At 36.3% G+C, this 71,810-nt stretch overlaps 5 protein-coding genes and 1 pseudogene across 7 annotated transcripts; 2 read left to right on the top strand and 4 right to left on the bottom strand.

The window, feature by feature from the left end:
* The first annotated feature begins 21,313 nt into the window (after positions 1-21,313).
* Positions 21,314-32,642, top strand: LOC107044253. Its single transcript, XM_015266059.1, has 5 exons — positions 21,314-21,382; positions 29,259-30,037; positions 30,113-30,430; positions 30,503-30,818; positions 31,242-32,642. The coding sequence occupies exons 1-5, from the start codon at positions 21,314-21,316 to the stop codon at positions 31,650-31,652; spliced, it is 1,893 nt and encodes a 630-aa protein (XP_015121545.1). The 3' UTR covers positions 31,653-32,642.
* Positions 32,643-33,371: 729 nt separating this feature from the next.
* LOC114841547 lies at positions 33,372-36,004 on the bottom strand (annotated as a pseudogene).
* A 1,177-nt stretch (positions 36,005-37,181) lies between these two features.
* On the top strand, positions 37,182-48,702 carry LOC107045578 (sialin). 3 transcript variants are annotated; one of them, XM_015267899.1, is made up of 8 exons: positions 37,182-37,256; positions 37,325-37,557; positions 38,637-38,969; positions 43,528-43,739; positions 44,501-44,631; positions 44,785-44,890; positions 45,646-45,730; positions 46,442-48,702. In XM_015267899.1, exons 3-8 carry the CDS (start codon positions 38,924-38,926, stop codon positions 47,413-47,415), a joined length of 1,554 nt encoding a protein of 517 aa, XP_015123385.1. In that variant the 5' UTR covers positions 37,182-37,256; positions 37,325-37,557; positions 38,637-38,923; the 3' UTR covers positions 47,416-48,702. The 3 variants fall into 3 exon arrangements, with proteins under 3 accessions (XP_015123385.1, XP_015123381.1, XP_015123391.1); XM_015267895.1 differs by lacking the exon at positions 37,325-37,557 and having other exon boundaries at positions 37,185-37,256; XM_015267905.1 differs by lacking the exons at positions 37,325-37,557; positions 38,637-38,969 and having other exon boundaries at positions 37,188-37,256.
* Positions 48,703-49,959: 1,257 nt separating this feature from the next.
* On the bottom strand, positions 49,960-52,168 carry LOC114841546 (the record flags this gene model as incomplete). The annotated part of the gene is made up of 4 exons (XM_029126564.1): positions 49,960-49,970; positions 50,077-50,520; positions 50,692-51,486; positions 51,820-52,168. Coding segments are annotated over 4 exons (1,599 nt in total), but the record flags the coding sequence as incomplete, so codon positions are not given.
* A 65-nt stretch (positions 52,169-52,233) lies between these two features.
* Positions 52,234-57,016, bottom strand: LOC107043933 (lysosomal alpha-mannosidase). Its single transcript, XM_015265647.2, has 10 exons — positions 56,877-57,016; positions 56,694-56,796; positions 55,810-55,891; positions 55,496-55,681; positions 55,220-55,425; positions 54,910-55,046; positions 54,680-54,813; positions 52,951-54,601; positions 52,719-52,868; positions 52,234-52,636 (listed from the first exon to the last, which is right to left on the bottom strand). The coding sequence occupies exons 1-10, from the start codon at positions 56,997-56,999 to the stop codon at positions 52,418-52,420; spliced, it is 2,991 nt and encodes a 996-aa protein (XP_015121133.1). The 5' UTR covers positions 57,000-57,016; the 3' UTR covers positions 52,234-52,417.
* A 1,944-nt stretch (positions 57,017-58,960) lies between these two features.
* Positions 58,961-69,867, bottom strand: LOC107044400. The gene is made up of 4 exons (XM_015266269.1): positions 69,753-69,867; positions 69,295-69,458; positions 60,310-60,477; positions 58,961-59,456 (listed from the first exon to the last, which is right to left on the bottom strand). The coding sequence occupies exons 2-4, from the start codon at positions 69,442-69,444 to the stop codon at positions 59,370-59,372; spliced, it is 405 nt and encodes a 134-aa protein (XP_015121755.1). The 5' UTR covers positions 69,445-69,458; positions 69,753-69,867; the 3' UTR covers positions 58,961-59,369.
* Positions 69,868-71,810: the final 1,943 nt, after the last annotated feature.

The following is a 71,810-nucleotide window of genomic DNA, read 5'->3' as shown; positions in this document are numbered from 1 at the left end:
TGGAACATTTCATGTGATTAGTAATACAAAATAGGAAACATCTGCCTTGAATTTGATTTTTATGCTCAATAATATTGATCCACTTTCCCATTTTTTCAAATCCTCGAGAATGCAAATTGCAAATGATAAAAATTACTGTAATGATAATTTTTGAATATTTGCGAAATGGCCAGTTTACGAGATTGAGTTTTCACAATTCCATAAACTCATGCGGGTAATCATGTAATGCAATACGCATATCGCCTTTTCCCTCGTAAAACCATCACCCTGCATTGGCAACCAATTAATATATTAAATACGATGTTCCATTTATCTCCTCTCTTATCATTCCGATTAGCATTTTCATTCAGCGATAAAAATGGCATATGCAGTTTCGTATTCGATCAATCGAGTGGAATAAAATACGTGGGAATGGGCGCATGCATACGCACGCAGTCTCAGGAAATAATTCACGGAGTTGACAACGCGCGCGGGCGAGCTAATCATTGACCGTGACACTGGTAGTCTAAACGACTGGGACAAGGCCGCTTGAGATGCCGTTAAGAGGCCTCGGGAGTAAACAAAACTACTGGAGTACGGAGAAAAAATTGCGCCACGAATTTTCGAGGTGGCTGACAGGTGTTCGTGCCGCCATCTTGCCTGAATAACTCCGCCTCCTGCCGCGAGGGACTCGAAACATGGCGGCGCCTCGACCTCGCGTTTTTAAACATTTATTAAAATTATTTATGTTCTTCCAATCACCTGCAGCTCGCTTAATCCGGTTTCTGTGAAGTGAACAATTATTTTAAGCCATCGTTCAGATTTTTTTATCCACTTTTGGCTGAGAATTTATGGGGCGAAGTTTTCCGAACATTTTAATAGTTTTTTCATTACTTCTGAGGCCATTTTTTACACTGATGATTTTTTAAAATTGTATATTTTTATATGAAAAAACAACAATAATTTTGAAAAATTGATAAAAAATTGAAAACTATTAAAAAATAAAACTATTAAAAAATAAAACTAAAAAAAATTATTGATCATTGGAAAAATCACAAGTCATCAACTTGTAAACACACGGAAAAAATAATGCGGTTTAAAATAAAGAAGTAGATAATTTTAGTAATTTTTTGAGAGGGTAATGGTGGAACTTTGGTTAATCCACAGAATGATATGAAGGTAATGAGGCCAGTAGGAGTACTGAAGGCTCAGCGTGTAACACGTGATTGAGCGGCATGAATACGAGCATTAGCGATATTCCAACAATCGGCAAGGCACGAAAACCCGGTTCGTCCGAGTGATTACACGGCATATGCTCATAATGTACAGAGATGCAATTAACTGTTCCACAGAAGCAGGGGGCAAGATTATGCGGCAAGTGAGTTGATATATACACCTGTTAATGGAGTGTTATATCTCTTACCGATTCTCGGCACGATACCCCTAACTTAGTTTCATTATCCAATCTTGGGGGCTTCCTAATGGGCATTCGGGGGAATACCGGCATCAATGGAAAACATTAATTTAGGGAATATAACTTTTTTTGTTTATTTCAAATTTATGGACTCGATAAGATTTTGTTTTGGAAAATTAAGGAATTGAAGAAATTTAGAGACGGGTTTGTCAATTTATAAAATAAATACTATTGAAATTTTTGGAAATGGGTGATTTTGAATAAAAATCAATCCGGTTGAGTTGAAACTTTTCTTTATTTGAAATTATATACGAGGAAGACACATCCACACGCTTTGAGCTCCTCAGATGGACTAACTAAAGAAACAAAGATCCCAGAGGTCTGAAACCCTGGCGACATAGACCCACAAAGGTCTCTATTCATTTACAGATGTTTAGACTGAAAAACCAAATGCCCAAACATTCGTCCACACTCTTCTCAGAATTTCAGATCAGAAAAATGTTCTCTTATAATAATATAAACATACTGTGAAATATAAAATTAATTTTTGTAATCATGGAATGTGAACTCCAACAGAAATTAAAATTGTTTTCCTTTTAATATTCTTCGTTTTTCATTTAAAAAATCCAATAAAAAAAATTTAAAATTTTGAGGCGAGGAATTTCTATAGAGAATCAAATAATTTCTATAGAAAAATAGAATTCTATTGATTTTTTATATGCAATTTAAATTATTCCTTTTTTAATCCTTGCACTCTCCATCTCATACGTCATGAGTCGAAATAACCAGTCTCGATAAATACCTCATGTATACAATAAGACAATGGACAAAATACTGTGGGCGTATTAACGTTCGTTCTGACAACTTTAATTCGGGGTCACTGAATATACTAGTCTGTACATCATATCTCCGCAATATCTTTCTGCATTTCATTCGTGAGATATCCCCTCATTTCAGTCCTCGAGCGATGCGATAGCACAAAGATGTCGGCCAGTCGTAAATCCTCCCGGGGAGATTCAGTTCGATTGTGGTTTACTACATTTTGTTCTCATGATTGCAATTTGTATTGCTGTTAATTGTTCGTGTTCTAATAATACGAATCTCAAGAAAAAATATATATTCCTCGCAGGAATATCAACGGAATTCAACGGACAAAATTGTCTGAGACAACTCAAAATTAGTTAATTGATTTTATGAATAACTGAAGATAATCTAGGCAAGACGTGAGTGCTAGCCTGCCCCTAGCCTGCCTCTAGCCTGGCGCTAAATGAACTAGAAAACCCATATAATTTTTTTATCATAATTCAGTGGAATAATTTCAACAGCTTCTGAAATTTTCATAAATTCAACATAAAAAAATGCGATGAAAAAATTTCATTTCCAGCAATTTTTATAAACAAATAAATTTTAAAATGTATCTACTCTCCCATTTTTAGTAATTAAAATGCGAAAATTAATGATTATATTAAAAAGGGCTATTTCAGAAATTTTTGCGTTGGGAATTTTTTCAAATTCATTTTTCAAAGAAATTTTTTTTCACCTAAAAAAAAATCAAGGTAATCTGGGGAAGATGTGAGTGCTAGCTTGCCCCTAGCCTGGCCCTAAATAAACTATCATAATTCAGTGGAATAATTTCAACAGCTTCTGAAATTTTCATAAATTCAACATAAAAAAATGCGATGAAAACATTTCATTTCTAGCAATTTTGATAAACAAATTTTAAAATGTATCTACTCCCCCATTTTTAGTAATTAAGATGCGAAAATTAATGATTATATTAAAAAGGGCTATTTTAGAAATTTATGCGTTGGGAATTTTTTCAAATTCATTTTTCAAAGAAATTTTTTTTCACCTAAAAAAGCTTCAAGGTAATCTGGCAAAGACGTGAGTGCTAGCCTGCCCCTAGCCTGCGCCTAGCCTACCCCTAGCCTGGCGCTAAATGAACTACAAAACCCGCAGAATTTTGTTACCATAATTCAGTGGAATAATTTCAACAGCTTCTGAAATTTTCATAAATTCAACATAAAAAAATGCAGTGAAAATCCACTTCTAGCAGCAAATGTCGCATCTAAACACGTTCCAGAATCCTTCCATAAATCAAGTGCACAGCGCTATTCATTCAGGAGAAACGTCCTTCGTACAATGCAAGTAAACGTGGGTGGGGCCCGTATTAACGCGCCACCGTCAGGTAGTTCTCGCGGTGTGTCCTTACAGGCCAAATAATCAAACTACTTTCTACCGTCCACCGAGGGAATATACCGTTACGCGTTCCAAGACGCAAGAAAATACACCGGGCCCAAGACACTTGTGAAAGAATCAGTGTGTCAGCTGTTGGTGTAGGATATTTCATGGCAATTCGAGTGGCATAACCCGCTCATCGTCCTGGAGGATTAGCATATAGGCACACTGACACACTAAGATCGTGTTATCTGGCTGACACTTGACTCGGATTACCGGAGATCGACGGATTTTTAGTTTAATTGTGGGATTTGCGGAGGGTCTGACTGATTGACAAGACGAAAAATGGTTGTTTGGTGCAAAATAATGACTAAATAACAAGAAATCCGCATAAATCATTCAACTAACTTGTTATTTGTTTATTATTACGACTATTTAATACCTGAATAAACGAAATAGGTGAATAAAACAATTGCCATAAATTAATTATTTGAAAAAACAAGTGGCAATTTTTTTTGAATTCGCAATATTATTTACAGTTTCATTTCATTTTGTTCGATTGAATTATATTAATTTGTATTATATTATATTATATTTGCAAAAATCATCATAAAAATCAAACCAACAGATATGATCGTAATTATCGTCTGGCTGCAACAGGGTGGCATTGAAACAAATATTTAAAACTGAGATTAAATTAATTTGAGGTGTGATATCCAAAGATATTTCCGGAATTGTCATTTTCTTTAGTTATCGTGAAAAAATCGATTTTTGAAAAAGACGAAAATTCTAAAAATTGAGGTACGAATGAAATTTTATTTAATGTCTTGTTGAAAAAAGTGAGAAGATGATTTTTCATTGAGCTTCACTTCACGAGAGATATTCCCACCATCAGCTCACTGCGCACATGTTCGCACATCTCATCATTCTAATTTACATTTCAAAATTGTAAATTTTTTATTGAGGGTGGAAACAACTCCCTCGCCTCTCCCGCACGTTCCGTGTAATTCACCTTGACGGCAGTAGTCAGGGGTCACCCGGCAACAACTTTAATGCGTTTTTTTCCGTAAACTTCACCAATTTTCTGCGCATTAAACTTTTTTCATTATTTTTATTTCCTTCTTCAACTCCCGCGAGAGTGAAGAGACCCAGTTTCCCTCTTTCTTCAATTACGATTATTTAGAAAGCCGCGAAATGTTATTATGTGCGCAGTTGGTTATCGCCTCAAGAGGCGTATAAAATGATGAATAGTTGGATCTCCGAGTGCCTGCGTGCGAATGCTGAAAGTGGAGTGAGCCCCTTCGTGGTCAGACATTTTTTTATCTCGAGTTTCTGTGGATTATTTTTTTTGCGCTTCACGTTTGGAAAAATTTCGGAGGATAACCTGGGGAATTCGCTAGGTAATTCTATTGGATTTCTATTGAACTTTTTATTAGTTTTTGGATGATTCTGGTAACGAGTTTCGCAGCTTCTCTGAACGTTTTTTTATTGAAAATTTCCAATCGAAATTATTTTATACGAAAAATCATTAGAATTTCATCATTATAAATTTTCTGAATTTTTTCCATGAATAGAATTTTTCAGCGAATTCGATAAGTTCTCTATTAAATTTTTCCGTTCAGGAATTCAAAACTTTCTGATTTTTTTGTACAACTCATTCTATTTTTATTCTTTCTACAGAAATTCCTAGGGTAATTCCTTTCTAAATTTAATTTAAAAAAAATTACAGAGTTTTTTTCTTTCTTTAATTGTAGAAATTTACGATAAAAACTCAACTTTTTCCATACGATATTTTGATTTCATCGAAAAAATTGAATCAATCGAATTTTCTAGTGCACGCACTGACTATTTCCCACAAATGAAGAAATCGATTGGAGAAATGTAGTTTTTGTTCGCGTATCTAATGTCGTCAACAACTCCTGACTTTTTATTTTTGTAAGAGTGAAAACACATTTTTGACGCAACCCTCTATTGACGTCACGCGCGGCTTTCATGTACCCGCTTAGCCGTAAAGCCTGAATCATATCGGATTGTTTACAGGCACGAAAAAAAGTACTTTCATTTTCGTGACCGCAGGAGGGATCATCGATTAAATACCGAGGCAGAATAATAAATGTCAATGAAAGCGACGGGTAGGAGAGTCTTTGAGGATAATAGACCGTGCCAGTTGCGACATCCGGGTTGTGGTCGGCTCAGCACGTGGTAGAGGTCATAAGCGGAAGTTGAAGGTGATTTCTTGATAATTTCATGGAATGCACGCAGAATTATTTAATTTTTTTCAATTGGGAATATTTTTCGTGCTGAAGCTGAATGTGTAGTTCAAATTATCGTTAATATTGATTTTTTTCCCACAAAAATATTCGTAATTTGTTGGTCGTGAATATCAGTTCTGGCAAATGATGAAAAAATTGAGATAATCTAGAAGCTAGACGGGGCCTGGACTGGCCCTAGTCAGGCCCTAAACTACATTTAGTATCCAAATGACATCAGAAAGAAATAAATGAATTGAAATCCATATTAGTTCAGGCGAAGGATGAAAAATTTGTGATAATGTGGATGCTAGACAGGCCCTAGTCAGGCCCTAGACTATATCTAGTTATCCAAATTATATTTAAAAAAATGGAAATCAATATCATCTATAAATAAAACGATGAAAGTGTACGAAATTTATTTTAAAGAATGAATAAATAAATGAAAATTAGTTTAAAAAAAAATTCTTAAAATTGTGATCTTAGATTCTAAGAATTCTTTTTATACGCCTAATAGCAGTATAACGAAATGCCCCGAGATCCGTGTGAAAGCCGGAGCTCCATTGCCAGAATGAGCGGTTGGTTATGCGCGTCTGACGTCAAAACGTCGGGTGAGTGTGGAAAAATTGCGCAATTTTCACTCCTACAAAATACCTCGCGCATGCACAACCTGGACATCCCCAGCGTCATACCTCAGCTTTCTTCTCTCAACCGCATTATCAAGGGGTAAATGGATCGGAACGAATCATATCCGGAAGCTGTGGTTTTCACCTTTTCCGTCGAAAATCTATCTCCACTCCTCGTTGAAGTAATGATATAATCAAAAGCTGTTATAAAAATTCTGTAAAAAATTAGGGTAAATGTGTGATGGAATCATTCAATTAAATATTTCTTGAATGTTAGATCTTCTTCGAGGAATTCAAAGGGAATTTGGTCGCGTCTTCTCAATTCGGGGGGAAAGTTCCCACTGAATTGACTAGTTAAAATATAACTCTTAACATGTAATTGACTCGTCGAGAGAATTTATTATTCATAATCAATCACTCGTCAGGAAAATACGTTCAAGAAGAGCGCAAGCGCATTATTTACGAGACACTGACACTTTTTCCATTTTTGCCTCATTTTTTTTCACTTTGTGATGTATAAATTGCAAAGCAAAACTTTTTTTCTTAATCATCAGGTCAATGGGACAAAAATTATATCCGGAAACTGTGTGTTTATAAAAATTCTTTAAAAACATCAGGGTAAATGTGTGATGGAATCATTCAATTAAATATTTCTTGAATGTTAGATCTTCTTCGAGGAATTCAAAGGGAATTTGGTCGCGTCTTCTCAATTCGGGGGGAAAGTTCCCACTGAATTGACTAGTTAAAATATAACTCTTAACATGTAATTGACTCGTCGAGATAATTTATTATTCATAATGAATCACTCGTCAGCAAAATACGTTCGGGAAGAACACAATTTACGAGACACTGACACTTTTTCCATTTTTGCCTCATTTTTTTTCACTTTGTGATACAGAAATTGGAATGACTCGTAGATCCTCCACAATGTGAAAGAGCAAAACTTTCTTTTTTCTTAATCATCAGCACAATGGGGCAAAAAGGCGGGGCAAGGTTGAATCACGATCGCATGGGCGGAATACCAAACGATTTTTATTTTCTTCTTCATTTTCACGCGGGATAAAAACTGGGACATCCGGAAACCGGAAGCCGGGATTCTTACCGGCGAAAGTCGAAGCACTCGGGACGAGTATCTCAGGTATTTCCGGGGTGGCCAGGTCAATTTTCAATGTCAGGTTCTCTTTCGGGTTTTCCTTTTTGCTTTTTTAATTTTGAAATTGTTATTTTCGATTAAAGTATTTCATTTTTTTTGTAACAAATCTTATAATATTTGATATATTTTTTTTAGTATCAATATTTCAATATTACAATATATTTATAAATTAATATTCAACATTTAATATTTATTTATCACATTATTCAAAAATTCAATTTTGTTATTTAATGATTCAATGAATAATCTTTGAAAAATTCGAGTTCTTGGAGGTAAAAAAAACTACTGAAACCTCGGGAAATTTTTTTACTTCCGAGACCTCTTAAAAAGTTGAAGCTTTTGAAAACTGCGACGACTGAATATTAAACATAGAATATTTAAAAAATGGGAAAATAATAAAATGAATGATGAAATAAGAAAACTATACGAACGAAATTGTTCAAACTGACGAAATAAATAAATAAAATGAATAGAATTGACGAAATAATAAAAATGATAAAAAATAATTTTAAAAAATTAAAAAAAATGATTTCCAAAGGGGATGATGTTTCGTATTTTTCGGTGAAAGCCACCAGGGCATGTCTTCTAACGCATACAGTGGCCGGCCGGAAGAGGCCGGGCCGAGGGAAAGAGTGTGACGCCAGCAAACTCCTCAATGATCAAGAGGGGAGAGTATATAGCCGGCGTTTCATTTCAGTCTGGCTCACACCGAACAAACTCGCCAAAGTTACCTGGAGACCCACATCGGTACGACAAGTAGTTGTTCATTATTTAAAAAAGACATTAGTCAGCCCCGCGGTTGGGTTATCACTCCAATTGTACCCGAATTATCGAGATAACAAGAGTATAAAAAGTGCCAAGTGTGTGTGCCATAGGATTATTTCCATCGGCGATTGTTAAAATCAAGAGAAAAGGTTTGTGATTTTATTCAGCGATTTAATTGTTGTGTTAAAGTGCTCAACAGTGAATGAATCTACGTGTGATGGGGCAATTACGAGGGGTAATTAAGACCGGAGGCAGACTCCATGTCAAAGCGCTCCAAATTGCTTTTGCAATTATTATTAAAAAATTCATAGAAAAATGTAACGACTTCGGGAGAAGATTCCATTGGATTTCTATTGAATTTTCTATTCATTTTGGCGAATTTCATTGGAAAATTCCGCGGCGCATCTGTGCATTTTGCAGTTATTTTAATTTTTTTAATATTTTTGTTTGATTTTTTAATGAAAAGGGGAGAAGAATAGACTGGAAGCAGCTCATGGAATTCATGTCGAAGAATTCTTATAGAAAATGTCCCAGTGGACGGATGAAGTTCCACTGATTTTTTCTATGAAATAGTTTCTATTGGACATTCTCTAGAATTTTCAATAGAAGTTCGAATTCGCTAGAAAATTCTGTTGGATGTCTATTGAATTTTTGATTAGTTTTGGCTGATTCGATTTAAAAATTCCGCTTGCCATGCGCGTTTTTTTTAAATCGAAATTGTTAATGGGAAATATTCTATAGAAAAAATCAATAGAATTTGATTTTTCTGTACAACTTATTCTATTGAGATATTGTCTATAGCAATTTCTGGGCACAAATTTTTTCAATGTTTTTTATTGAATTTGTTTCATATCGAAGAATTCCTATAGAAAATGTCTCAATAGAAAAAAATTGTATAGACAGACGATTCCACAGATCTTTTTCTATAAAATAGTTTCTATTGGACATTTTTCATTAAAAAAACGTGCAGTAAAGCTGTGAAATTCTCTCATAAAATCGGACGAAACTAATAGAATTTTCTATAGAATTCGCTATTATTTTTCCATATTTTTTAATTATCAATTTTTTGATGGGAGAAAAAAAAATCCTAGACTAAAATCTACATTCTGTTTTTAATGAATTTAGAACCTTCAGATGCGAAAATATTCAGGTCTTTTTAGAATTTCCCTGGGGAATTTTTCGTTGAAAAATCACGGGGCCTTGTTAGATGAAACTAACATCTGTGTGCCGAATGTTTGTGTACACTCGGATTTGTAAAGGTAAAAGGGTATGTGGGGTAGCGAGTCAGTGTGTCAACCGTTCTCACGTCTCTTCCTCTGTTCGTCTTCCTCCTCTTCTTCGCGGGGAACAAGGCCGATGGGATGTGTGTGTGTGGGACACTGAGACAGAATGTAATGGGCCCGGGAGGCTGAATTCAAAGACTTTGGAATTTATTAATCGCTCGCGGTTCAAAATGGGGATAATAAAAATGTTGATATTCGGTTCAAGAGGAATTCAGGATATTCGAAGTTCTCTAGTTCAATTGTTTAAGAAAAATGCGGAATAATTGAAGTTGAAGTCTTTCAAATTACTTTTTTCAAAATTTCCAATCATTTTATCACTTTTATTTATTTTATTTTCGGAATTTTATTTATGCAGTTTCATTATTTCGTCATTTATTTTCAATTTTTAGTAAATTGTAGAAGTCTAGAGAAATGAGAGGATCATTTTCGTGAAAATTAGAATACTGGAAATTTTTTAGTTGAACTATGAATGAAAACTTTGGAAAAAATCAATTTAAAATGTTTTTCAAATTAAATTTTTCAAAAAATTCCTTTCTCATAACTTTTTTTTCTAGACTGTTCCACAAGAATTTTGACTTCAAATTGAATAAATATGACCCGTTTTACCCCAATAATTTATAAATTATCAGATGAATAAATTTTATCAAATTAAAAGTTCTTCATCCGAAATTCTGAAAATTAGTTTTCGTTATTTTCTCCGTCATTTTTTCATCTCAGTAATTAGAATAATTAATCGCATTGAATAGTTATTGTTTCTGCCCCGAAAATTAAAGGAAAATTCATGAAATTTTTTTTTTTCTTTATGTTTGAAGTTGGATAAAATTGAGAGAAGTGCGCAAAAACACTGGAAAAATTTCAAAATGCCAACTTTCCCGTCTCCTTCAATTTTCCAACTCACCTCAAACACAGGTATAATTTCGCGCTTTCTGCATTCGCGTTGAAGATGAAACGATACATATAACACGCGAAACAAGTTTCCCCGTCAGCTCATTTCCGTGATCTCAGTAATCATCGATGTGTCCTACCTTTTCCTCAATGTTTTAACTAGATTCACGTTAAATTGAAGATATTGTTCTTAATCCGCGAAAAAATTCTGTGAAAAGAATTTTTTAAATCTGCTGGATTAAAACATTTCCTATTGTCAGAAATTCATATTCAATTTTTAATGATAATTTTTAAATGACAACTGAACGTTATTCCAACAGAATTATTGGAATGGAGATTCAATTCACAAACAATTATTATATATTTTGATTTAAAAAAAATCAATTAATTCGGGCAGAAACGAATGAAGACATTAATTTTAACTAGATAATGAGTAAAATGTCAAAAAATTATAATAACTCAATTTAACAATAACAATTCAATCGAGTATTGTTTTAAATTTTCTATTGATTATTATCATAAATCTTAAACTCGTAAATAATTTGATCTAGTCTTTAACAACAATTGAAAATGTCACAAAATTGCATTTCAAATTTTCAATGAAAATTGTTTAAAAAACCAATTAATAAAGAATTGTGATTTATTTCAATTGAAAAAATAAAATTAATTGATTTCGGCAGAACTAAATGAAGACTTCAGTTTCAATCAGACATAAAATCAGAAATGCCTAAACCTTATAACAACCGAAATTAATCATAAAAATTAAACCAACAATTCCCCCAAACTTTCAATAAATTCAGAATCCCTTTGAACGTCGTCTCCATTATTTCCGAAGAATTGAAAAAAAATCATTAATCATCAACATAAATCCGAAATTAATAAATAATTTTATCTAGTCTACAACAATAATAAAGAATACTAGAAAACTGCACGCACCCATCAATTAAATTTCCTCAGCCATTAAAAAAAACTCCTTAAACTCAGGTAAATTTTTTCCCATTAAAAAAAAAGAAATTCTGACGCAAAACCGACTACTCATTGGGTGCGCGGTATCCTAACGGTACTCTCGTCTTCTCTTACCTTGAATCACTTTCACACTCGTGAAAAATTTTAGCGATGACTTTTGAAGGTAGAAAGGGGCGCTCAACATCCGGGTTGTGGGACTTCACCTGGCACATATGTGACTTATTTTGTCCGAACGGCATAACGGTATGTTCTGTCGAGGAAGGGAGGAGGGGATTACGTCACGGATTGCACCTGTCACGCACGACGAAGGTACATGCAACAAGAAAAAAAAATGTATATACGAGACCCTTTGGACTTTTTGCCTCGGATATGACCGGCGAATTCACCGGGAGGAAGGAAAGCCGCGTCACTTTGTGTCTTAATTTTCGGAGGGAATTTTTTTTTTCACTGATCATCGGTTTATGGCGTAATTTGAGGGAGGAGCACTTTCCCATCGGCGGAGGAATTTTTTCAGTGGGTCAATACAATATCTATCTTGATGGAGATCTCCAAGTTTTAACAGTGGTTTCTAAAGCGTTGGATTAGTGTAGCTCTGCCCGAGTTCCACTTTGTGCGGACTACATAAAAAATGGGGGCGATTAAAACTATTTTTTTTTTGGAAAATGGGAATTTTAGGGACGAATTTGACATTTAAAGATCGGTGAGTTCTGGTTATCGCAATGGTGAATTTGGTGAATTGAAATGAACCGTCTAGGGCCTGTCTAGGGGCTGGCTAGGGGCTAGTCAGGGCCTGAGTAGCGCTCAAATACTTTCTCGGGAAATGGAAATTTTAGGGACGAATTTAACATTTAAAGATCGGTGAGTTCTCGTCGCAATGGTGAATTTGGCGACTTGAAATGAACCGTCTAGGGCCTGTCTAGCGCTGGCTAGGGGCTAGTCAGGGCCTGACTAGCGCTCAAATACTTTTTTCGGGAAATGGAAATTTTAGGGACGAATTTAACATTTAAAGATCGGTGAGTTCTCGTCGCAATGGTGAATTTGGCGACTTGAAATGAACCGTCTAGGGCCTGTCTAGCGCTGGCTAGGGGCTAGTCAGGGCCTGACTAGCGCTCAAATACTTTTTTCGGGAAATGGAAATTTTAGGGACGAATTTAACATTTAAAGATCGGTGAGCTCTTGTCGCAATGGTGAATTTGGCAATTTGAAATGAACAGTCTTGGGCCTGTCTAGGGGCTGGCTAGGGGCTAGTCAGGGCCTGACTAACGCTCACATACTTTTCTCGGGAAATGGACATTTTTTAGACAAATTTGAAATTTACAGATCGGTGGATTCTGGTTGTCGCAATGGTGAATTTTGTTGACTTAAAATCTAGCTATCTAGGGCCTGACTAGGGGCTGGCTAGGGCTCGACTAGCGTTAAAATATTACCTAGTTTACCTTGGGGTTCACGAAATAATAGAACGAATACAATGAATAATGAACATAAAATGTCCAATAAAAAAGCCACAATTTCAATTCTCGGATTATTATCCCCCAAAATTTTGTCAGCTGCAGACAAAAATATTTGAACTGAATTTTCGAATGAATGTCGGGACATCATGTCCCCTGGACCCATTAGGCGACATTTCCATGCGTTTCTCATTTGAATAATTGGATTTATCTCAGTCCTTTATTTATTCATTCATTTATTCATTCATCTAAATGAATAAATGAATAATTAGTGTATTTCCCTCAATCGAGTATTTTCAGGCCATTCGGTATTTGGGCCATGTTTTTATATCAATAAAAACCCCGAGAAACCTCGAAATGAAATTTCAAAGAAACGTATACTGCGACAGAGGCCATCGGGCACGCGTCTGCTTTCCTTTTATTCCTCCTCCGTTCCCCTCACTACAGTATGTAAATTCGATGTTATTGATGGTGCAAGCCAGCGTGATACCGCAGGTGGAGGATCCCAACACGCGCGTCTGAATAATATCGAAGTAGGTTCTCCCGATTGACACCAAAAAATCGCATAACTTCTAATATTTCTGCGAATTCTCCTTTTCTCCTATTTTTGAAATTATTTACAAACTTTTTTTATTTCATAACAATCGTAGACTACTTCACTAAATTGACCATTTGACTCTAGATTATCCACATTTGGAAATAATTTCATTATTTAAACTTTAAAAGTCTAGATTTTTTTGCGAAAAAACATTTTTTAATTATAAAAATGTTAAAAAGTCAATTTTTTATTCATTTATTTCATTCAATTTATTTACTTCATAATATTATTAAAAGAATAATTGAACAATTTTAAAGACTATAACACTCTTCATAAATAATGTATAATCAATCAATTTTTTCTCATAAATTATTCGCATTGTTTAAATTATTTAACATGAAAAAAAAAATTTCTTGAGAAATGTCATTTGAATGACGTTAATAAATAATGAATAATTATGAACAATTTATGAACAATAATTTTTTCTCGTAAATTATTCGCATTATTCGTCCAGAAATAAATTAATGGAAATTATTCAACATGGAAATGGTAAAAAAATAATTTCTTGCGAAATATAATTTTAATAAACAAATTTATTGATTGAGGAACTTTACATCTCTGCAGCAACTACATAATCTAATGCACTTAATATAATAAGAGGTCTCTCCCACCGAGACCTCCCCAATCCTCTCCTTTCTCTCTGCTGCTCCTCCGACCTAAAACGACGGCAGCATTTCGATCGCATTATTGGACGACATTATCTCGGATGACATAACTCCCACTCAAATTACAGTGACTTACATATTTTTTATCCCCACATGTGTTCCCAGCATTCAAATAACACGAGTCACGGTGTCTAAGATACACCTCAAACGAATACATCAAGATAAAATGGTGGAAATTTATTCTGAACAGTAGGGGAAGACATTAGGGACTTCCGAAATCATTTATCGTCTGTTAAATTATTAATTCATCTCACATTGAATAATAACAATTTTTTTATAAAAAAATTATTCTAGTGAATGAGAAGATTCATGAAAATTCATTCGAAGGAAAATATTGACATTTTGTTAAAAATTATGTAGAGACATTATGGATTTGAATCAATTGAACTGTTTTTTTACATTTTTCATTTATTTTGACAATATTTCCGTTGAAAATTTATAAATTTATAAATTTGTTTCAATCATATGAAGTAAATAATTAATGAATTTTCTCAGTACAAGAATTCGTCAATTATTATTACAAAAATATTTTAATTATATTTTTTTTCAGTTAATTAATCAAGTTTATTAAATCTTAAAATCAATTAAAACTCTTTTTGCCATTTTTTTCATTTTTTATCTATTTCAACAATATCACCGTTAAAAATTCATAAAGTCATGTATTTATTTGAATAAAAATGTTACAATCATATGAAATAAATAATTTAAACTTATTGAATGTTCTTAATTCACAAAATCGTCAATTATTATTGAACAAATATTTTCGCTTGAAATTAATAATTTTTTCTCCTCAATTTTAAAGACTTCTCTTTGAAAACTACACAACTTTTTTTTTCTTTGCGTCAAGACAAAACAGATTATTTTGCTAAATTTTCTAATTCTCAAATAATTAAAATGCATAAAAATGTGAAAAAATTTACTCTACTCTGTTCCATTCTGTTACGTTCAGGCACTTCTTCATTAAATTGATTCCATTGATAAGCCTAGTTATCACCATGAATCAACGTGTTCTTGATTCAACAAATAGTTTCACGCATTTCTCCTCTCTCAATTGCACATCAGGCCGAATCAGAAGAGAAAGAAATTGTAGTTGGAAATAAATTTAGACAAGTGTTGGCGTCACGCTCGAGATGACCAAAAATCCAATGGATTTGGGTCTCGGGAATTTCTAGAATATGAGTTTACAAGAGAGTGATCTACACTGGAGAAGGCCTTGGACTTGGTTTTAGCCTCGAGTGATTTTTTTGGGCCGCTTTCACCCGAGTGCCGGCGACCCCATCTCCCTCACCTTTTCGAATAAAAAATCACCATTTCCTCGGCGATTGAATACCAAAACAACCGGTGATTTTGGTTTAATTATCGATCGGGTATCGGGGGTATTAATGAGCTGGGTAATTAATTAATTGGCGGAGTTCCAGTACGCAAATTGCATTGATTAAGAACGTGAGAATCATATGAATGCATTCAACTAATTCAATTCGTTTCGTTCCGGAAAATTCTCGTTTTATCGGACTCGACATCTTCAAATGGAAGCATTTTACCGGCGAAGGGTTGAAATTTTTCTATTTAGGAGAGAATGGAGTCTTTCGAAGTAGAAATAGTTGAACAATATTTGTTAATAAATTGCTTGTTTATGAATTAATTTACATGAAAAATCGTATTCTAAAAAAACTAATTTCAAGATCTTCATTACTAAATTATTTTAAAAATTGATAGATCCATCAAAAGATTGAAAAAACGATCTCCGATCACAAAAAAAAAATCACAATTAAATTACGTGATTGAGAGATTTTTATTCATCAAATTTGTTAATAAAAAAAGTTGAAAAAAATGACAAAATTGATGGGTAGTCAATTGATTGTTTATGAATTATTTTATATAAAAAATGGTACTTGAAAAAAAAAATCATTGCTAAATCATCGTCAATAAATTATTTAAAAAATTGATAGATCCATCAGAACATCGAAAAAACGATCTCCATCACCAAAAAAAATTCACAATAAAATTACGTGACTGAGCGATTTTTAATCATCAAATTTGTTAATAAAAATGATTTTTTTTTAATCGAGAAAATTGTTGGATGCTCAATTAATTGTTTATGAATTATTTTATATGAAAATTGTATTCGAAAAAAAAAATCATTGCTAAATCATCGTCAATAAATTATTTAAAAAATTGATAGATCCATCAGAACATCGAAAAAACGATCTCCGTCACCAAAAAAAATTCACAATTAAATTACGTGACTGAGCGATTTTTAATCATCAAATTTGTTAATAAAAATGATTTTTTTTTAATCGAGAAAATTGTTGGATGCTCAATTAATTGTTTATGAATTATTTTATATGAAAATTGTATTCGAAAAAAAAAATCATTGCTAAATCATCGTCAATAAATTATTTAAAAAATTGATAGATCCATCAGAACATCGAAAAAACGATCTCCGTCACCAAAAAAAATTCACAATTAAATTACGTGACTGAGCGATTTTTAATCATCAAATTTGTTAATAAAAATGATTTTTTTTTAATCGAGAAAATTGTTGGATGCTCAATTAATTGTTTATGAATTATTTTATATGAAAATTGTATTCGAAAAAAAAAATCATTGCTAAATCATCGTCAATAAATTATTTAAAAAATTGATAGATCCATCAGAACATCGAAAAAACGATCTCCGTCACCAAAAAAAATTCACAATTAAATTACGTGACTGAGCGATTTTTAATCATCAAATTTGTTAATAAAAAAAGTTGTTGAAAAATTCTAAAAAAATCATGGGTAGTCAATCGATTGTTTATGAATTATTTTCTATAAAAAATCATCTTCTAATAAACAAATGATTGCAAAATGTTCATCAATAAATCATTTAAAAAATTGATAGATCCATTGAAACACCGAAAAAACGATTTTCGATCACCGAAAAAAATTCACGATCGAATTTGTGATTGTTAGCAGCCCCCCGGGTGCACCCTGTCGACGAGAGTCGTCCTCACACACACGAAAACATCGTCATCAACCGTTTCCCCAATTTTTTAGTCCCACCACTGTGAGGGTGATTGATCGTAACCATCTCCGGGTAATATAAATCTCGTAGAAATATCAAAGTGGAGACTTCACCGTGACTAGTCGGAAAATACTCTCGAGTTAATTCGTCTTGGTCTCCAGCATTTTCGTTAAGGTTTGGCATTTGGGTTTCTAAAACCCAGAAAAAAGGAGCCCGGGCATTTCTTCCATCCTTGATGGGGGAAAAATTACGGCTGATGGACGTCCTCGGGATAAATTGTCCAGGTGAATCCTCTGGGGGGAGGGATGCCTCGGAAATTAGCCCGGGGTTTCTTCTCAAAGAACGGAAAATAAAAGATTGCGGGTTTTCGATAATTTCGTTAAAACCCTAATCAGTCAACTTCATCCCTTCTCAACTGAATTATTTTTCCAACCGCTTGTACTCGTACTGCACTTTCTCCTACTACTGCAGATCATTATATTGTGGTCTGTGTACCGAAAATTCATTGTTTATAAATTATTTTAATTGTTTCATCAATCTATCTCCAAAACTGAACTTTCTAATTTTTTTTTCGGATTGTTCAAATGTTTTCTAACGGTTCAATATCGAGATTTAAATTGAGACCTGCAAAGTTTAAATAATAAAATCATTGTAAAATATCCGGAAACTTGGGGTCAAATGGGGCTCGATTGAAAATTTTGAAACAAATCATGAATATTCCGCGTTATTCAAATTCCATTTTGCACAGAATTAATATTTTTTTAAACATTAATTGTCTATAAATGAATAATTGAAATTATTTAAACTTTGGGAAACCTTATTTTTTGCAATTTTTTAATTATTTCATCAGTCTTCCCCCATAAGTGAACTTCCCAATTTTTTCAGACCTGCAAATTTTAAATAATAAAATCATTAAATAAAATGTCCAGGAACTTACGATCAAATGAGGCTCGATTGGAAAGCTCTGATGTTCGACTACTAATTAAAAAAGCCTTTCAGCCATAGACTCAACCATTTTCAATTATCAAATTTGTCAATTGAATTGCGTGAGAAAATTTTGAAATAAATCGTGAATATTCCGCGTCATTCAAATTCCATTTTGCACAGAATTAATATTTTTTTAAACATTCACTGTTTATAAATGAATAATTGAAATGGTTTAAACCTTCTGAAACCTTATTTTTTGCAATTTTTTAATTATTTCATCAATCCTCCCCCAAAAGTGAACTTCCCAATTTTTTCAGATCTGCAAATTTTAAATAATAAAATCATTGTAAAATGTCCAGAAACTTTGGGTCAAATGGGGCTCAATATGGGTATCCTTAACATCACTAAATGCCGCGACAATGGCTTGTACTAGTAGAAATTTTATTTCTTCCCATTAAAAAAAGGGTATCGGCGAGATAGTGGGGTTTCTCGTGGTCTTTCTCACACTTCTTATCGAGAACGATAAAAATAAAATGTGGGGATTAATGGGAGGGAAGAAACTCACTCGCGCTTTCACGGATTATCTGCAGTCCCCTCCTTCGCGACTTCCGCATTCGGTCAGGAGTGCCGTCTGAAGTCGCCTCGGCATGTACATGCGGGCGGAATGCCTACACCAATATGTAGGTCACTCTGTCACCGGTTTGGGACCACTCGATACACGAGTTCCAATCATAGTCATTATCGAAATTTGACGACTCTTTATTCTGCTCTTCGTTCATTTTTTTTTCGTTTTGTTTTAACGAAATTGATTTTTTTGCGGGGGAAGTTATGGGATTTGCACGTTTTCAATCATCAGATGCTTTGATTGAACACATTTTGAACGAAATTATTTCGTTTTGCATTGCTTTTTATGAATAAATAACGGGAATTATTCTGACTTTCAAAAATATGATTTTACGAATTTTCTTGAAATCTTTCGATTTTTTTTACATTTTTTAAATGTTCACAAACTAAATGTTTTTCAAAATGAAGAAATACATTTCAAAATGAGCCCGGATTCAGAAAAAAGTTCCAAAATATAAAAACAGAAAAAAACTATTCTTCAATTTTTTAATTGTTTATTGAACAATTGATTCAATATTTTTTTTTTGTGAAATGGCTCCCGATGTCATCGCCCCCGCCCCTCCTCCATTCATTGACATCCCCTCCCCCCCAGAAATTCGAGCGAACGGGGAGATGTCTTTCACCTGTGCGCAAGAAGAAGAGAATTGGTTACAAAAAAAGACGAAGATTTTTTTAAAATTCATTAAGAGAAGCGCGAGGGGGGAGAGTTCTAGGGCCCGCACACATACATTTGTTAATAATTTCTGGGGAAATTTCACGCCACCTCTGACAGTACGTAAGAAGTACAGGCGAAAAATAAAATTGTCTCATGTGCGATGCTCTATTTTTAATTTACGATAAATCGAGATCAGCTGAGTGAAATTCAAAAAATTCCGCGTCATTTTCAAGATTTTTTTGAGAACTTCAAAATGAGCGCAGATTCATCCAAATCGCATCATTGGTTCCCCATGAATGTTAGAACTGAAAAAAAGTTTCAAAATCTACAAAAACACTATCTTCCGACTTTTTAATCATTCATCATTTTAAAAAATCATTTAAAATTTTTTGATTTTGTGAAATCGATCTCGATGTCATCGCCCCCGCCCCTCCCCCATTCATTGACATCCCCTCCCCCCCAGAAATTCGAGCGAACGGGGAGATGTCTTTCACCTGTGCGCAAGAAGAAGAGAATTGGTTACAAAAAAAGACGAAGATTTTTTTAAAATTCATTAAGAGAAGCGCGAGGGGGGAGAGTTCTAGGGCCCGCACACATACATTTGTTAATAATTTCTGGGGAAATTTCACGCCACCTCTGACAGTACGTAAGAAGTACAGGCGAAAAATAAAATTGTCTCATGTGCGATGCTCTATTTTTAATTTACGATAAATCGAGATCAGCTGAGTGAAATTCAAAAAATTCCGCGTCATTTTCAAGATTTTTTTGAGAACTTCAAAATGAGCGCAGATTCATCCAAATCGCATCATTGGTTCCCCATGAATGTTAGAACTGAAAAAAAGTTTCAAAATCTACAAAAACACTATCTTCCGACTTTTTAATCATTCATCATTTTAAAAAATCATTAAAAAATTTTTGATTTTGTGAAATCGATCCCGATCTCATCGCCCCCGCCCCTCCCCCATTCATTGACATCCCCTCCCCCCCCAGAAATTCGAGCGAACGGGGAGATGTCTTTCACCTGTGCGCAAGAAGAAGAGAATTGGTTACAAAAAAAGACGAAGATTTTTTTTTAATTCATTAAGAGAAGCGCGAGGGGGGAGAGTTCTAGGGCCCACACACATACATTTGTTAATGGTTTCTGGGGGGATTTAACCCCACCTCTGACAACACATAAGAAGCACAGACGTACAGTGGTTCGGAACGGGGCAAATCCAAGTGGCGTCAGTAGGTCACTGGGACGCGGCTCGGAGCCGCAACGAGGCCCACTCGCACGTTCAGTCAGTCCCCGCCGGCCAGGACAGCCACTCCGGGCCACGGAAGTCACGCACCCCCTACTACACACGTCGCGGGTAACGATTTGGGCCCGCGAGAGGCCCAAACATTTTTTTTTCGCCAAAAAAGTGTCGACAGTTGGAATCGAAAGAGAAGAAAAACGCAAACAGTTCCGGAGAAATTGATAAAAAATAGAGACGCACACCCGGATATCCGGGTCGAGGAATTGTGATTTTTTTTTCTAAACCGTTTTGTGAGAACCTACGAGTGCTCAAGTGAGGTATCTTTTGTTCTCTTTTTCTTTATTTTGGATAGAGTGAAGTGATTAAAATTTTTTGCCGGTGAAATTATGGCTTTTTGTAGTCTTTGGGAATTGTCACGCTCGTTGGAGATGAATGAAAGTACGCGATGCCAATGAATTGAAACGGAATATTTCTTTTGTTGTCAATGGCCTGTTGGAGTTCAATTTAATTTGTTGTCTCAATGTCGCGGAACGAGTGATTAACTGGTGGAAAAAATCAACTCGTCTTGAGGGAATTGGTTTAATGGTTTTTTATTCGCTATTCTTGAGGTAATTTTGACGTTTTTTTATTGCAGAATACACACACTCAACCACGATGGAAAGAACGCGGAGGAGTTTACGGAGAGCCATTTTCAGTTTTCTAGTGCCGTTCTTGCTGGCATGTGTGAGTAAATATTTTTTTAGTGGATTTCGTGGAAAAGATGCGAAAATCTTCGTGTTTTTTTTTTAAATTCACGGTTTCGTTCAGAAAACACGCGAGAGTTTGCGAAAAGCCATTTTCAATTTTCTATCGCCGTTCTTGCTGGCATGTGCGAGTAAACAATTTTTTTAGTGATTTTCGCGGAAAAATCGCGAAAAATTCGCATTTTTTTTATTTCGCGGTTTCGTTTGGAGAACGCGGACGAGTTTACGGAGAACTGTTTACATTTTTCTATTGTCGTTCATGTTGGCGTGTGTGAGTAAAATATTTTTTTTTGTCAATTTCGCAGAAAAATCGCGAAAAATTCGCGTTTTTTTTATTTCACGGTTTCGTTTGGAGAACGCGGACGAGTTTACGGAGAACTATTTACCTTTTTCTATTGCCGTTCATGTTGGCGTGTGTGAGTAAAATATTTTTTTTTGTGAATTTCGCAGAAAAATCGCGAAAAATTCGCATTTTTTTATTTTGCGGTTTCGTTTGGAGAACGCGGATGAGTTTACGGAGAACTATTTACATTTCTCTATTACCGTTCATATTGGCGTGTGTGAGTAAAATATTTTTGTTGTGAATTTCGCAGAAAAATCGCGAAAAATTCGCGTTTTTTTTATTTCGCGATTTCGTTTGGAGAACGCGGACGAGTTTACGGAGAACTATTTACATTTTTCTATTGTCGTTCATGTTGGCGTGTGTGAGTAAAATATTTTTTTTGTCAATTTCGCAGAAAAATCGCGAAAAATTCGCTTTTTTTTTATTTCACGGTTTCGTTTGGAGAACGCGGATGAGTTTACGGAGAACTATTTACATTTTTTTATTGCCGTTCATGTTCGCGTGTGTGAGTAAAATATTTTTTTAGTGAATTTCGCGAAAATCGCGATTAATTTCACGGTTTTGTTCTCATGATTGGAGTGACCGGAAACGCGATTATGGGGGTTCCGCATCCGCCGAATGCACCCCGTGTCCTCGATTATCCGGGGATCGAGACAACAGGTGCACGTGCGCTGAAAAAAATATGGCGATTTTCCGACAAATCGCGAAACGTTTGCGGTTGGGGTTCGAGAGTGGTTAATGACGCTACGTGTTGTTAAGGAGCTCATTAATGACTGGCTCGAGGTGTTACGGGCAGGCAGGTTTTTTAAATGAATCTCTAATGAATCTCCGTTATTCATTAGGGGCTCTAATTCAGCGATCGGTCAGTCGGAGAGATTTACGGAGCGTGATTTTTTTAGTTGGGGATAAACTGTAAATAAGTATTGTTATAATGCATTAAAAGTAAAAATTATCGGTGGGAAGCGCGAGAAAATTTCGGGAGGTCGTCGCGTTTCGAGAAATTGATGAAAATTATTGGTGAATGTCGAGGGGGGTAAATGGTTCGGTTTTAATTTGGTGTTGGTTGACATTGGCTGAGTGAAATTGACATAATTTTGCGTAGTTTTGGAGGATTTTTGACAGTTTTAAAATGGTCTCATTTTAATCCAAATCGCAAATTACAAACAAAATTTGATTTTTTAAGTTTGAAATTGTCATTTCACTGGTGTTTTATTCAATCGCAAAATAAAATTGAGCGATGGATATTGAAGGATATAACCATTGTCGATACTATTGGAAAATCATAACATTTAAATCTTGAATAATTTGTGATTAAAACAAAAAAATTTCAATTCATTTTTTAGAGCTTTGGGATGAGATAAAAGAGAAAAATTGTTCTCTAAATACTGAAGATAAAGAATTACATTTTGTTATTTTAAAATTCGATTTAAAAAATTGATTATAAAAAACAAATTATCTCAATATGAAGATTGACAGAAAAATGTAAAAAAATTCGTCAATAATTTATTCGATCTATTGAACAATTATGATTGCCCAAGCACTTAATTAATATGGGGCAAAATGGGTCATTATGGATAGTCAAAGATATAAAAAAATAATTCTCTGATTCTTTTCAATTGAAAAATTATTGGATTGTAATTTAAATAACGTCAATACTCAATAGGTAAAAAAGTCAAAATTGCAAGGAATTAACTTCGTTTACAAATATTCAGTGAAAGCAGACACAAAATGCAAAACTCCATTCTCTTATTCCACGAAAAATCCCCCCTCCCCTTTCCCAATCTCGCAAACAATTGAGCCGACGCGATGAAAAATTTGTTAATTGAGAGAAGTTGAAGAAAAAAAAATATGATATGCGACGTGCGTCTGGCAGGTAGAAAGAAGGAAAGACTGGTGGGTAGCCGCCGAACCGATGATAGTAGGTCACTGCGCCGGACGCGCGTTGCCCTCCTCGTGCGTTTGAGAGAGTTGGCCAGATACAGCTGCCGTATTACACCCAACATGTACAGCCACGATTGGCTCGTATGTACCATTCGTGGATATGGAGTATTGGATCGATATAAAGTGTCACTGGAGTGAACTGCGTTAACTGTTGGGAATATCGGCAACACGGACACGCCTTTGAATCGTTACACCGACATTGGGATCAACTTCTTTCTTTCAAGTTCCAGCTTTCTTTCCTGGTAAATGTCTCTCGGGTTGGCCCCGTATCGGACCAGCGTGTGTTCCCGGTTTTTTATATTTTTTGTTTTTATGCACTGTGGGGTAGGGACTGCTCGGGTGCAGATCGTTTATTTACAAACATTTACGAGGAGACATTCACGATTTTTCTGGCGATAAAGTCTTTGGGACAAAATGAGAATTCAAACGGAAATTTAACGTGTACTTTTTATTTCTCATTTTTGGACGAAATAGTACGAATTATTCGGTGTGATTCAAGTACTTATAATAATATTAAACGGTTAAAAGACAATAAAGACAAAGTTTTCTCCCAATTCTCAAGTTCGTCTGGCATTCATGAATATTTCATCGACGATGAACGAAAGTTAATGAATAAATTCCATTAATTACGCGGATAATCCCGGGTTTCTAAATTTTATCGATCATTAACAGTCGATTTGATATTGTAAGTAGGGTCGTTAAGGAGATAGAGGAATTTATTCGAAATTTGGAAGGTGACAACTTAATTTAGTTCAGTAGGTCTCCAGTTTCATCCAACGAAATTTATTTCTGAAAACTTTCGGGAGCTGAACGGGTTATTTTTTTATTGTCGCAAGTAAAATAGTTTGAGATTGCTCGCAAACGATAAAATGTGTCTTTCGTTTCATTTAATTAATAATACATTTTTAATAATAAATTAATAATCCTTTCCTCGAAATTCCAATTATGAAAACACAAATGAATGGATTTTCCAGAGAAAAAAGAATTTCTGAGATTTTTTGGGACCAAAACAACTCATTTATTTATTCTCACAATTAAAATATTTTGAGACTGCTGTCAGACGAAAAAATATATTTTTCATTTCCGTCAACTGCACATCATTTTTTTCTAGTAGATCATCAGGGGTGTTTTGAGATTTCAGTAACAGCTGTATAAATTCTGACCTTCGAATTGTTGAAAATTTCAAGGCTAAAATTTCCAACAGTGATCATTAATCCTCCCCTTAAAATGCCAATTATAAAAATCCAAATGAATGAATTTTGAGAAAAAACGATTCCTCTATTCCTCGGAGATGATTTTCCGCGCGGCTTTTCTCGCACAACAAAGGGGGGATTCTGAAGGCTATATAATAGATGCGAGGGCGTGCGGTGAGGAATGATGGAGTTGGAAATGTCGACAGGTGGATGACTGATCCTAATGCGCTCCAACTTTCCTTCCCATCTTTGGGGAAAAATTGGTCGGCGGCTTCTCTACAGTTCATCAAAGTCACACCACAACCGCAAACAAAGACTAATTCGTGGGGTCACCGGGTCCTAATGGTGGAATTAATCTCAGTTGGGGAATTTTAATATGTTTTCGGTGGAGTCTGGGGGGCATGTGCGTCGCAAGATATTTGGTAAAGAGGGATTAATAATTTTTCGAGGAGGAGGATTGAATGAGGCTCGTTAAATTAATAGTTGGAGCTTAGTCACTTTCTTGCTATTAGCGATGGCGCCCCTAATATCCACAATCTTGCGGTTGCAACCACAGGCGGCTCGTTTACTGGGGGCTTTTCAACGGCTCCGACACGCCCGTCAATCCTATATTTTACTTCTATTAATTCGATATTTCAATATCGGACGCGAATACTGGCATTAGGAGTGTTCGAGGCTGCAAAGAGAACGCTTTATGGGATTGGGAAATTATGCGATTTGCGGTTTAAACGGTTTTGGTGCTGCTTTTCGAGCCAAAAAAACAAAACAAAATTTTTTAATTAAAAACAAATTTAATAATTTCCAATTTTTTAGAATTTTTTTTGTTAATTCTTTTGAACATTTGTGGTTAAACCACTGGATTTTTAGAATTTTTTTATGTCAAAATTGATAACTGTTTGGGATTGTCATTTTTTAAATAAATAATTTATAGATAATGTTTAATTTAAAAAAAATCAGATTTCAATAATTTTAATAATACTTGCTATTCATGATTTTTTTAAAGTTTGCACACAGATTTTCTTTGTAGAACTAAAAAATTAATTGATGATTCTCAGTAAGTATTTGATGCTCTTGATAAACAAAAAATACATTTTGTGACAAAAATTTCTACAATTTATCATTTACAATTAAACAATTCTATTCTTAGTAAATTTCAAGGATAAAATTCCCAATTTTTAAAGATTTTTCTCTTTCCATAAATAATTTATAAACAATAACCCATTTAATTTACTGCAGAACCAAAAAAATTACTCAATGATCTTCATTAATTCTTCAATAATGTTAATGAATAAAGAAATTGTATAAAAAATTTCGACAATGCTGAAATCGCCACGCCATCCTCATTGTTACACACAAAACCAAAGAATAAAAAAATGTGAAACGCATGTCAATGAACCGGAAGCGTCTGTCCCGTAATATCACTCGGATCAAAAGACGACAAATGTGCGTTGAGAAGCGGCGCGCACTCTTTTTCCTAATATGTGGCTCGTCTAGCTGTTCTTGTCCCAATACCAGAGATACACTTCTCCCGTATCTCATTGGGAGCACACTCGTACGCTTTTCAATTAAAATTCAATTTGCACGGGCTCTCCTAATCACAATGCCCGGATCAGCCCCATTCTCACGTTTTTCTTCCTCTTTTCCGTTTTTACTCTATCCACATTATTTTTCCTGAAGTGACTGATCAAATTTTAGAAATTCAACCGCGAGAGTCGGAATTTCCCACATTTCGCGTTAAAAAAATTGGCCATTTCTTCCGCCTCGATAAATAAGACATCTCGCGTTAATACTTTATTGGATTCGAATAAATTCATGTAAAATCGCCCCTTTAGCGCTGAATTATTCATGAAATTCCGCTGCGAATGTTGTAAAAACACAACAATGTCAGTAAAGAAAATTTTATTCCCCTTTAATTACCGCATGAAATTTTATCCCTCCACAACTTATGTCTTCATACTCGGCAGCTTTTATAATCTCGACAAACACAATTGCCGCCAGTGAGAATTCATATTAGCATTTACGATAACAAATGACCTCGTTCGAGAAGACAAATTTACGTACAGCAGTTCCAAGACTCCCGATTCGCGATGCATCACTCGCAAATAAAACCCAGCGTTCTTTCGTTTTATGATTGCATTATCTCGGGAAAGGCCGGATACTCGAGAATTTCGCTTTCTAAACGTGAAACGCCTCGACTACGATCAACTGTCCTTACCGAACTTCTCATTGTTTTCTTATCTCAATCGCTCTGCTCTCTCGCGCTCCACGCGATCCTCCCTTTCCCTTTCAATTTTCCAAATTCTCTGATAAGGGAGAAAGAGGACGAAAAAAATCCCATTGTTCAGGAGTTTTTTCAACTCGTTCTAATTAGATAGTGAAAGTCATTCGATGATAATTATCTGCTGTCAATGCATGCAGGAAATTCGTCTCAGTCTTTTGTTCCTACATCATTCCTTTGGAGAGGAGCAGGAAACAAAGACTGAAACAATCGAAACAGTCCTAGAAATTCCGGTAGAAGAGGCAAGGTCATAATAAAAACCATTAGACGATAACAATACTCAATTTATCGTCGTCAAAATATATCGTCTCGTTGCAATAAAACGAAAATTTCAGATAGCAAATTCAATTAAAAATTAAATGAGCTACAGTCGAGATCTCCCTTTTCACGTGTGAAAGAATTTCATAACAAAATCTAGGGAATTCTCTAGACAATTCTATTAAATATTCAATAGAAAATAATCTATAGAAAAAGTCAATAGACTTCAATTTTTCTCTGTAACTTATTCTACTGAGATATTCTCAAATTTCTCAGTTTTTTCGTTTTATTTTCTTTACAAAAAGATAAAAAATAGAGTAAAAAAAATTAGAAAATTGGAGCTGAGGAAATTTTACAGAAAATATTTCAATCTAATCCTATCGACTTTTTCTACAGAATATTTTCTATTGAACACTTGAATAGAATTGTCTAGCGAATTCGCTAGGTTTTTCCATCAAATTTTTTCGTGCGCGTTATCAGGAAATATTTTTGTTTAGTGGATCTTTACCTTTTAAACGCTAGGCGCATCTGAAATCCAAAATTTTGTTGAATTCAAAATTTTAAATAAAACTGTCAACTCTTTGATATCCCCTTTTTAGTGACTTATTTCACCAATTTGTTATTGTGACTTAACAATCTCCGCAATTCATGTTCATCTTATAAAAATCTTCGCGTTATCGCCTACGACTCGCGTCCCTTCAAACCGATCGATTCCTATCCACCAATTTTCCAACATTCCACCAAGCAAAAGGAGGACTCCGTTCTGAATCTCAATAAACAGCTGCCACGACCTGTCGTCCCGTAGAGAGTAACCCAGAATGCCCACGGTTAGCCGAGGGCGACTGAGACAAACTTCTCTCGCGAGTGTATACGCTGGTCAATCTTGTCAAGGTAAAAAGCCCGAGACGAAAAGGAAAAATTGAGAAATAACGATTTTCCCTCCACCGACGGACTATTCCAGATTGATTGAAAGATGCTGCATTAATCCCGCAACAGAATGTTAATGTCCCCTTCGATCGGTACTATTGACACAATTCCCCACATATCGATGTCTCAATCGTGGTCGGAATTCCGGATATTGTCTGGCCGAAAATAACTGGCCTTCATTTCTTATTCTGGGTGTGTCTCACGAGTTAGATAAAACTGGAAAAAATTCACCTAGTTGGGCCCCAGCGGTTTGCGTGGGCATATGGGCCCATCTTTCCGTTATAAACTGTCCCAAGGATTACGAAATTTGACGGGTGTCTACATTGTTTCCAGCATTTCACAAGAATAAAGTGAAATGTTCCTTTGGCATTCTCGGCATGCTTCTGAATCATCATGCATGAGCCACATTTGACCCCTGCTGATGTCTCGCGTCTTCTTTTTTTAATAAAACTAGGGTTAGGGAATCCCATGGAATGTAGGAGTCTGAAGTTAAGCTGTCATCATCACAGATGACTAATATTTATTACTTGTTCATATTGTTTTTAAGAGTGATTAATTTTTGGAAATAATGAAAGTTCTAATAGGATGCGGAGAAGGAATCGAAAGGTTATATATTGTTTTTACATTTTATCATAGGTAAAATATATACCGATGAAGTATCACTGTATTGAATTTTATTTTGTTGATTAGTCATGGAACCTCATGTTGTTGTTGGGGTTTTTCGAATTTTAGTCAATGATAATGTACTAGATTTGTCAAGAGCCCATGGAAGCCGCAACTGTCAGCGAAACGTCGCGATTTGCGAGCAAAATAATATCGTTTAAACTCTTCCAACATCCCTTTGTGTATCCTACCATTGTCATCCATGGAAATGAATAAGATCGTAACTTGTACTCAAGCTGTTTCCTCCTTCCAGAGTGTAAAATGCGAGGCGCCATTGGTGGACAGTAGCGCCCTGCCACTTGAGCACAGATCAGTGTACGGCCCCCCGGCTCAATACGGTCCCCCCGGTCACGGGGCCGAGGAGAATTGGCCCCTGGCCTCCCCCGACACCCCCCAAATCAAGCACCTCCAAGTCCAATGTGAGAAGACTCACATGCGAGTGAACATTGAGTTCGACCGTCCCTTCTACGGTATGATCTTCAGCAAGGGCTTCTACTCGGATCCCCACTGCGTCCACCTGAAGCCCGGAACTGGACACTTGAGTGCAACCTTCGAGATCTTCCTGAACTCCTGCGGTATGAGCAGCTCAGCCAATCACAATGTCGCAGCGTACGGCGCACCGACGCCGTCAGGAAGCTACGTCGAGAACACGATCATCATTCAGTATGATCCCTACGTCCAGGAAGTCTGGGATCAGGCCAGGAAACTCCGCTGCACTTGGTACGACTTCTACGAGAAGGCTGTGACGTTCAGGCCATTCCAAGTTGACATGCTTCACGCCGTCACAGCGAACTTCCTAGGCGACAATCTCCAGTGCTGGATGCAGATTCAAGTTGGAAAGGGTCCTTGGGCCTCCGAGGTCTCCGGCATCGTCAAGATCGGTCAGACAATGACCATGGTCCTGGCTATCAAAGACGACGAGAACAAATTCGACATGTTGGTGAGGAATTGCGTCGCTCATGATGGCAAGAGGGCGCCCATTCAGCTCGTCGATCAGTACGGCTGTGTCGTCAGGCCCAAGATCATGTCGAGGTATGTGCCCACCACAGATTCCCCTACGATTTGTGTCTCAGCTGAGTCATTCCTGATCATTTCCCCAACTTTCAGATTCCAGAAGATCAAGAATTTCGGCCCAAGCGCGTCGGTCGTCAGCTTCGCATACTTCCAGGCGTTCAAATTTCCAGACAGTATGAACGTTCACTTCCAGTGTGTCATCCAGGTCTGCAGGTACAACTGTCCTGAACCAAAGTGTGGACATCCAGGGCTCGAGTACGCGGGTGGAGCTGCAGGAATCTCGTCGGAGTACGGATCTCCAGTGCATCAGAGTCTTGGCTCGGAGTACGGTGCGCCGCCAGTGCCTGAATATGGAGTCCCACCTGCATACCCTGACCCCCGTCATCCCAGCGGACCCGCTGGTGCATACAGGTGAGCTCCAGCACCAATTCCGTAGAAACTTGAATTCAATCGACCGATTAATCATGCTTGTCGTCCTTGCAGCGAACCAAATCCCGACATAGTGCCAGCACCGCAAGCTCAAACGTCCTCGTCGTCGCCGAGCTCAACCACAGGGGACTCCCCAGCCAGCAGCTCTCCCCAAAGTCCTCAGGACAGCATTCACCTGCCGCCACCACCACTTCCTGGTCACCCTGCGGGAGCTTACCAAACGGTCAAGCGGAAGGGAACAGTCGGGCCTGATGAACTTGAGGGCAATCTGGCGACACTTGGGGGACGACCGAGGTCGGTTGAAGGCATGCCAGCTGAGTTGAGAGGCGCCAGGAGGCGAAGGCATGTGGACATCATCGAGATCGATCCCGTAAGTGGTCCAAATATTAATGATTCAATGATATCGATGATAAAGTAGTCACAAGAATTTTAATTTCTGTTTTAACTGATGAGGCATAAAGTTGTGGACCAAATTCCATGTGGTAATTGTGGTAAAGTTCATGTTGGTTAAACAATTTAATATTTTGGAGACAAAGAAGAACGCGAAAGGAATTGGCCAATCGTACGCACTATTGATCCCATTCTATCTTAGACATTTTGGGAATGTTTTTCATGGAAAAAGATCGTCACCACACGGTGGATGTATTAAGGATTGTGCGAAATCCTGGGAAATCATATGATCAATTAATTAAGTTTCATTAGACAGCAGTGACTCTTGCAGTCAAGGCCCTTGACAGATTAGAACTGAGAACTAACAATCTCATCAATCTCACGATTTTACTCTCCTCCGCAGAGTCTTTTCCACGAGATGACGGTGGTGTCGTCCCACGTGTACAAACGAGCAGCCCAGGAGATGACGGACGTGAACACGTCTCGAATAATTCAGGTAGTAGCTCCAGGAGACGTCAACTTCGCGCTGGGTGCGGCGAGCACGAGCAACGACACAACAGTTGTGATTTCGAACTCCTCGACCGATCCCGAGACGATCTGCATGTCGTTGCCAGGTTTCGTCGGTGGACTAGTGATGCTTCTGCTCGTCATCATCGTCGCCTCCCTCGTCGCAGCCTTCCTCTTCGTCCGGGTGCGAGCGGTCGACCGTAAAAATGCCACCGCCAGCAGTCCCTACGCACACGCCATCTATCCCCCAGACGCCTGCAACATTCCAAACACTGAATTCGTCAAAGTCGCCAATTGCTCATCATAATGTCGGATTAACGAAGAGAAACTCAGAGAGAGATGACGGAGGACGATTTACGACTGAGAACAAATCGTCCTGCGCGTCTTTCTCAAGATCATTGACACATACTTCATTGAAATCATTTAATTTCCATCTTGCGATTCAATTTGCCCTTTCAGAATTCTTCATGTAAATAAGATCTCGAGATTTGATGAAGAGTCTCGTAGAAACTCAAGCGAGAAGCGAAAGGAAATATTCAAAAATATTAAGATCATTTTCGAATGCGCTCTGCTCATCGACGAAGCACTCGTGACTTGACATGACTATCATCATGATTCAGTGGGTTTAGTTGATCGGCTGTTTTGTCATTGTGTCCGGCGTCTCGTCGATGAGCATCAGGCGTCGCTATCCTGGTGGAGTCAGTGTAAATAATTAGCAGGGCAGCTCAGCAGAACTCCACCAGGATGCCCAACGGGGCTACCCTGCCACCTGATTTTTACTTCAAAAATTATCATTACTCTAAATCATTTTGTCTCTTATTTATGTACTCACGTGAATACTATTCTATCGATTCTTCATACCTCATTCTACATCCTCGGTCTAGGGTACTTTGGCTTACTTCGAGGTTTCATTCAATTTTAATTTATTTATTTTTTTTGTGATTACGAATTGAAGGTCTACCTCGATGACGACCCAAAATACATTTTCAATTCTGTTTTTTTGGTCATTTTGAAGTGTCAACTTCAGCTGTATTCCTCGGTACTAATGCAATCGAGTCGCGGTATTTGGCAGCGAATACGAGACGAGATTGATGATAACTTAACTTATTTTTTTCTCTCTGTCACCATTCAGTTTCATTTCTACTTCTTCTCTTCAACACTTGTTGGTTTAAGTCATTACGACGATGCATATTCCCGGCGTGCTGGGAATACGGTTAATGTACGTGTCTTGAGTGCACGAAAATTTGATGAGCGCGCTGTAGGCGACTGTCGAAATGCAAAAAAATGGTACAGTAAGGTGGTCCGGAGGAGAAACACGGATTGAACGTGTTACTATGATTATTTTGATAATTAATATGAATATATTATAATTTTTATTTATGTGAGTGTTTGAGTTTTCATTTAATCCCGATCCTTTTGGCGAGTGGGTTTGGGGGTTTCGAGGAGGCGACGGCGTTTTCCCCCCATTTTTCTGATACTCCAGTATTCTTGGAGGATTTGTAGGAAACGAACGGATGACTTACTTCGAGGTTTCATTCAATTTTAATTTTTTTTTTTTTTTTTGTGATTACGAATTGAAGGTCTACCTCGATGACGACCCAAAATACATTTTCAATTCTGTTTTTTTGGTCATTTTGAAGTGTCAACTTCAGCTGTATTCCTCGGTACTAATGCAATCGAGTCGCGGTATTTGGCAGCGAATACGAGACGAGATTGATGATAACTTAACTTATTTTTTTCTCTCTGTCACCATTCAGTTTCATTTCTACTTCTTCTCTTCAACACTTGTTGGTTTAAGTCATTACGACGATGCATATTCCCGGCGTGCTGGGAATACGGTTAATGTACGTGTCTTCAGTTCACGAAAATTTGATGAGCGCGCTGTAGGCGACTGTCGAAATGCAAAAAAATGGTACAGTAAGGTGGTCCGGAGGAGAAACACGGATTGAACGTGTTACTATGATTATTTTGATAATTAATATGAATATATTATAATTTTTATTTATGTGAGTGTTTGAGTTTTCATTTAATCCCGATCCTTTTGGCGAGTGGGTTTGGGGTTTTCGAGGAGGCGACGGCGTTTTCCCGCCATTTCTCTGATGCTCCGGTATTCTTGGAGGATTTGTAGGAGACTGGCGGACGGCTCGCAGGAGTTCCACGCGTCATGGACGCGGGATTTTAAGTGGAGGTGAGGATCGCTCGATGTGTCTTTCAGGGATGAGGAGATGGGGTTCTTGTAGTTTACGTTGAATCCCAGATGGAACCTGAGAATGAGAATTTAAAGACATTCTTGATGTTCTTTTTCAAACGTTTCCCTTTAATATTTTACCGGACAGTTCTTCGACCGCAGAAAAACCGTAAATTGATATTCCTCCGATCCAAAATCCTCAGGCTCATGAATTCATTCAATCTTAGGCAAATCGTCTTCACAGCGGTCAATGACTCTATCCCTCCGCTCTCTCTAAGAGACTTATCATCATTATCGGAGCATTTATTATCAGAGCGTTCACCATTCCCCTCAGCAACTCTATGTTTACACATGTAAAAGGCAGATAGGATGAGATAAATTCGTGTCACAATCTTTTCCTCGATTGGGTGTAGAGTAAACGTAATAATTTTAACTAGAATTACAATAAAACTTCAAGAGAATTCTTACAGAGTTCCAATAGAAATTCAATACAATTCCTCACAGAATTTGGATTTTAAAAAAATCCTCAGGAAGCGATAGGTTTTTCTATTAAATTTTTTAGGACGAGTGCCATGGGGTTTTTTACTCGTGTGCAGTTGGCGTCCGTGCGAAGTCGCGGGCCCGCCAACCACCCGAGTAGAAAAACCCCACGCCACTAGTCATGCGCGATGTGTTTGTCTAGGGATTTTCACTTTTACAAGTTTAAGGGCCAGTGCCAATCCTCGGACGACAGAACAAACTTTTTTTCTCTTATTGTCAGCGATATGATAATCGTATTTTGAATGATTGGAGACAACCTTTTTTGCGGCTGCCCACTCGTCTCCAGGATCTTGAGTAGTCTCGCCGGAGCAGCCTCCTGGATAGAGAAATAACGAGTGCACAAATAATGAGTCATAAATCTTGAGTGATAAAGAAAAAGTGTGACAAGATAACTTGCGCTGAAGGCTATAAAACCAGTGTTTTCATAGCTGCACGATTACCGGTCTACTTGTCCTCACCGTGTAAGTGGAGCCCATTATGGGAGCATTCTTGCGACGATTCCAGGCCCATACCAGGGGCAACAATGCGCCTGGATTGTCCATATAAATACCGCCGATTTGATTGTAGGATAAACTGATGGTGATTTTAACCAAAAGTTTATTGACTTTCGCGGCAACAAAGTTTATGGACTTTCACAAGGATTTATTTTTCACTAACCGCATTTCTCCGTCTTCACTCAACACCAGGCCATTCCCTAGGGTATCGAAATGCCCGATCATGTGGGGGTCCTCGGGGACCCCGGGACTGTCTCAGCCACCGGGACTGAAAATAGTGTAGAGATCATCTAAAAAATTAATTGTAGGAATGATTTTTAAATCAATTGGAGGAGGTACAATTTTTTTACAATTTCTGTCCTCTGGCTTCTCGATTTTTATCGCGATATTTCCGTTGGGGTAATATACTTTCCCCCCGCGGTCTTCGTTGAGGAAGAATAGCCCGCCGTCCGGGTAAAAAAGCCGCGGAAAGCCTTTGTGCCATCTGAGGTGGGGCTTCGAAATTTCAGTTTCGTACAGGATGATTTTTATTGTCGATCTCGCCTTCGGTTTCTTCGTCCAACCTAATTGCACGTATTCTTCATTTGAAAGTTTGTACTCAATTGTATTAAGAGCTGTAGATGGTGAGCGGAAGTCCTTGATTGGTGGTTTTGTTTTTGGGAATTTTTCGAATGTTTTTTCGTTGGACGCGGCCATTATTTTTCGTCGGCATCGAAGTGAGGAGAAATATTACTGAACTTTAACCCCATTCTTCATCGATTTTTATTGATATGTCAAACGCCATCTGTGACAATGCCTCCGAAAGAATGTATAATTCAAATTTTTTAGCACTCGAATTTTTTTATTGGTCACCATATGAGAAGAGCCCTGCTGCGCGCCGTTTTTCTTTAATTACAATTGACCGGATAACCAGAGAAATAAAAAAAATTGACTTTTTCAATTGAAGTGTGTAAAAAATTATAGTAGTGTTTAGAACAACATGTTTCCCAGAATTCCTCAAGAAAGCAAACTATTTCGGACAGACGAATTATTTTTTCTCATGTTAAAGGAAATTCCCCAGGACGTAACGTTGCGCGCAACGCAACGCGAGAAAAACGCTAAACGCGCCCGGGCAGTGTAGAGTGAATTCGGCAGCGCTAAAGCCTAAATGACACGGCGGTGCCTCCCACGCTCTGTCTCATGCGCTCTTGCACTCTGGCACTCTCCCGCACTTTCTCGCAACTTGTCGCGCCCTCTCGCACTGTTTCGCACACTCGTGCACTCCCGCCCGCTCTCGCGCTTTCTCACCTAAGCTGGTTATTCAGAGATGAAATACCAACAGAATAAATATTCCAGCCGACAGTATGAACATTTAAATTAACATTTAAATAACAATGAAGTAAACTCCAAATTTTCACTATTTTTCAAAGTTTCAAGAGTGGCGCATCCACTCCTCATCAGGGCAATTTATCAATTAGTCTTAGTTTTCGATACTAAATATTCGTCTTGTTGTTAAGAATGTCCAAATATCTTTTACAGTTTGGTACAGATCGCACTATAGATTCAACCATTTTCAATTATCAAATTTGTCAATTAAATTGCGTGAGAAAAATTTGAAAAAAATCATGAATATTCAGCATCATTCAAATTACATTTTGCACAGAATTATAACTTTTTTAAACATTCGTTGTTTATAAATAAACAATTGAAATTGTTTAATCTTTCGGAAACCTTATTTTTTAGGCATGAAATCGATTTCTGGTAAAATGCTGAATATGAATAAATTTGTTACGATTCCGAACAAATGATTTTTATGGTGGAAAATTGATTGTTTATAAATTATTTATAGAAAATGCTCGTAACTTCCAAAAAATGCAATTTTTTAATTATTTCATTAATCTTCCTCTAAAAGTAAACTTTCTAATTCTTTTTTCAGATTTTTAAAATGTTTTTTAACGGTAAAATATCGATATTCAAATTCAGACCTGCAAAGTTTAAATAATAAAATTATTGTAAAATGTCCGGAAACTTGGGGTCAAATGGGGCTCAAATGAAATCTCTGATGGTCGACTAGAACAGTAGAAAAGTATTTCACTGGAGAAAAAATCGCCAAAGTACTTGGATATCCTTAAGGATTGACGCAAGCATCTTTTTTACAAGAGTAAATTTTTTTATGGTCAAATGCCATGAAACTTTGGCAAAACGTTATTTGAACTATTATAAAATGATCGATCTATCGCTCAGCTCTTCGTCATATTGTCAATATCGATTTTTTTGTTTTTTTATGTTTTAGTTGATATCGATTTTTTTGTTTTTTTATGTTTTAGTTGATATCGACAATATGACAAAGAGCTAAGGGATAGATCGATCATCTTATAATGGTTCAAATAACGTTTTGGTAAGTTTCATGGCATTTGACCGTAAAAAAATTTACTCTTCTGAAAAACTCCCGCCAAAATTGCTTACGTCAATTAACTATCGTGATGGTCGTGATTCGTTTATATTGGGGAGCCTTCCAGTATTCTAAATTTTCTGAAGCCCCCCGCCATCTACCGAAAACTACGAGAACCCAATCCTCCTCTCGATGGCAGCACTATCGACTAATCCATAAATCGACCTGCATTTTCGAATTCCGTGAGAACGATAGTGGACGCGTCGGCCTCGCGCGATATAAATACTCCAGTGGTCGATCGCGAATAAATAACAAAACGTAAGTCCTCAATAAATTACTTCACCCAAAAGTCTCAAGTACTTAAAAATAATTCGAATTCCTGATAGACTTCAAATTCTCGGAGATCATTCAACCTTCAACCGACAGTTTCTCTCACAATTCCTGGAAGGTCGTAGTACTCGTAGTGGAAGCAAAAAAGCGGGATCAGGTCACGATTTTAAATACCCCACGGCTCGATTAACTAATGCTCTCGCGTAACCCAGAATTTCGCGAATTCTCCTCCTCCAGGCGACCTGTTTCCGCTCGTTCGAAATAGGTTTGCAGTCGCATTCTATTTGAGGTTAGTTTCACAATTTGCGCGGCTATTCCGGACTATTCCGGGATATAATTGTACGACGGAGTACCAGAATATCCGTATAGTCGATCGATTACCTGTTATTACTATTAAATGAAAATTGATGTTTACAATAATTGTCTGCAATTTCTGTTAAGGAATCAACAACAAAAATCGAATAATAAAATTAAAAAATTAAAAATAATTATGAATCCAATTTGAGTTTTTTAAATGAACTTCGTAAATGTAAAGCTTTGAAAAAACATTTATGAAATAGAATGTTTAATTTTTGATGTGTGAAAAAATTTAATAAAAAAAATCTAGTGCTTTTTCGCAAAAAATATATTGAAATTCTACTTATTTAATTCATTTGTTTTTAGTTGTGCAATTTTGTATGCGATTTTTTTATAGATATTTCATTATTATCATTATAATTATTAATTGATAATTAATTATTATTACTGAAAAAATTCCAATAGAGAAATAACAAAAGAAAATCAATATTTTTCGTTTAAAAAATATGTATTGAGAAATTTTCAAAAGAATTTCGCGCAGAAAACATGAATTTTTTTTTGGTAAAAAATTCATAACTTAAATAACATTCACCCCTTTCATTCCATCTCTTGCATAAAAAAATTGCACTCAGACAATACGATCACACGACAAATTGTTGCGTGAGCGCATCAATTCCAATTTTATCCGGGTGTAATCCCAATGCCAGAAGCACAAAACCATCATAAAAAACCTCCAACGAAATCGTCCTTGACCTAGCGAAATCGAAGGGCAAAACGAATTTGCATTTACTCCCAGCAACATCAAACAAGGATACGATAATTTTGTTCACGTAGACGCCAACGTCCCCGCGACCTTGACATTCTTTCCTCGACGATGGACAACGGCATTAGATAAAGGCAACTGCAATTAGCCACGGGGAAATAGTGCAAAAAAATGAGTAAATTCATTTCGAATTTCGAGTCTCGAGATGTGACGTAGCCATTACGCAACAGTATCACCGGCTCTGTAAATATAGAAATTCAAATTTAGTCGCGTTGGAAGAATGTTTTATTTATTTTTTCATATTGAAGAGGTCAAAAGCGTCACGAGTCAAGCGAATTCGTCCAGTTGAAGGGGAAAAATCCGAGAGGAAAAATAAAAAGGGGTGTGAGACCCGCCTACGAGACAACTTGGTGATGAGCCGAGTGCGGGGTATGACGCAACGTACGAATAAACGAGTGTTACTCGCTATCACGTACTGATTGAAGCCTCAGTCGGCTCAACACCGTCGCCCGCACAGGGCGGGAAACTGACCTAAGACCTATTCCCCGTTGACAATTAGTAATTCTGAGTGAAATTATCGGAAAGGAGTGAAGAAATGGCGCTCTACGACTGCCTCTGCAGAGGCCCAATTGCCCTGAATGGTGAGTACGAGAGAATCTTCGGGTTCTTGACCCTCGAACACGTGGGTAAAGCGGGGTTGCGAGTTCATTGAGACGCGGGCGAGGGCCGCGGTAACAGGATGCAACGCCAATCACGAAGAATAGCTTTTCATTCCACCGAGGCTGAGTTATTCAATTCAGGGAGCTGTCTCGCGTGATCGGGGATGAGTTGGTCCACTCGAGAGTTATTTTAGAGTTTTTTGAAGGGAAATTGTTGCTCTGGGGATGGGAAATTGGAGTTTAGGGAGAATTGGCGCGTTGGGGATTTCGTTTTTGTTTGTTAGGCGCACTAGCTGATAATTGTTGAAGTGTAAAGCTGAATTATGGAAGAGGTTTATGGCTCTCGCGATTGGCGCGGGATTATCGCATGTTGAGGGATGAAGGTCGTCACAGTTTTTTAGGATAATTCAGTGTTATTTATAGATATGCAAGTTCTTTGGCTTTTTTAATGATTTAATTAGATGTCGAAGCGATAGAAAACACTTTCAAATTACGTTTGAAGGAGGATCGATGAAATAATTTGAAAATTGCACTTTTTGAAAATTGCGAGCATTTTTTATAAATAATTTATAAACAATCAATTTTCCACTATAAAAATCATTGCTTGGAATCGTAACAAATTTATTCATATTCGGAATTTTTACAGAAATCTATTTCATTCCTGAAAAAATAAGGTTTCCGAAAGTTTAAACAATTTCAATTGTTTATTTGCAAATAACGAATGCACGGAGAGAAATGTTCAGTAAAAATTACGGAACTCACAATTTGCTCACCGATTACGGAATCGACTCAGAAAATTTAAGTGACGGTATCGTAATTTTTCATCGGCGATTCAGATCAAAATTACGGAACACTCTGGAAAAATTCCGTGACAGTTCCGTAAAATTTCCTACAACCACATTTCACTCTGATATTACGGAAAAAATACGTAATTTTTATTGAATATTTCTCTCCGTGTATTTGAAAAAATAATAATTCTGTGCAAAATGTTATTTGAATGACGAATATTCATGATTTTTTTCAAATTTTTCTCATACAATTTAATTGAGAAATTTGATATTTGAAAATTGTTTGGCTTTGGCTATTTTTTCTCCATTGAAATGCTTTTACACTTTTGTAATCGATCATCACAGCTTTCATTCGAGCCCCAGTTTACCCCAAGTTTCCGGATATTTAACAATGAATTTGTTATTTAAACTTTGCAGGTCTAAATTAAAATCTTGATATTTAATTATTTATGTATAAACAATGAATGTTTAAAAAAATAAAAATTCTGCGCAAAACCTAATTTTAATAACATTGAATAGTCATGATTTTCTTTTCAAATTTTTCTCACATAATTTAATTAACAAATCAAACTCTAAAAACTCTAAAAAATATTTGGATATCCTTAAAGGACTTGTTCAATCTCCAATAATAATTTTCAATCTCTGATCTTCATTTTTAATATTCAATTATGTTTTACTTCATCATTTATTTCATTCTAAATTATTTTTGACAATGTTATTACATTAGACTCCCTGGAGGAGTCATTGTTTTTGAATTCTCGGAAATTCGCAAAATAAAATACTGAAAATATGAATTTACGATGGGTAGACATTTAGTCTGCTCCTGATCGTCACGGAGAGAGGTTACACTTTTATTCTGGTAAAATAAGTTAAAATTTGATTAGTTAGTTGATCGAGTGAAAATTTAAATGAATTGAAAAATGGATCCACATGACAATAATTAATTATCAATAATAATTCATTAATTTTTATTTTTATTGGTCATTATAATATCATAATTGTTCCGATAATTATTATTATATTTTCATTTTTTCATCAATAAAATAAAAAGAAAAATTCAGTATTTTTTATTTTATCAATGTCGATTCTGAGGAAGGACGCCCGGAGTAAGCGCGTGATGGTGGAAGGTGAATACAGTCGCATTTCCCGAATTCACTACCCCAACAGCCCCTTGAGTGTGACTCTAACTGGAGTCTACTGTATTTCGCAATATTATTTTACCTCTAAATAATATTATTGAGTAATTCTACTATATTTACAAAGATAAATAATGCAATGCGAATAGTCACACAGGATTACAATTTAATTCCCGAGAATCAGAGTCAACTCTATATTTCTTTATCAAAGTTGACATTGGCCCCTAGCAATACCAGGGGATTATATATTCATTACGGAATGATTATGTCATTAACCAGCTGCATCTCACCAGCTTCCGGAATCTTTGAGAAAACACCTTGGGTTTACGTAATGCTCGGTCGATTGGATGATAATTGTCGATGGGGGGTTTCTGATATTTTTACAGCGGCGATTATCAATTTGTGCCACATTCCATATCCTCGGGGCTCGCCGGATTACGCGATGGGGAACGATAAGGAGTAATCTGATTCAATGTAACATGACGGCAGGATCTCCAGTCGCTTCTTGATCGATTAATATATCTGTTTACCACTCTGGCCTTGTCGCGGAGAAACTCGACGTCTCGCCGAGAATTGTTCACTTGCGCATTTAAATGAATGGGTAATTGCAATACACCCACTAGGTTTTAATAAAAATTGGAAAGTATTCTATAGAAATATCAATAGAATTCGATTTTTCTGGGGAAATTATTCTATTGGGATATTTTATATAGAAATTTTATATAGAAATTCCTCGACTCAATTTTTTTTAATTTTTTTGTTGCACTTTTTTAATGAGAAAAAAATTTTTGAGTGGAAAAAATTCGGAAAATTCAGGTCGGCGAATTTCTATAGGAAATGTTTCTATAGACAGATGAAATTCTAATGATTTTTTTAAAAATAGTTTCAATTTAATATTTCTTATAAAAAATAAGTGCATTAAAGCTGCGGAATTCTTCAATAGAATCGGCTAAAAATTAATAGAATTCGATTTTTTTAATATAACTTATTCTATTGAGATATTTTATATAGAAATTCCCTGACTCAATTTAAAAAATTTTTTTGTTTCGTTTTTTTAACGAAAACAAAATTTTAAGTGGAAAAAACTCGAAAAATTCAGGTCGACGAATTTTCATAGAAAATATTTCTATAGAAAGATGAAATTCTACTGATTTTTCTTATAAAATGGTTTCAGTTCACCATTTTTTATTTAAAAAAAATGCGCAGTAAAGTTGTGGAATTCTTTAATAGTAACTGACCAAAAATTCATTGAATTTTCAATAGAATTCGATTTCTCTATACAATTTATTCTATTGACACATTTTCTATAGAAATTCCCCGACTCAAAAATTTCAAGTTTTCTTTGATATTTTTTTTTATGAAAAGAGAAGAAAAATAAATAAAATGAAATGAATAATCAAAATAAAATAAAAATTCCTATATAAAAAGTCTAGAAAACCAAAATTCCACTGATTTTTTCTATAAAATAGTTTCTATTGGCCATTTTTATAAAAATGCGCAAAAAAGCTGCGGAATTCGTCAACAGAATCAAACAAAATAAAAACTACTCAACACATGAACTAATCCGCTAAAACAAGTAACCAGAAAAAAATGAGTTTTCACAATTCGAAACATCATTCTTTTCCTCAATAATAACATTTTTCCTCCGTCACACACTCAAGGCAACCGGCTGCATAAAATCGACCGGGTAATTAAGGAAAATTGGATACTCGTCCTCACGCTCGTTTCGTCTTCAATTTCCACGCGAATGTTCACAACTGTAATCATACATCGGTGATCTAGGCCTTCGTACCGAGACAATCCACATCTCCACATCGAGTTATTCAGAGTCTATTCTCACGATACGAAAAACTGCGGGATGATAATGTCGAGAACAATCCATTGTCCGGTTTTATTGCGAGGAATAATTCACTGTGGATCAAGAGGAATACCCCACTGATTGAAATTGGGTGTCATCCAATTTACTCTCATTGAGGGGATTGAGAGAAAAAAATAGCTGCGATTTTGTGCTCTCACCGGGGGGAAGTAATTCAATGGAATGCTTCGGAATTCTCTGGGTGGATCCATTCATCCGTCATACTGGGACTATTTTATTGAGCCATTAACCCGTGGGAAGTTCAACTCGGCGTAATTTTATATTAGATTAAGGAGAATTATGAATATAACTGATGAACGTTGATGAAACGTTCAACACGATATTTTTTCGTTGAGGACATTCTCGTAGTTTAATTATTTTTCACGGCTTCTGTTCACTCTTTCATCATTTTTCAGTGATATTTATTTATTCATAACTTATTTATTTATTTTTATCTTTAGATTTCATATCTATTAATTGTTGTAGAATATTTTTAGGTTTTTAATTAATTTCTGAAAGACAAATAAAAAAATATCTTTTTTTTCTTAATTTTTTTCTCGCATTTTGATTGACAAATTTGTCCTTAGGACTGCGTGTTTTATCTCGTTTTTTCCATGTTTATTTTGCTTATTCATGCTCGTTACTCACGGTCAACCACTTATTATCATAGAATTATCTCATTATGGAATGCGGCATTGTTGGAAAGTCTATAGTTTTATCTTTTTTATCGTGGATTTTGATTGTTTATTCATCTGATGCAGAATGGTTGCGACTCAAAATACCCAGGAGGGCTATTCTGGGCATCCTCATGTTCCTCGCCTGTATGTTCTCGTACTTCATCCGCACGAATCTGTCGATCACGATAGTTGCGATGGTGAAAAGTGACAAAGGGGGGCCGAAGAAGGAAGCGTACTGCACCGAATTGCTGCATCAGTCTAATAATATAACTTATGTTCCCAAAAACATTTCAGACGTGAGTATGATCTGGTCTCATTGTTTCACTGGTTGTAATTTAGGTTTGGAAAATTTCGAAAATGAAATTTCAACGAAAACTTTCGTTTCAAGTTTATGATTTTTCATTCGTATTTCTTTTTGATTCGTATTGCTTCCATCAGTTTGAAAATGAATTGGAGATGGGAAGGATGCATTTGAATTTCAATGAAATTATTAATAGTCTCATTCTCAATTTTTTTCGTTCTTAAAAAAATTAGTGAATTTTTCATTTCAAGTTTGAACTTTATGATTTTTTATTCTCATTTCTTTTTTATTTTTATTGTTTCTATCAATTAAAAAATGGGGATGTACTTGAATTGTTTTAATTTAAATTAAATTGTTAATAATCTCTTTATTTTTTGTTCTTAAAACAATTGATGAATTGTTTAATTCAAGTTTGAACTTTATGATTTTTCATTCGTATTTCTTTTTGATTCGTATTGCTTCTTTCAATTAAAAATTGACTTGCAGGTGTGAAGGATGTACTTTAATTGATTTAATTGAAATAAAATTATTGTTAAAATCATTCTCAGTTTTTTTCGTTCTTAAAAAAATTGATGAAATATTTAATCCAATTTTGAGTTTCATGATTTTTTATTCGTATTTATTTTTCATTCGTACTGCTTCTCTCAATTTAACCATGAATTAAAACTGCAATATAAAGCATTTACACAATGAATTTAACTTAAACAAAATTATCAAAAACTAAGATAGAAAAATTGATAATTTTGCTATTTCAAGTTTGGAGAGCGATACGAATGGAACGAGAGGATACAGGGCTTCATCCTGGCATCTTACTTCGTGGGGCCCGTGTTAGCTAGTGTACCCGCTGGAATGGCAGCTGAGAGGTTCGGCGGTGCACGAGTGGTTGCGTAAGTGTTGATTCTTCATGAAACAATATTTGAACTGTTTGTTTTCGGGTAAAAATTGGATTATCACCCGCGTCACACTCCAAATTTACCCGAAGGACTACTTCACTGTTTGACGAGAGAATAATGACAATTAATGAAAACTTTTTTCAATAGATGGGCAACATTAATTCCCGCAGTTTTGAATCTACTGACACCACTGGCGGCTGGCCTCCATTGGTCTGTTGTCATGATTCTTCGGTTTTTGATGGGATTCTCGGGAGTAAGTAGATTTCATAATTTTTTTATGAGTGGTAACTCGAGATTCGTCATCTATTTCAATCGTTTTCGTGTTTTGGATCGACTGAAAGTCATTTGAGTGGAATCAATTCCAATTTTTAGCATTGTGAAATTAATAAATATCAAATTTCTGATGAAAAATCATGAAAATTTAGTCCTTTTACCTCAATTTTGCAATTTACAGGTCTGTTTCAATGGCAGAAAATATTGAAATTTCATAAATTATTAGTTGTTAAATTAAAAAAAGAAAATTTCCCTCTATTTTGACGTTTCCAACATTGTAAAATTACTAAATATTAAATTTCTGTTGAAAAATGATGAAAATTCAGTTCTTTTACTTCAATTTTCAAATTTATTTGAATTTTTTCATGACAAATCTATTAAAACTTCATATCAATTGTTGAATTTAAAAAAATCAACAGGGTACGCTTCATAATTTGGATACTATTTAAATACAGAAGAGATTGTAGACATTTCCAACAAACCATTGAATATTTTTCGGAATTTCGTACAGGGTTGTTCAGCGAATCCAGTTATCACTAAATTCATTCGCCCTTCAAGCACCTAAATCCAATAATTCAGTATCAATGAGGCAGAAGTGACTGCAATTCATGTGCTCCACTTTCACAAGTGCATTGGACCGAGTGGATTGAGCCCAATGACGCTCATATTGTTGACTTAGCTGACCCGTGTGTAGATTACGTGATACAACTCGAAACATTTGCTTTTAATTTCCAGTGCGCTGTCTACCCAGCTTTGCACGCTATGATTGCCAGATGGGTGCCTCCTCAAGAGAAGGGAATGTTCGTGTGGACTATGCAAGGTGAAACATCCCTTCAAAATCGATAATTTTTGCATTTTTAAAAATTTTATAGGAGCAATATTAAATTTTTTTGAAATTTTGCTGAAAATTCAATTTGACGTAGAATAAAGAATAATGAACATATTTTCAAACATGTGATGGAGAGATTATTAGGGTACACCATGAAATGCTTCATTCCATTACACAATTGCTCATTATTAATTAATCATCAATTATTAATTTATTTATTCTAATTCATGTAAATACAGTATTCATGATTTTTTAAAATCGATCTCAGAAAAATGAATGAACTAAATTGTGGAAAACCATCGCTAAATATCAGATTTCACTCAAGATGTAATGAAATTCTTAATTTTTTAATCACAGAAAGACGAAAATGTTCAAAATTACAGTGAATTAGCATTTTCAGTGACGAAATTCCTTGAAATTTCAGCTAAAAACGTTTTAAAGTCACACCTCTCATGAATCCAACTTTAAACGGATACGAAAAAATACCTTTACAAAAAACCAAGTAAAGATAACAATTAACAGATGATTAAAAATACTACGACGAAGATGTTTTCACCTAACTCTCCTCATGAACATCTTAATGTTCTCATAAAAATGGTCTCTAGCCCCAAATAATGATTGATAACCGTAGAGAATGGCCAGCCCTAAAGGAATTTCCACCCCAGGCTACAATAAACCTCTTTCACTCGAACAATTCTTCAGGTGGGCCGTTCGGCACGTTCGTGACGCTCTCGCTGTGCGGCGCTGTGATCTCGGCGTTCGGTTGGAAAGCGGCGTTCTACACAACAAGTGGTCTGATGCTGGTGTTCTACGTCCTGTGGGTGTGGCTGGCGTACGACACCCCGGACGACCACCCCACAATAACCCAGGAGGAGAAGACCTACATAAAAGAAAAGATAGGCACGTCAGTGAGCAAGCAGAAGGTGAGCCTCCCCCTGAGGCACATGGTGACGTCCCTCCCGTTCCTCGCGCTCATCTACGCCCACTTCGCCAACATGTGGGGGATCTACTTCATCTCGACGAACGGCCCCAAGTACAGTCTCGAGGTTCTGGGCTTCAATATGAAGAAGGGCGGCTTCCTGACAGGACTCCCCTACATCGCGAGACTGGGGGCTGGGGTTCTTTTCGCTGCTGGTGGGGACTTCCTGCGACGCCGGGAGATCATCAAACTCGTCTGGATCAGAAAGCTCTTCATGATCTTCTCGCACGTCGGTCCTGGCCTGGCACTGCTCATCACGACTTACGTCGGCTGCGACAGGAGCACAGCGATCGTCATGATTATTGGAGCTCTAGCTCTGAATGGCGCTGCCTGTCAGACTAGTCTCCAGAATCATCAAGATCTTGCGCCCAATTATGCTGGGTCTTTGTACGGGGTCATGAATACTATCGGAAGCTTTCCAGGGTTCATCATTCCGCCGGTCGTGGGGGCGCTCATCTACGAACAGAGTGGCGTCTACCAGTGGCGCATCATGTTCTGGATTTCAGCTATTGTTTTCTTCTCTGCTACTGCTCTGTTCTGGATCTTTGGCTCTGCCAGCATCCAACGGTGGAATGATCTCAATGCCAATCCTGATACTGTTACTAATGGGGTGACTAAGGACGAGGAGAAACAGCTCAATGATCTCGCCAAGGCGCCTGTTCAGAGCGAAACTGAGGATGAGAATGAGAAGCTTTGATCGGAGGGAGATGCTCTGCAGGGAATTGGGAGGAATTAGGGTGAATCGTTGGATATTATGCTGGGGGGGTGGGCATTTGATGAGGAATATTTTTGATTCGTGATTCGAATATGAATATATTTCTTTTGAATTAGGAATGAAATATTGGGGGTCAAGTGTTTTTTCGATAACTGGGCGAAGAATATTGGGAAATATGTTTTTTTAGTTGATGCGAGGGTCACGGATGAAAAAATTTAGTATTTTCTATCGAACTCGCAGGGTTTTTACACGAAATTCTGTCGTAAGAATTGGGTATTCAGCAATAATACTCATTTTGAAATTGGGAGTGAAACACCATCGAATGAATCCTCCCACAAAAAATTATTTTCTTCAATAATTTGTGATCGCGATTAATATCCCAAGGTTGACACAATTCTTCTGGAAAATTTCTCTTTGCCATACTCTAGGTGTAAAGTCGTAGCACTATTATAATAGGGTAATTTGATCGGGGGTTGACGCCATCAGCTAACGAAATTTATCAGTTTTCTTTTTTTTTAAAGTGGAAATAGTTCAACTCCATTTGAAGAATCTCAAGAAATAATGATTCGAAATTTGCAAAATCCAGTAGAAGGATATCATCAATCATAATCAGATGAATATGGTACAAAATAAGTTTCTGTGGAGTCAGAAGATATATCAATATTTTTCTGGAATTTAGCAGAGTCAATAGAGTATAAATATAGTGACTCGTGTGCAAATGAGGATCAATAAACTCAATGAATGTAATTAATTTTCATTGTGACAAGCACCACTGATATTCATTAGAGAAAGAAAATTCTCAAAAATGCCGGACAAAGGCGTATCTGTAAACTCTCTTCGAATGCCTACTTATTTTTTTAAGTATTTATGAACAATTCTTATTCATATCTGTCGACTGATTTTTTATAAAATCGACTGATGTGTTTTTAAAAGAATAAATAAAATTTCGTTTATCTGTAAGACTTGATGCCAAATATGGAATTGTCTGCTCAATGACATCAAATATTCTCTTTTTTTTGTAAACGTCAGAGTTTTTTTTACTGCTCAGCAGCATCACAAAAGTAATGAAACATTCTGGTAATTTGGATTTTTTTTAAAGGAACTGACACAATATTTGCATTTAACTGGCGAGAGAACTAACTTCTCATGCTTCATCGTTGATGAAATTCAAGTCAATGTGAAATGAATGATTATTTACTTTTGTCATTTTTTGTGATGTTTATCAATGTATTTAAAATCAGTGCGATAATAAATATAGCCGTAATTAAACAGTCTTTATTATTCATCATTTGGTGCGCTTGGATTCTATCTGCATTTCGAGGGAGAGGATCTTCAATTTGTTTTGAATTTTATCGTTGAAAAAATCGCAGATGCACTCGTCGCTGCCTGGGGGAGTGTAATTTGTGCAAACATAAGGCTTTTGATTTTTGCGAGAGCTATGCGGGACTATTTCCGGGAACATGTGCTTGGGATTTTCGATGGCGTTCGAGAAGCCGGGACACGTCTCTCGGTTGCAGAAGGTGCTCTTGAGGACTTGGAGGGCTTCGATCGTCGTCTTGGGTATGGGGATTTGCGATTTTGAGGATTTGCAGTTGCTTTGGGATTGCTTTGTCGAGGTGGTGGATTTACTCCCTTTGCTGGGGGTCTCCGGGAATACCCAGGCGTCGGCTAAGGCTGCGTCGATCACGCGGGACCAACCACTTGTTGATTCTGAAGAATAATACGTGATTTTATTTCATTTTTTAGTTAAAATTCATAAACTTCAAGTTAAAATTCATAAACAATTAGACGCAAGAATAATACGTGATTTTATTTCATTTTTTAGTTAAAATTCATAAACTTCAAGTTAAAATTCATAAATTTCACGTTAAAATTCATAAACAATTAGACGCAAGTCTAGTGTGCGAAAGGTTGTGAGTTCGATTCCCCGTGGAACCGAATTTCTCAACGGAAGGCTCCGGCGAGCGGGCGGTTGCTAATAGAGGAACATGCCGCCTGTACCGGCATGGGTTTTCTGTGGTTTCTCCATGCTACTTCTATGTTCTATAGAAGTGCGAATGCAGTACAGTGTAGAATCCACAGCCGCATGCATAGGGTTAGATAGAGTGCCGAATGGGACCCGAAAAAGGGACTCCGAGGCCGTAAAAAAAAAAAATTCAAACTCGAAATGAAAATAACATAAAATAAGAAAAAAAAAGGTCAATAGAGATTTAAGATGTTTTCGATGGAAAAAAAAATTACTCAAATGCGGGGGAATCTGTGTCCGATGAATTATTTGCCAGAAAGGATGGAAAAATCTGAAAGATAGCTCAAAAGAATTGTTCTTTTCGTAGGATTAAGATAAAATGAGTTGAATATAATATAAAGGCGGTGAATGGTGTCAAGAAATGTTTAAAAATTCCAGGTGGAAGCGCCGCCATCTTAACGGGAGGGCGGCAAGATGGCGACGACCACGCACTCAACCACTTCGTATTTTTGATCATTACTAAGAATTACTCATCATCTTCAATTCATTTTTAACTCGTTTCATCCGATTCCTGCAAAAAGACCAATTTTGTCGAGTTATCTTTCAAAATTTTCCATCCCTTCGTATTTCAGTATTTTTTTTTTCACTTCTGAAACCTCTCAGGTAGTTGCATTCACCTGCAACTTCAAGTTTTTCCTCTGCATCGACCATACAAGGGCATGGCTCATACGAACTCAAGGATTCGGTTGACGTTTCGGTCCCAATAGACGAATTAATTTGAACGCCGATTTCCGGGGGAGAACACGGTCGCTTCATGTCGGGAGTGGCTTCAGCAGGATCCATAACCACGTAACACGGTTTGTACGCTAACAGGATATCCTGCGTTCGGAGCAACTTGGTGTCCTTCTTCGGGGGCTCCTCCTCCCCGACCAAGCACCACTGGCACTTGGACTGGGTCGGACAGACGCAACACACGACTTCCTTATTCTCCTGGAATTTACGGAGTTGGGGGACACCTGCTAGACCCGTCTGGGTCCACGCGTCCTCCATCTCTTTTTTCTTCGGCATCGACCTCAATAATTTTCGCTTTCTCAGGGCGAATATTTGATCGATTGGGGGACCTTAGGAGATGATAAAAATTTAGATGAAATAGATTTTATCATCACGTGTGCAAAAATTTTTACACGCATGAAAAAAAGAGAAAAAAATTTATATTTAAATTTATAATCCTGCAATTTCACTGCACATTATTTGAACAGAAAATGTTTAATACAACTGTTCTTTAAACCTACCCTGAGAGACATTCTGAATATCATCTAACTTCTTCCCAATAACACAACTCTTCTGAACAACTCTATCAACAACGAACTTCGCGGAGTCCCTAGCATCCGCCGCAACATTTTCCGCAACTCTATCCAACATACCACCGACTATCGGCAGAATCATGGCAGCAGCCTGCACAGGATCAGAAATAACCGATCTCCTCAGCGTCTTCAAGACCTCATCGTCCTTAGCTTCAAACGGTCGACCAGACGCCAGAGTCTGAACAGCTTCATCCCTCAACGGCAGATGAACAAACTCACTGCACCTGTCGATAATCTCATCCAGAAGATCATCAATGAAGATTCTGTTGTGAACTCCAGCATCGATCGACCTTTCGAGCAGGTCCTCAACGAATCGTTTGACCTCGAGGTAATCATCAAGGAGCTTCGAGTTGGATTTACTCGGCTCCAAGGTCATACTCGTCTGCCCTTCGAAATCAATCATGAATCCCTTTATGCGGTTGTTGTATTTTATGGTCGTTTGCACTTCCACGTCTTGTGTCTCGACCATCACTTCGGGATCGGTGTCTGCGATCCAGATGGTCCGGTCGATGATGAAGTTTATGAGATCTAAACCCTCGATCTTCGGGGATTCATCCTCGGTGGCACTGACCATCAGCTGAGGGTCCCTCTGCTCTTCGTCGGTGATGTCTGCTAGGAGACCTTTCAGAATTTCATGTTGGGGAAGGTCTTCTAGGACTGTGATGATCGTCTGAGCGAGCTGACTCTTCTTGAGTTTCGGGAGCGTCTTCTTGTTGAGGACGTCTATTTAAGAAAGGATAACTCCTTTTTTTGACGTACGAAAACGAATAGAATTCGATTCTCCGTACAACTCATTTTATTGTGATATCTTCGGTAGAAATTCCTCGGCTCAAAATTTGGCTCAAAGATTTTTAATCGATGTCGCAATGAAAAGAGGAGCAAAAAAACGGAGCAAATAGAGAACTTTTTACAATTAAGGATGTTTAGCCATTTTCAGGAATAACTTCATCTCTCAGTTGAAAAAAAAATCAATTTTTTTGAATACTTGCGATTTTGGATAAACATCCTTAATATCACGAGAAGTTCATAAAAGGTTACAAGGGGGTTCAGACTCACTGACGATAGTCCTAGCTGTCTGTCCAGGAGGAGGTGGGCAGTTTCTCCCAATATAAAGCGTTTGAGTAGCTTCATCTTGATGAGAAATCACGTACTCAACCTTCGGAATTCCTTTCATGTAAGTTTGACATTCCGACTCCTGAAATTCCGTCTTCTCCAGCTCACGAGGGTCTATGAAGTCGCGGGTTATTTTCACCAGGGTTTCTCTGTGCGCGATGTTGTCGGTATCCAAAATGAGTGGCGTCTCTTCCGGTGCTGATATGACTGTTGTCTCTGTGATTTCCCGGAGGTAGCCATCCTCCTCTGGAGTGATTGTAAACAGGGTTTGCGCCCATGTGTCATTTTCCATCGGCAGCCGCGGCTCAATTTGGGAGAGAGGTGCAGTGCAAGGTTATGAATAACATAGATTTGGAATTGTAGAGGAATTTGAGTGAACTTCAATTGTTTTTCAGTTTATTTACAATAATAGGAGAACGAAATTACAATGGAGAACGAGTTTGATCGTCAGTTATTTTGAGTATTTTGATGTTCATTGGAAAAATTTTGAATTTACATTTCTCGTTGTGAGAAAAGACACAATTGGCCTTATGATAATACACTATTGAACGGAGATGATAAAGGTTCGAATCTCCATCGGCCGGAGAAGAACAGTAATCGTTCCATTGATCACAGGTAATGATCCATTCGGCTTTTGAAATTCTTCATGAATTTCATTTGAATGAATCACCCACTCTAGGCGACGCATGTCCCCAATCCACTGATTAGCCCCCAGAGTGGTCTCCCTAACTTCTTTGATGACCAAATTCGCGAAGAGACCCTGGAAGAACCCGAAGAATGACGCAATAAATGTTAATTATATTTTTCCGCAAAATACAGAAGTCACTGTCTAGTAAACCTACCAGAAGATTGACTTCAACGGGCTTCGAGAGTTCCTTCGCCTCTTCAATCTCGAAAATGTGTTCCAACCTCAGAAGAATCTGGCCCTCCTTCCACGGTTCCAACGTGAGAATGTGGACATTAGGTGGCAAGTTCGTGCTCAGTCCTTTGAACTGCAAATTAAGGGCACCCAAAAAGAGAACGATTGCTGTCCGCAAAATTGGTTGAGAATTAGATAATCTTGTAGGTTCCTACCTGCATGTGATGACTAATTTTCCACTCAGCAAAGGTCACATTCTCCGCCGGAGTGATGAAGACCCAAGGTCTCAACGCAAGGCCCTTCGCCAGCGCCTTCTCCCTCGCGGTAGAAGCATCAAGATCCACCAGACTACTCCCCACAAGATGATGCACTCCCCTCGCAACAACACCGGTTCCAAAAGCCTCTTCATTCAGCGCCTCGCCGACGCCCAAACGATCATCTTGGAGTAGTCTCCTATGCAGCATCACCTCCAGCTCCCCATCGTTGATGCTGCTGCCCCCCTGGGCCCTATCATTCAGCACACTCAGTCTCAATTTCTTACCTTCGTCCTCCAACGATATCTTCGTTGTCACTGGGTAGTAATTGGCAGCCACCGGCTCCAACAGCAGACTTATATTCCAAGTCGGCCTCGAGTTCCTGACCCTTTTCATCATCTCTCTTCCGTTGCTGTCAGTAAAGAAGCTTCCTTTGGACTCAAGATTGCTCGAGTACTTGACAACGACCTCCTTAGAGACGTTGTCGTCCACCGGGATGGGCCCAACCATCCACTCGACCTCGACTTTCTCGTCCTTATCGTAAACCCGGACAACCTCACTCACGTAGTCGTTGACCGTCAGATGCAGCTCCTCGACGAGAGCCCCTTTGTAGAACTTGAAGGATCCGTTGTAGCTGAAGCTGTAGAGGGTTGAGTTCTGCGGCCGGAAGAGGTAGGCTCCAGACGAGTAGTACTTCTTCCCTCCGTTGTAATAGTTCATCGACTGGATGACTCTCAAGTCTTCATTCTTCCACTCTATCATGACATTCCCGTTGTCGTGGACCGAGATGTTGTGGGCCCTTCCTATCGAGGAGACTTCAGCTTCAGGCGTGATGTCGTCAGCCACATTTTCGCCTGCTCTCTCAGTGATGTGGTAGGATTGGTAGCCAAGTGGGGGAAGGTCAGCTGCTCGGAACACCAGTTCTCTAGATGCGCTGCTGTTCCGTCCGGGGATTTTGGAAACTGGAAGCGGAATCGGGACCAATTGATTCAGGACTTCGACTCCGAGGTGATCTTTGATGGTGTAGCTCTTCCCTGTGACCGGCAGACGAACGTAAGTTGATGACGGCTGACTCCGAGGGTTGTACAGCGTCAGGACGAAGGTCGTGGAGTTCTCCGTAGGCGCACACGCGCTGATGTTCAATGACAGACAGCTTTCGAAGGGGTCCTGCTTCCCCGGAGGGTCTCCTTGAGCCGACAGCTGAGATATCGAGCTCGAGGTGATGTTCCCCCCTCGGGTTATCCCCTCGTGCAGGAACTTGGCGTAGTCGTCAGCCACGTGCTGCTTCTCCGTTCCCGTTATGGCGTCGTGGTGCTGCATGACGCCCATCACCTCTCGGAAGAACTGCAGGTCTTCGCTGTCTGCTTGCTTCGACAGGACTGTCAGCTGCTTCGCGACTTGTAGGAAGTTGTTTCCGAGTCGCTCGAAGTATTTCAGGGTCGGACGGGAGGTGTAGTAGCCCGTCCAGAAGGAACGCTCGTTGTGGCTGTAGGGAAAGAAGTCGTCGGACTTTGTGGTCCAGGTTTTGTTGGCCTCGTTCAAGGATTTCGCGTAGCAGGATGGCGTCGAGTAGAAGACGTTGACGTCCTTGCCGTACAATTCGTTCGTGTATCTGCGGGTTTGAAGGAATGTTTCTTTGAAATTTAAGACTTCGCGGATTATGAGGAGGGAATTCAAGAGGGGTTCAGACCTTATCAACTTGTCCATGTTGCTGAAGTAGTTCTCCGCTTGCTGGTAATGAAAGTCATCGCCCATCGTCAGGATTATGTTGTTCGTTTGGTAATGCGATGCTTGTCTCAGAATGTAGCTGTAGAAGTCGTTGATCTAGCGGGCGAAGATTTTTTGAGGCAAAATTTCAATTTTTGTTTTTTCGCGGTTGAAAGAGTTGGGGAAAATCTTGCGAAAGGCAGTCATATTTACCTTGCGTTCAGTATTTTGACTTCCGTTCGGGGATTGATCATCCAGCGAGCGATTCTGACACAGAATGTCAAAACAGAACCCGGGGGGTGCACTATAATGATTATATAATGCCACTGAGAATAAATTCACTTTTTCACCTAGTAATACATATTTTCAGTGAATTAAGAATACACGGTTCATTCGCAAGGGTCAAGTATCGAGAAAAATTTCCATTAAAAATTGTTCTCAGCATTTTGTTCTGCCGCAGAATCACATTTTTACGAATTTTAATGGAAGTTTCTCTCCAAGTGGAGTTGACTTATCATTCTACCTAGATTTGGACTAGCTTTCCAAACAAATTCAGCAGTTTTCTCTTTCAACCTGCGCTCCTTGTCCTCCCAGTCTAGGCGAGCGAAGAACAAGGCGTCAAATCCAAACTGGGCGAAGATGGATGCCTGTTCCCTGGAATGACCGAAGGAGTCTATCTGCCAGCCAATCTTCGGTCTTGCGCATTCTCCGAAGGTGTCGTTTAACCGTCTGCAAATGATGGATGAATGATCGGGCCCCGAGAATTCCGCGAAATCGCGGAGGAATGTCGCAAACATACCTGAATCCCCAAGTTGATTGATCGATGATCGATTGATAATGCGTCGTGGCCTCGTCATTCATGCTCCACGCGCCGCCGATAATCTCCAGACGGCCTTCGTTTATGAAGGCTCTCACTTCTCTCTGGACCTCAGCATCTTGGAGGTTCCACCATTTCCATAGGTATGCTGTCTCGACGTATATAAATCTTCGGAATGGAGAAGCAGAAATGTCGTAAAGTTGTTAATTGATTGGTTGTATGGCAGGCAGTGGCATTAATTACTCAGCAGAATGGGGGGACGGATAAGCGGGGGAGTGATAACGATTGACTTGTACCTTCTTTCGGGGTCTTTCCTCAGCGCCTGTATGACGGTATCGATGATCGATTGAACGTTCGCTATCTGGATCTCTTGTCGGGCTTCAGACAGTCGTATAACGCGCATTTAGTATTTGGGATGGGGAGATAACGGCCGAGTGGTTAATCGAAATTGGAGCTTGCAATAATTGCGGTATTTGGGAAATTAAATTGGATCTCAGGAATTTTTGGAAACGTTGTGAACGAATTCGGGAGAAAACTCCATTTGTTTTTAGATGATTCTATTAAACAAATAGCAACTTATCTGCGTTTTTTCAACAGAAATTCTTAGTGGAAAACAAATGTAGAAAAAGGCTGTAGAATTTGATTTTTTATGTAATTTGTTTTTAGTTTTCTAAATAACTTATCAATTTTTTTGTTTAACAGTTATTGGAAAATCGAAATGGAATTTTTTACATGATTCCCATTGTGAGTCGATTAAATTTCTGAGAGAGAGCGCTGGGTTTATCTACTAAATTCTTCGGGAATTCCCCTGAATTCGCTTATCACTGAGATAATCTAACGAGAAGTTGACTTGGAGAAAATCCATTCATCAATTTACGAGAGAAGTGACAGAGAGTGGCCAGTGGACTTATCTCCCAGTCCAATTTCAGAGACCAGTGTTGAATGCAAAAATAATTATTGCAGAAGACACGTAAAATTAACATTTCCAGGGGAAATTCTGAATTTAGAAAAAAATTCTGCGATAAAAAAAATGCGGTTTGCAGTAATGAAATTCATTATTCATAAATTATTCATGAATAAAACTCGTAGTGTCCAAAAATTGCAAAAATTGAAAAAAAAAACAGTTTGGGCTTCTCCATTACGTTTTACCGCCCGAAAAATTTTTAAAAAATTATCTTACATCCGTAAAAATACTGGTCAATAGTCTTCAACCATCCGACATCGTCATGCGAATGCGGGACTAGATGCACGTTCAATTTTTCGGGGTGGGTTTTGGGACAGCCCTGCACAGCACAAATGAATAATTTCAGTAATTGAATTAATAATCGTGATTAGTGTTGGTAATTAAAACTGCTGTGCTTACACCGTATCCGCAGGTGCGTGCCGGCTTTCCCTCGACATTTCTCCGCACTATTCCCCCCTGAATCACCGCAAAACCATAACACAACGCGAGAAGAAGACTGAATGGGCTGCGATGCACGGCCATGGTAATCACTTCGCCTTCAGGAGACAAGCGATACTGAGTTTTGTGATAAGCGGACTAATGTTCTTATACGCCTGCTGGTTTGTATAACCCGATGAGGATGTGTGGATATAGAAATCATGAATCGGGGAACGTGTGAGGGTATTTCGTCATCAAAACGCGATGATACTGTAGATGAATTATCGGAGAGCGTTGGTGATCGACATCTGATTCTCGTGGACGCAAAAAATGAAGTGCTAAAAAGGGGGAGAGGGGATTCTAAACAAGTGATTTAGGTCAGTGGAATTACATGTTTTCGAGGTTTTTTATGAATCGTTTGAATTTTTTTCAAATTCAGAATTATTTGTATTTTTTTTAATCGAAAAAAATTGATTGTTAAAAATTTAGAAATTTTTAAAACTCATTTTGTATTTTTTTCCGTAGAATGTTGTTAATTTCCAATTTTTGGAATTTTTCGAAAAATGGGAATTACATTTTCTTTCAATTTTTAAAATATTTTTAAATTGCTTAAAGAGAAAAAATATTTTCAACTCCAAAATTTTGAATGTTGAAATAGTTGTTTTTGTTATTGCACGTTAAGTTTATGATCCCCATTCGATGTTTTTCATGAATCGTTGGAATTTGTTTTTTTAAATTGAGGATTATTTGAACTTTTTGTGTTCCAAAATTGATAATCAATGTTTAAAACTCATTTTTCATTATTTTTTAAAGATTTTCAAATTGTTTAAAACGAAAAAATACTTCAGCCTCCAAAATTTTGTTTGTTGAAATAATCAAATTCATGCCCTGTCATAAAAAAAACACGAATTTTTCCAAATAAAACACTCATTTTTCGAAAATAATACCCAATTCAAAAATCAGGCCCGGTAGCGCGCTTGGCGCGCTGCCTCTTTGGGGTATGACCGGTAGGGGTTGGTGGAATCGGGTGTGACCCGTTACGGGTCGAACCAATAACTTCCCGACCATTTGTTTTTTCTTTCATTACCTTTTTTTTTATTATGTATTTATTCAATCTTTTTCTCACATTTCTCCGGGGAAATACCCATAGAAAGAAAGTTTCTTCGCAGATTTAATAAACGCTGGGGCCATGCCACAGTGAATGCAGCGCACGCTATACGCAACGCTAGTCATTGTCAGAAATATTCGGAAAGCAGTCATCACTCATTGTTTTCTTACCCTAGATGGGATAATTTACCCAGATTCCGGAAAAAAACATTATTCGCACGGTAATCGACTGGAAAAAAAAAATTCGATGAATTTTTATTTTTAGTTTCAGTTATATAACTAACAAACCGCCGAAACGATTCAACTCAAAATTTAATCAAGTCCGAGTCTCATTGAGGCCCATCGATGGGCATAAACCAAATTGGATTCTCATCGTTTATTTAAGAGAAATCGTAGCTCAAAATTTGTTCACAGGCATACATACATACACACACACAGACATGTCTTTGGAAACGTCATAGAAAGATTCTAGGGGTCATAAAACGTGGAAATATCGTGAAATTTCCACTTTTGATTTTCGGGGTCATTACAATAACTTCCCTATAGATCGGGAAGTTGAAAAAATACAAAACAATGAAAAAAGAATTAAAAAATACTAAAATAACTGCAAAAATTTTAAGATTCATAGCTCAATATACATGAATTGAGCATTAAATCAAGCAACCGAATAGAGACTTGTGCATGGGCATCGATTATTCAAAACAAGTCGTTTTACTCAAGCACGAGTCAATTTAATGTTTATTCCTTCACCCTCCCCGAAATAATATTCGTATAAAAACTCTCGTGAAATATTGCCACGTGCCGGGAATGAAATAATTTTTCTCCATGATGCCATAACGATTGCGAACATGATAAAATAAAAAATTAATATTGACAATTCAAAAGCTGACAGTCATTAAAAAGCAATCCTGCACTTGATTCAAATGGTCTGGCTTGTGTAAAGAATATTACAGATGCAATGCAGTAAATAATTGGGCTCATATTTTTCTTCAAGAATATACCAATTATACATATATTAACAGTTGTCAGTCATTTATGGATATCACGACACTTCACGATTCTGTATTCCTGCGTTATTAATATAAATTAATTATTCAATCGGAGAGACTGTTGAATTACTGTTGTGCCCCCGCAAAAATGAGTATTATTTCTATAATATCATTAAATAATGTCAATAAATTTTAATATTCTTCCATGGAGAATAAACGCTCTTAATTCACCAGATAGTGTGTCCCCTGAAATGTACATTTTTATTTTTTCGAAAAATAAATTATAAAACGCGTCAGACATAATTGCATCGAGTTTTCACGAGATAGCCGATTATGATGAGGAAAATAATTCGTAGTTTGGCACCTATATTTCACTCTATCACTTCCTCTTAAAGCATGTGACGGCGTTGAAGTAGCAGCGCCAGTACACGCTGCCGTTGGCGGGCCCTCGTCTCTGCAGGTCCATCTGAAAATTCGTAAATTGCGTAAAAATTGCGGCGGTCGGAGTGGCTCATTTGGTAGCGCGTTTGGCTTTTGAGACAAGACGCTCGGAACGGACGGGGTTCGAGTCCAGTTGTGGGCGGTAATTTTTCCGCGAGGAATTCCGTGACTTGGAGTGAAATAGGGGCCGGAAGGGAAAAAAGAGAAAGGTAAAGAGGAGAAAGTGGTACAAAGGCGAGGATTAGGAGGAGGAGGTGGAGAAGAAAATTGGGAGAATGGAGAAGAAAGTGTCTCTCCCATGAGAAAAGGAGTTGACGGCGAAAGGCAGAGGAGAAAGGAGATGAGAAAGGAGGGCCGTAGGGAGAAAGGAGAGCGGTAAAGAGGAGAAAGTGGTATAAGGACGAGGATTAGGAGGAGGAGAAGAAGGTTTAGAGAGTGCCGTGAAGGAGGATGGAGACGAAACTTAGGAGAATGGCGAAGAAAGTGACTCTCCCATGAGAAAAGGAGTTGACGGCGAAAGGCAGAGGAGAAAGGAGAGAGGTAAAGAGGAGAAAGTGGTATAAGGACGAGGATTAGGAGGAGGAGAAGAAGGTTTAGAGTGCCGTGAAGGAGGATGGAGACGAAAATTAAGAGAATGGCGAAGAAAGTGGAAGTTCTCCCATGAGAAAAGGAGTTGCCGGCGAAACGGGGGCCGTAGGGCGGAAGGAGAGAGGTAAAGAAGAGAAAGGGATACAAAGATGAGGATTAGGAAGAGGAGAAGAAGGTGGAGGAGCCGTGAAAGTGGATGGAGAGGCAAAAATTGAGAGACTAGAGTCGAGAATGTAAGAATGAGGGTGTGTTTGATGGACACATTTGTGTCATCGATAATTTGATCATACCCCAGATTTACTCCCTCCAGATTGTGGCCCGATCAAAGCTCCTACTCTCGGCTTTGCCCTCAGCACTTCCTTTCCACCTCGCGAATCAACCATTCCCTGTCCGTCAACGGCTTTCTGAAGGGCCACCATCAGTCTGTCGAGGAGGAGGGCAGCTCTTTTTTCTTCTACCTGGAAAACATTGGAATTAATTTTTTTTAATTAATAGAGGTGAGCAATTTAGGTTAAAAAAAATTTTGGAGCAATTTAGGTTAAAAAAAATTGACGTTCAGATTTCACTGAAAATTCAATGGCGAAATTCCTTGAAATTTGAGTGGAATGTTTTTAACCGTATAAACATTATTGAATAAATACGTAAATAAGTAAGTGGATACAATAATTAGTTAATCAATTCATCTTGTCTTTTTATTGCTTCCTAAATTCACATTGAATAAAAATTTTCAGATTTTTAACTATCGATATTATAAATTGAATTGTCTTTAAATTACATTTTGAGAGAAATTTTTGTTGTATTCGCTTTTTATAAATAAATAGTGAAAGTGGTTTAAATTTTTGGAAAAAAGCAATTATTATAATTTAAAAAAAAAACATTCTCATCCCAAAAAAAACTAATTTTTCAGTCATTTTACACATCTGTGTCGAAAAGTTTCTCATCTTCTAATAATTAATGGTTCGCTATATAGAATCAAATTTAATTTTTTGAAATTCCATTATTAAAATCGAATGAGGCTCGAATGGAAGCTCTAAAGTTTAACAAAAAACTCGCTCACAATTGATTAAATAGAAACCAGTACTCGACGGTCGACATTATCAAACATAACAAATTGTGTTATTTCTCCATTCTCAAAAAAAACTTGTTTTTCTTTCCTAATGACTAATGACAATCATATCAATCATGAAGCCCGCGTACTCCCTTGGCCCCTTATATATCCCCGAAACTTTCCCCAAGAACAAACGAAACAAGCCCTGATGACGTCAAATTACTCCCAATGAACGGCGGTAAGTGGAAAAAGCCATTTCCATCAGCCACGTGATTCCTGGAGGGATAGGATCGAGGAACAACATCATTCGGTGCTATTTGTGTTTTAGAGCCGTCGGCATATCGATCTATTCAGTTCTTCCGAGTGATTTACTCTCCGTCCCGGGGAAGGAAGACAAGGATAATTGCAGGGTACCGATGGGAGTGATGAATGAACGATAAAAATAATGATCTCATTCATCGACGACGTTCTGTCAACTGCAATCGAGATTTCCTATCGTACGGAATGATTTTCACACCGGATGTATTGTTCTATTCCGAATGACCATCTGTTTTGTCAATGTGGAATGTTAGATATTGGGAATTTACATATTTTTTTATTTTTATTCATTTTTGACAGGAGAAAATGATATGAAAAATGACCAATTGGACGCGTATTGCTAATTTATGTCATTGAAAATTAGAAATTTCGATGGAAAAATCGATGGATACTGGGAATTTCAGTTCAATAATTCCATGAGAATTGAGAAAACCCAGAAAAATTCAGGCGAATGTTCAGCTTGATCGTAAATTCTCGTGTTTCTGTTGCTAAAAATTACGGAATTCCAGTGAATTTTCTATTCCCAGTCGTTATTTTATTCGTTTATTTATTTATGAATAAATGAAAGAAATAAACGAGCATTTCAGTTCTACATTCGAAAAGTGTTTATTAATTTTACAAATAAATAAACACTCAATGTGGAATATTAGATATTGGGAGTTTATGTATTTTTTATCTTTATTCATTTTCGATAGGAGAAAATGAATGAAATTATATAATTTATTAGCAGTAATGGCTTTTCCTTACGACGAATGTGCGATCTTTATGTTCAATATGATTAGTTTAACTGAAATTTCAAAGAATTTCGTTGTTAAAAATCCAAAAAGTTAAATTTTAGTTCAATTATTCCACGAGACTTGATAAAAATAGGAAAAACTCAGGTGAATGTTCAACTGATTGAAATTCTCGTGTTTCTGCTATTCAAAAATAAGGAATTCCGTTGAATTTTTTATTTCATTGAATAGAATAGCTCTGCGATATGAAGACAAAAACAATTTTCCACTCGTTATCCAATTCACTTATTTATGTATGAATAAATGAATAAATGAAATGAGTTTATTCATTTTATAAACTAATAAATAGATGAATACATAAACTAAGTATAATAATAAAATATTCATTCCTCAATAAAACATCTCTCTAATGGGCGCCGAGTTATATTCCCGAGATTTATTACGGCGTTGGCAATGAAGCAGTTGGCAAACAACCATGAGTTCATCTAATCTTTCCTAGAATTGGTTTTTCAAGTTCTGTGATTTCCCAACAGGTGCGTCCGTGATCGAAGGCAAACATAACAATTGATCGCCTTATTTACAATACCGTTTTATTACGTTAATAATTCTTTTATTGAGTCGAGATGAAATCAAACATCTCATGAATCGAGAAAAAAATATCAACATTTTCTAAAATATTATCATTATGCGAATTATATTTTATATTTTACCCGGAGAAAAAAATACAATTCTGTCAATCAAATTTAGTTCCGACAAGAAGTTATAGAGAAATTTTGTACGAAAATTACGGGCATTTGGTTGATTTAAACAAATCGATTGGCGGAATTGTTTTATAATACCGTTTTATTACGTTAATAATTATTTTATTGAGTCGCGATGAAATCAAACATCTCATGAATCGAGAAAAAAATATCAACATTTTCTAAAATAGTATCATTATGCGAATTATATTTTATATTTTACCCGGAGAAAAAAATACAATTCTGTCAATCAAATTTAGTTCCGACAAGAAGTTATAGAGAAATTTTGTACGAAAATTACGGGCATTTGGTTGATTTAAACAAATCGATTGGCGGAATTGTTTTATAATACCGTTTTATTACGTTAATAATTATTTTATTGAGTCGCGATGAAATCAAACATCTCATGAATCGAGAAAAAAATATCAACATTTTCTAAAATAGTATCATTATGCGAATTATATTTTATATTTTACCCGGAGAAAAAAATACAATTCTGTCAATCAAATTTGGTTCGGACAAGAAGTTATAAGAAAATTTTGTACGAAAATTACGGGCATTTGGTTGATTTAAACAAATTGATTGGCGAATTGTATTTTTTTATCAGTGTACATGATAATTTTTTTTTCTAAAAATATATTGAGTTGAAAATAAATGCCTGACGTGGGGATATTTATGAGGGACGTAATCCCCGTTAACATAACAATAGACAAAATATGAGGAAATGTTCAGATAACAGGAAGACTTTTGCCTGAGGAGGCGATCCTCGCCTTGAAAAGAATTCATTTCGTGGAAGGATCTCACGGGTGAATGCAGCACACATCTCTGGGTCTCGTCGGAGGGTATTGCTGACCGAAGAGGATTAAGCTCTGATTTCCAGTAGACCATAAAAATATTATTGGATTGCTGGTGGTAAGCGGCATTCCGCCAATTATCGTTTCATCGAATCATTCCGGGGACATATCCCGCTAATAAATGCAATCAAGGAGGGGCGATGGGGGAGGATTGGCGGCCGCCAGACGTCTGGGAGTGAGTTTTACGTGAAGTGCGGGAATCGAGACATTTTAGTGATGGGAGAACCGTTCGGACTAGATTTTTACGGTATTTTAGAGGCAGAAAATTCGGGGAGATGCGATGCATATTTTTCGAGAAGAGCTTCTTATTTTAGAGAAACAGAATATGAAGTGAAAACAGAATATGCAAAATAAAAAATTAAAAAAATGAATGAATTTTTTTTTATCAATTTTTTAATGCAATTTTTATTTTTCTTCTAGAGTTGGAAAAATAATTGAGTTTTTTAAAATAATGATAAATTGAATCCTATAGCCAGACAAATTATTTATTTCGATCAAATAAATAAGTTCATTTAAATAGTACTAAATAAACAGTTTTCTTATATTAAAAAAACTATTTATGAAAAATAAATAAATTATTTATCCCATTAAAAAAAATATTTATTTGAAATGAATCAATTGTTTGTTTAATATAATTACATTCTTTTTCTTGAGACAAGTAAACAAGTTCATTAATTTTTAAAGAAAATACTGTTGAAAGAAGTAAAAAATTTTAAATGAAGAAAAATTTTTCTGGGCGTACCTATAGATGATGAAAGTTTCGTGAAATTGTTTTGTAATGTATGTGATATATCGAAACAACGAGTCTCGTGAAATTCGTCGCGGTACTTTCAATTTAGAAAAAAATCCTAAACAAATCGACAAAAACTAATAGAACGAGTGAATTGAATTCGCTTGCGAAAGCATTTGCTATTCAATTTTTTCGTGTACACACGCCGACAAACCAATGTTGAAGTCGGGAAATGTAATACAACTAGTCAGTTTGTCAATTTTCGTCAGCAGAACGTTTTTCAATCGAAAGTCATTCGGCAAAAATACAACAGCAGTTTTTTCACATTCGTCTCCCCTCCAAAAGTTTAGACTAAACTTTGCTCTTCTTTAATTTCCCAAAATTAATTCAAATTCTTCCTCTCTCCGGGGAGATGAAGTGGATAAACTCGACAGCAACGAATTATTAAATAATTTTGTTACGTCATGACAAAAAGCCCAATTCCCCAACTTCGGGAATTCATTTATAAGGCGATTGAATTATCACAAATTGAAATTTTCCAATTCTCGTTAACGCGACATTTGTCAATGGACATTCAGTTAATACAACAAAGGGTTTTTTACCATTTTTTTCTGAGGCGCGACAAATTTAGTAGCAAAGTGGTAAAACGGTTCAAGTTGTCCTAGCCCTTAGCTGAGTTTTCAAGGAGTATCTCTGAAACTAAGGGAGATAACGAAATTTTTGTTATTACCTTTTTTATAGAGCGAATTAAGCACCACAAAAAAGGTTATGACAAAAAGTTTGCCATCTCCCTTAGATTTCGAGATATTCATGAAAAACGGATGAGATAATTCAGTAGTAAAACAGTTAAGTTGTTCTAGCCCTTAGCTGACTTTTCCAGGAAAATCTCCGAATCTAAGGGAGATAAGAAAATTTTTGTTATTACCTTTTTTATAGAGCAAATTCAAGGCTATAAAAAAGGTTATGACAAAAATTTTGCCATCTCCCTTAGATTTCGAGATATTTATCGAAAACCAATAGTAAAAATCGACTTGAACAGTTTTACCGATTCGCTTTAACATCTTTTAACAACTGTTTCTATCAAGATATTTTCTACAGGAATCTCTCGACATAGATTTTCTGATTGTTTGAAGTTGTGTAGAAAAATGGACTTCTATTCGATTTTCCATTGCTTACGTCCAAACAGCTGGAAACATATCGCGTAATATTTCTCTTCAGAAAGTTTGATGATGAGATGAATGAGTGAACAATAATTAACCGAACAATCTCTCAAGTGCGCGCTATCTCGGTGCGAGATAGCGTGAGAACGTAAACTTGTGAATAATTGAGAGGAGATGTGAAAAGCAGTTGAACGGAAATGCGGAGTTTGCCGAGGCGGGATTGCCCGGTAAAGTTGTTTACAGCTACTGGCACATAGTTCTATTGGATCTTATTCGGTTGAGGTGAAACACCGGTGAAGTGATAGCGGAGAATTTAATATTGCCCGCTACGAGGAACTTCAATCATCCGATAATGTGCAGTGAAGTTCAACAGTAAGAGTTGGATTGTGGGATTTGAAGTCATTCACAATGATATTTAAAAAAAATTAAATTCTTGACAACAATTGCGCGACCTTTATGGTTAATATTATTAGTGTACTGAAATTTCGAGGAATTTCATCCTTAAACATTTATAATAATGCAATAAATAAGAAATTCTATTGAATTTTCAGTGAAACTTCGATTTTTTCATTCATTGCTGGAAGTTCTTGATTGAAATTTCCGAAAAAAAGTGATGGGAATGCTAAATTTGAGTTGAATTTTTTCATAAAAAATTATAACAATCATCAAGATTTAGATGAATACATTCTTAAATCGTTAATAGATATTTCAGAGAAATTTAGCAGAATTTCCAGTGAAATGAAGTAACACATTTTTTATTCAAAGTTGAACTTGAATTCATGATTTTAATTCTTCAATTTTCCTTGCAATGAACACATGAATTTCTTCATCCCCAACAAAAATACTTCCGTAATGCAAAAAACCTTCGAATAAATGGATTTATTCCACTCGAGAGCGCAATTTCTCCGGGTGAATTCAATTGAATTCTTCAATAAACAAAAAATTTCAACAATTTAATGAGCATAATTCCCCGGAGTTCAATAAAGTAAAAATGTCTTTTTTCATTCATATCCATAACTTAACCAGAAATCGATTTCATTCCTAAAAAATAGGGTTTCCAAAAGTTTAAACAATTTCAATTACTTATTTCAATTTTTAACTTATTTCAATTATTTATTTACGAATGAATTGAAAAGTAATAATTCTGCGAAAAATGTTATTTGAATAGCGCTGCATATTCATAATTTTTTTCCTTAAAATTCCGTTCATTTTATTATTACAGAGGATTTATTCAGAATGAATAAATCATTCAATTCTTCAATTAAATTCATAAATATTATCATAATGCACAAAAAACCTTCAAATATATCGATTTATTCCACTCGAGAGCGCAATTGCTCCGGGTGAATTCAATTGAATTCTTCAATAAACAAAAAATTTCAACAATTTAATGAGCGTAATTCCTCGGAGTTTAATAAAGTAGAAATTACTTTTCTCATTCATATCCATAATTTTACCAGAAATTGATTTCATTCCTAAAATATAGGGTTTCCAAAAGTTTAAACAATTTCAATTACTTATTTCAATTTTTAACTTATTTCAATGATTTATTTACGAATGAATTGAAAAGTAATAATTCTGCAAAAAATGTTATTTGAATAGCGCTAAATATTCATAATTTTTTTCCTTAAAATTCCGTGTATTTTATTATTACAGAGGATTTATTCAGAATGAATAAATCATTCACTTCTTCAATTAAATTCATAAATATTATCATAATGCACAAAAAACCTTCAAATATATCGATTTATTCCACTCGAGAGCGCAATTGCTCCGGGTGAATTCAATTGAATTCTTCAATAAACAAAATATTTCAACAATTTAATGAGCATAATTCTCCGGAGTTCAATAAAGTAGAAATGTCTTTTTTCATTCATATCCATAATTTTACCAGAAATTGATTTCATTCCTAAAAAATAGGGTTTCCAAAAGTTTAAACAATTTCAATTACTTATTCCAATTTTTCAACTTATTTCAATGATTTATTTACGAATGAATTGAAAAGTAATAATTCTGCAAAACATGTTATTTGAATAGCGCTAAATATTCATAATTTTTTTCCTTAAAATTCCGTTCATTTTATTATTACAGAGGATTTATTCAAAATGAATAAATCATTCAATTCTTCAATTAAATTCATAAATATTATCATAATGCACAAAAAACCTTCAAATATATCGATTTATTCCACTCGAGAGCGCAATTGCTCCGGGTGAATTCAATTGAATTCTTCAATAAACAAAATATTTCAACAATTTAATGAGCATAATTCTCCGGAGTTCAATAAAGTAGAAATGTCTTTTTTCATTCATATCCATAATTTTACCAGAAATTGATTTCATTCCTAAAAAATAGGGTTTCCAAAAGTTTAAACAATTTCAATTACTTATTTCAATTTTTAAACTTATTTCAATGATTTATTTACGAATGAATTGAAAAGTAATAATTCTGCAAAAAATGTTATTTGAATAGCGCTAAATATTCATAATTTTTTTCCTTAAAATTCCGTGTATTTTATTATTACAGAGGATTTATTCAGAATGAATAAATCATTCACTTCTTCAATTAAATTCATAAATATTATCATAATGCACAAAAAACCTTCAAATAAATCGATTTATTCCACTCGAGAGCGCAATTTCTCCGGGTGAATTCAATTGAATTCTTCAATAAACAAAAAATTTCAACAATTTAATGAGCATAATTCCCCGGAGTTCAATAAAGTAGAAATGTCTTTTTTCATTCATATCCATAATTTTACCAGAAATTGATTTCATTCCTAAAAAATAGGGTTTCCAAAAGTTTAAACAATTTCAATTACTTATTTCAATTTTTAAACTTATTTCAATGATTTATTTACGAATGAATTGAAAAGTAATAATTCTGCAAAACATGTTATTTGAATAGCGCTAAATATTCATAATTTTTTTCCTTAAAATTCCGTTCATTTTATTATTACAGAGGATTTATTCAAAATGAATAAATCATTCAATTCTTCAATTAAATTCATAAATATTATCATAATGCACAAAAAACCTTCAAATATATCGATTTATTCCACTCGAGAGCGCAATTGCTCCGGGTGAATTCAATTGAATTCTTCAATAAACAAAATATTTCAACAATTTAATGAGCATAATTCTCCGGAGTTCAATAAAGTAGAAATGTCTTTTTTCATTCATATCCATAATTTTACCAGAAATTGATTTCATTCCTAAAAAATAGGGTTTCCAAAAGTTTAAACAATTTCAATTACTTATTTCAATTTTTTAACTTATTTTAATGATTTATTTACGAATGAATTGAAAAATAATAATTCTGCGAAAAATGTTATTTGAATAGCGCTGAATATTCATAATTTTTTTCCTTAAAATTCCGTTCATTTTATTATTACAGAGGATTTATTCAGAATGAATAAATCATTCAATTCTTCAATTAAATTCATAAATATTATCATAATGCACAAAAAACCTTCAAATAAATCGATTTATTCCACTCGAGAGCGCAATTGCTCCGGGTGAATTCAATGAGATTCTTCAATGAACAAAAAATTTCAAAAATTTAATATTAATTCCTGAGAGTTCAATAGAGTAGAAATGCCTTTTTTTCTCAATGATATTGCCAGAGTTTTTCACATGCACTCAATCACTCGTAACGACACCACTCGATACAAATAAGCATATAAACTCACTGGATACCGCTCCTGGCTCCTCGAGTAATCCTCGTAGTCGTACGATTCGGAAAGATTGTCAGATAAGCTTCTCTTCGGGAGAACCCGCGCAACAGTTGTTGTGACGATGAGGACGACCATAAAGATCACTGTCACCAACGACATTCCCATGTCGCGAACAATTTCTGTATGTTCCAATCAATAAAGAAGACAATTCAGTGAAGAGTTCACTCGAAGATCAGTTTTTTTCAAACGTCTCTGAATCCAAATTAATAAAAAAATGGCAAAATTTTCCAAAACAAACTCTTTTATATTTAAAATAAATTTTCTTCACAATTCTCCACAAAAAAAAATTTCTAGAAAAATTCAGCCATCTTTATTGTCGTCGGAGACGTTTTCCAAAAACTTCACTTCACGAAATTTTTTAATACAATTGAATGTCAAAATGAAAGAATTCGTTGAGCACAAGTGGATCTTACGAAATGCTCACGCGAGAAACTGATTCAGGATTTTTATGAATGACTTTTTAAATCTTCCCGCTTTAGGTTTATTATACGGTTCACGTGGAGTAGTTGACCACAGGTTTCAACAGCATTGTTGAGATTCGATGTGATGCGTGAGGTAGAGCACCACCAGCCTATATACTTCGGCGTGAGACCCCCAAGGGCGGTATACGCGCAAGCGCCCCCTCATTTTTCAGTGATTCCGTCGCTTAAGTGACAGCTTTTTTCGGAAGATTCAATTTTCGGGGGTTTTAGGAGACTGAAAGTTATGGCTTAAGACTCAGAGGGAGGGGAAGGGGGAATGGAATGATTTGCATTAAGTATGAAGCACATCTTGCAGCGATTTTATTATTTACACTACGAAAATGACGGCTTCTTCTGCAAATAAAGCTTGAAGTTAATTAATTTTTTACTCTAAAGTTGTTTTATGGAATCGCAAACAGCGATTTTAACTCAAACAACTATCGTGATTTATTTATGATAAACGTTTTGAAATGTTTTTGAAAAGTACGATTTTTTAATTAAAGTATGAGTATTCAATAAAAATTCAGCGGAATGAAACAATTTTAATTGAGTGTAGAGCACATTTTGCAGTTATTTTATGGTTTATAGTTTGAAGACGGTGATTTTTTCTGCAAATAAATGTTGAAGTTAATGAATTTTTTTACTCTAAAATTGTTTTACGGAAGGGCAATGAGCGATTTCAACTCAAACAATTATCATGATTTATTTAGAACAAAGGAATATTTTTGAAAAGTGCAAATTTTTAATAAAAATATGAGTGTTCAATAGAAATCCAGCGGAATGAACAAATTTTAATTGAGTATAAAGCACATTTACAATGATTTTATTATTTACAGTCTGAAGATGACGATTTTTTCTGCAAATAAAGGTTGAAGTTAATGAATTTTTCACTCTAAAATTGTTTTACGGAATCACAATGAGCGATTTTTACTCAAACAATTATCATAATTCATTTATAGCAAAAGAATGTTTTAGAAATGTATGAATTTTTAATTAAAATATGAGTATTCAATAGAAATTCCGCTGAATTCTCTGTTAATCGTGATTCAATGGACAAGACTCAATGAATCTGATTAAATAATTCCCCCTGAATTCAACGCAATTTCGTGAAAAAGCCCTTCAACATAACAAACAATAAATGTGAACGTCCGCATGAAAAGGGACCACTTTGTCGATTCTAGTTTCCGAGATATTCACGTTTTCGTCTCAGCAACTCCCATTTACACTCATGTTAAGGTGTTTTTTTCATCTGCTCCGGCGACGTCATTTTTCACCCTATGAGGATCATTTTGGGCTCAAAATGTGCGGAATGTTATAAATATTATCAGAGTATACATAACTCCATATCGACAAAGTGGTCCCTTTTCATGTGGACGTCCACAAATATCTGCGAAAGGTTCCGAGTTCAAATCCCGGCCGGGTAGAATGGTGCGATCTAACCATTTAAAAAAAGTCTTAAAACCATTTAAAAAGTAAATGAGTCTTGATCATCATCGCAGTATACCCTAACCGGGTCGAAGCGATGTAAAATACCAATAAAAAAAAACAGTAAATATCCGAACGGAATGCCATGATTTTTCTTTCGAGAGAATCCCACGGGAACTTGGTAGCAAATGTCCTCAGGAACAAATTAACACATATGGAAGAAAGCAGGAAATTTTTGCGACATCCTCACGCTTTTATTAGTTAACTGAGACTTATGACCCTCGGCCAACAGCGTTCATTACACTCTCTGTAGCTGAATTGACCCCAGTTTCCTCTCCATGGAAAAATACAAGGGTTGAGGGGGCAAAATGAACACTCCATATTTTTTTAATGCTAAAAAATGGTTTTCAATTGTTAACAACATGATTTGTAAAACAAAATTAATTATTTAATTGTTAACAACATGAAATAATTTTTCTTTTCCTAGAAGAATTCACTTCTTTCCTCTTGTAATGAACCCAGACTCAATTCAAGACATCAGATTGATCAATTCATCAATTGATTTCTTGAATTATCAATATTTTT

The sequence above is a fragment of the Diachasma alloeum genome, unplaced genomic scaffold, assembly GCF_001412515.2.
Source record: "Diachasma alloeum isolate Michigan unplaced genomic scaffold, Dall2.0 Dall_scaffold_00180, whole genome shotgun sequence".
Classification (NCBI taxonomy): Eukaryota; Metazoa; Arthropoda; class Insecta; order Hymenoptera; family Braconidae; genus Diachasma; species Diachasma alloeum.
Note: the sequence above shows the minus strand (reverse complement) of the source record. Positions and strands in the feature narration are given on the sequence as shown.

Bases quoted from the DNA above. Each gene is read 5' to 3' on its own strand.
- LOC107043933 (XM_015265647.2), bottom strand. From the start codon at position 56,999: ATGGCCGTGCATCGCAGCCCATTCAGTCTTCTTCTCGCGTTGTGTTAT. The intron at 55,682-55,809 runs GTACAAGTCAAT...TCCATTCCGAAG, and splicing joins AGGAAAGACCCCGAAAGAAG to ATTTATATACGTCGAGACAG. The intron at 52,637-52,718 runs GTAGGTTTACTA...GGGTTCTTCCAG, and splicing joins CCGTTGAAGTCAATCTTCTG to GGTCTCTTCGCGAATTTGGT.
- LOC107044400 (XM_015266269.1), bottom strand. From the start codon at position 69,444: ATGGGAATGTCGTTGGTGACAGTGATCTTTATGGTCGTCCTCATCGTC. The intron at 60,478-69,294 runs GTGAGTTTATAT...AATGTTTTCCAG, and splicing joins GGAGCCAGGAGCGGTATCCA to GTAGAAGAAAAAAGAGCTGC. The intron at 59,457-60,309 runs GTATGATCAAAT...ACGAATTTTCAG, and splicing joins CTGGAGGGAGTAAATCTGGG to ATGGACCTGCAGAGACGAGG.
- LOC107045578 (XM_015267899.1), top strand. From the start codon at position 38,924: ATGGCGCTCTACGACTGCCTCTGCAGAGGCCCAATTGCCCTGAATG. The intron at 38,970-43,527 runs GTGAGTACGAGA...CATCTGATGCAG, and splicing joins AGGCCCAATTGCCCTGAATG to AATGGTTGCGACTCAAAATA. The intron at 44,891-45,645 runs GTAAGTAGATTT...TTTAATTTCCAG, and splicing joins TTTTGATGGGATTCTCGGGA to TGCGCTGTCTACCCAGCTTT.
- LOC107044253 (XM_015266059.1), top strand. From the start codon at position 21,314: ATGGAAAGAACGCGGAGGAGTTTACGGAGAGCCATTTTCAGTTTTCTA. The intron at 21,383-29,258 runs GTGAGTAAATAT...TCCTCCTTCCAG, and splicing joins TGCCGTTCTTGCTGGCATGT to AGTGTAAAATGCGAGGCGCC. The intron at 30,819-31,241 runs GTAAGTGGTCCA...TCTCCTCCGCAG, and splicing joins ACATCATCGAGATCGATCCC to AGTCTTTTCCACGAGATGAC.